The 72,089-nt window shown below is 43.3% G+C and overlaps 2 long non-coding RNA genes and 1 pseudogene across 2 annotated transcripts in view; 1 reads left to right on the top strand and 2 right to left on the bottom strand.

Annotated features, from left to right (window-relative positions):
- The window catches only part of LOC141373715 (uncharacterized), a 67,574-nt gene extending 58,851 nt beyond the window's left edge, over positions 1-8,723 (bottom strand). Inside the window, exons 1-2 of the long non-coding RNA XR_012379991.1 lie at positions 8,383-8,723; positions 4,858-4,949 (exon numbers count right to left, since the gene is read on the bottom strand). This is a non-coding gene — a long non-coding RNA (uncharacterized lncRNA). The remainder of the gene's footprint in view (positions 1-4,857; positions 4,950-8,382) is intronic.
- Positions 8,724-30,708: 21,985 nt separating this feature from the next.
- LOC141373712 (uncharacterized) lies at positions 30,709-58,634 on the bottom strand. The gene is made up of 5 exons (XR_012379988.1): positions 58,438-58,634; positions 52,641-52,733; positions 50,746-50,865; positions 50,393-50,547; positions 30,709-31,254 (listed from the first exon to the last, which is right to left on the bottom strand). It is a non-coding gene; the product is annotated as an uncharacterized lncRNA (long non-coding RNA).
- Positions 35,557-36,852, top strand: LOC112835294 (bifunctional phosphoribosylaminoimidazole carboxylase/phosphoribosylaminoimidazole succinocarboxamide synthetase pseudogene; annotated as a pseudogene).
- Positions 58,635-72,089: the final 13,455 nt, after the last annotated feature.

Here is a 72,089-nt window from a genome sequence, read left to right as displayed (position 1 = left end):
AAGCAGGGAGAGTGGGAGAGGGAGAAGCCGGCTTCCCGCGGAGCAGGGAGTCCTGTGTGGGGCTCGATCCGGGGACCCTGGGGTCATGACCCGAGTCGAAGGCAGACGCTTAACGACTGAGCCACCCAGGTGCCCCGGTTCTAGTTTCTGATACCCTAGTGACTCATAATGTTGAACATCTTTTCGTGCACTTTTTCGCTATCCATATATCCTCTTTAGTGGACTATCCAGATGTACTTGCTCATTTTTGATTGAGTTGTTTGTTCCATTATTGTTGAGTTTTGAGACTTCCTTATATTTTCTAGATATAAGTCCTTTACCAGGTACATACTTTGCAAAGATTTCCTCCCAGTCTGTGGCTTTTCATTCTCTTAACAATGTCTTTTGAAGGGCAGGAGTTTTTGATTTTAATAAAACTCAATTCATCGACTTATTCTCTTATAGACTGTACTTGGGTGTCATCTCTAAGAAATCTTGGCCTACCCAAGGTCACGAAGATTTTCTTCCATGTTTTATTTTAGAGTTTTATGGTTTTAGGTTTTAATGTCTAAGATCCATTTTGAGTTTATTTTTGTAGATTAGCAGGTTTGAATTGAGGCTCTTTTTTTTTTCTTTCTTTCACATATGGATATCCAATTGTTCTAGCTCCATTTATCCAATTATTATAACTCCATTTTTAAAAGGCTCTCTCTTTTTAACTGCTCTGCCTCTGACCCTTGTTGTGAGTTGAACTGTGTCTGCTAAAAGATAGGTTCAAGTCCTAACCCTCGGTACCTGTGAATCTGACCTTATTTGGACATAGGGTCTTTGTTCACAGATGTAATCAAGTTCAGATGAGGTCATCCTGGATTAGGGTGGGCCCTCGTCCCAAGACTGGTGTGCTCATAAAAGAGAAAGTTGGACAAAGGAACAGAGACATGGGGAGGGGAGCACCACTGAGGCAGAGGTTGGAGTGATGCTTCAAGGATTGCTGGCAACCACCAAAAACTAAGACAGAAGCATGGGACACATTCCCCCTCCGGGCCTCCAGAAGGAACCAACCCTGCCCACACCTGGATTTCGCACTTCCAGCCTCCAGAACTGTGAGAGAATAAACTCCCATCGTTGTAAACAACCCAGTTTGTAGTTAGTTATGGCTCCCCTGGAAAACCAATACTTATGCAGTACATTTTGAAAGGTCTATTTTAACATAAAAAATAGCTAAGCATGCATCCTTTACGTGCCCCTGTCATTTTGGCTGGATCTCCATCACATACACACACCAGTTTACATATTCATTAACTAACTCATTTGTGTGTTTGCCTTGTGGGATTTTTTTTATTTCGACCCAGCCACTGCACATGTTCTGAGGGAACGAAGAAGGCCTCTGAGGAGGCCCGTTGTCTGGCAGGCCGCGGGTGGCAGCCGCCCTCTTCAGCTGACTTGGCAGCCTGTGAGCAGCTCTCCCAGCTCCAGGCAAGGGGGTAGGGAAGAATGAATCACCAGATGGCTGAGAAGAGACACTTCCATTCATATGACCCCACTGACGTGGGTGGTGCAGAGAGTTGCAGAGAATGGAGAGAGGCGTGTTGCTTGCTGACAACAGCACTAAGTGCCCACTGGTCCTCATGCTCCCCAGTAACAGGACAACGTTCTGAGTGGTGTCCCACACTCTGCTGTCATGTGGAGCATGGGTGCCATACCAATGAGTTCCCCTGGGCTTGACTCTGTAGGTGAAGAGCCGCACTGCAAAGGGAAAAAAATTCACCTTCAAAGAGCCGGCCGCCTGGTTTCCTTCTGTCCCTCCCACTGGATATTCCCTGGCCACCCCAGGAAGCTGATGTAGTCCTCTGCATTTCCCTGCCAGGCCCATATGTAGTGACAGTCACTCATCCTAACTGCTATTCTTCACAAGCCTATTGAGGTGCCCTGACTCTCAGGCCTGGTGTTTACCCCCATGATTAGCCTCATCAAGCACAAATGTTTACGTTTGCCGATGACTTCTTGGGACTTTGACCAATGAACTATCTGATGGTCAGTGCAAGGTGAGATTCTTAAAGGAGGGACATTCCCTGAGGATGAATATTACTTACAGCCAAGAGGAGACACAGGTCCTCATGAGCATGCTCCAGGCTGACTGACATCACAGCTGCTGAGCTGCGGAGTTTCAGAAAAAGAAGGGAGAAGGAAACGGCCAACTATTGAGCACCAACAGGAACACAGGTACTGTGTCTGGTGCCTTCACACAAAGTATTTCCCACACATTGAAATATAAGTAAAGTACAGACCTCAAATCAGAAAAGGAGATAAAGCCTTGTATGGCACACTCACCTTGCACACTGATGCCGTTGGTTCCTCTGGGAATTAGAACACATAGTGAGCTCGGCACACATTCTTTACCATGGGTTATTGATATCCCTTGTACACCTTACGCCTGGAGGATTGTAGGCTGGCCTTCACAGTGGGCAGTGAAGCCAGGTGAGGACGGCTGACATGAGTCATCTGAGAAATACTGAGTAATCATGCTTTCCAAGTTCCAGTCTTGTGTTCTTTCCCCAAACCATGATTTCACTACAGATGTAAGAATTTTTTAAAAATAGATGTCATTGGACAGGACGTCATTATCAGGGACCTTATATAACCCAGGTTAATCTCCTGTCAAAGGAGCAATTTCCGGAGGACACTGGCAGGCAGCCATATTTACCGTGTGTCCCGTACCTACAAACTGGGTACAAATTCTCTATAAACTCAAAGCCACTTACCCCATCCAGACTCCCACATGGATCTAAGCATATGCCATGTACACCTCAGGCACATTGGGCAAACAGATTATTTATGGGACTTGGCAGAGAAGTCTTCATCGGGGTTTTTAGTCACAGTCTCTGTGACAGCACCCACTGTGACAGTGAACAGGTAAAGTGAATAATAATAATACATCCAACTTGGAAGGTCAAGTCCTGCTCATATTTCTAATTATTAAGTATACCATTATTTTTTTTTAAAGATTTTATTATTTATTTGAGAGACAGAGAGAATGAGAGAGAAAGCACATGAGATGGGGGGAGGGTCAGAGGGAGAAGCAGACTCCCTGCAGGGAGCCCGATGCGGGACTCGATCCAGGGACTCCAGGATCATGACCTGAGCCGAAGGCAGTCGCTTAACCAACTGAGCCACCCAGGCGCCCTTAAGTATACCATTATTGAGAGCCTCTCTGTAGCAGAGTCTCCTACTGTGGAGACTGTTCATTATTCAAAGCTGTTATTTGTTGCAGACATACAACAGCACAAGTGGAAATGGCTCTAGTATAATCCTTTTCTTTGTGGTGGGGGGGGAGACAAAGTTTTTTTCTTGAAATGGAAGTGGAGTGCTTGTTTCTCCTCATTTCATTTCCATGCCCTCCTCACTGTTAGAGTTCACTGGTAAACTTGAGCCTCGATTAAAAAAGAACTTGATTAGGGATCATCCTTTAGCAACACCTTAATTGGTCTGTTGCCCTCCTATCTAAACACCTTCTTATGAGGGAAAAGAAAATGATGGGACTCTCCCATTTTATCTCGAAGAGGAAAAAAAAAAAACCACAAAAAGAAATTTCAGGTCGCAGAAATAGGAACTCACAGCACAGAAGAAGTCCCTATAGGCTCCCACTAACCAAACATAGACTAGGCTCAAAAACGTTAACACAGGAGAAACGTGACCATCTAAATGAGGGTCATATTAATTGTATTACTTGACCTTCCTTGGCCGAGTTTTCTAATAAGGCCTAAATGGATCAACTAGATAAATAGCAAGCTTAAGTAGATAGGTTATTTTTATATCTTCTCTATTAACCAGCACACTTGGGAGCCTAAATTATTGACTAGTAATCATAAGACTACTCAAGGGATGACTATATATCCTTTGTCCTTCTGTTTTTAAGTCTTTGCTTACAAATGGCATTATTACCCACCGCTGTGTCCTAAGAGTTTGCTCACCAGCATACTCAGTTCTTTGGTCCAAGTTCCACACCGCAGAGGGGGAGTATATTCTCCCTCTGCAGAGTGAAAGGAATGGTGATGTCAATGTATAGTAACCGCAGAGCTGAAGAAAGAAAGCTGCACCTTGATGTGGGAGAAATTAGGGCAGTTCACATATATTCCCATTCTCCTCCTTGCAGGCACACCGTAGGGTCTGCACTTCTCTACCTTTCAGAGTTAGACCTGGACATGGGCCTGCACTGAGCAAATGAAATAGGAGCAGGAGTCCTGATAGCCAGTGTAGGATTTGCCACATTCCCTGTCCCTGCTATAGTGATTTTTAAAGTCTATGCCAAGATGGAGCCTCTGTCAGCTTAGGTCTTTGAGTGGCTGTATTAAGTAGGGTCCTCCTGCTGGCTTGTAGCCAGAGATAGAAATGAGAGCTGTCTCAAGACAGAGACATCAACTTTTGTGGAATTAAGCCACTGAGATTTTGGAGTTACTTATCAGCGAAGTATAAGTTTGCCTATCCTAACTAACACAACAACAAAAATTGATAACTTCTCTTAAGAAGAGAAACTAACCAACTGGTATACCTGTTACAACTAGAATGATGACATCTGAGGCCTCATCAAGAAGGCAATGCATGTTCCCTGTTGTTGTTTTTTTTTTCTACAAGAACAAATTTCATTGACCAATTTACCTTCTTCCATTTCTCCTCAAATTAGCAGTACAGTACACATTTTCAAGATTAAAGGCATAAAATAGCACTGCACCCAGAGATGGACAGGCTCAGAGGCAATGTAGCCACGTGACAATGCAGCTGTAAGCCAAAGGATGCTGAGGATTGCTAGCAACCACCAGACGCTAAAAGAAAACAGATGCTCCCTTCAAACCCCCAGGAAGGAACCAATCCTGCCAATACCTTGATTTTAGACTTCCGGCCTCCAGAACTGTGAAAGACTAAATTCCTGATGTTCTCTGCCACCCAGTAATAGGCACTTGGTCACGGCAGCCCTAGAAAATGAATACACTGACCTTAGCTGTACTTTCTACCATTCCTCAGTCTGCTTGGCATTTTTATGAGTCTTTACACAATGGTCCTGCACATACCTGTGTTTTAAACCTTGATGCTTTCCAGGCCACTTCCCGAGTGAAGTAAAAGAGGGCATGAGGGCTAAACCCTTCTTTCACCAAATAAACCCTACCACGCAATGTCTTGTTCATCCTTTACTCCCTCCTCCAAGACCTTCCCAGAACCTAGCACAGCACCTGGTTCTCCAAAATATTTGTTTAGAAAATTACAGAACAAATATTGGATATTACTCCTTATTGCGCCTCTCCTCTCATACTAAACAGTGATTTAGGACAACTGAATTACTGTCTGTTAGTGCTGGCTCACTTCATGGCCAATTACCAAACAATAAACTGGGTCACTTTGGTAGCCAATCTGAATCAGTCCATCCATACATAGTGCCAACTATTCCATGGTCCATTAATGTCATTTTCATCAATGATTATATCAAGTCAAGCAAAGGAACAGCCCATCACCAGGGCCAGGCTTGAGTGCTTGAAGTAACAAACCATCATTAATCACCGAGGGCAGAACAAGAAACCTAAGATTTAAGAGGCAAAAGTAAAAGTTAATCTGAAAAACTGGGATTCCATGTTTATATGGCCATGTCATCAATGATTGTGTACACATACCTCATTCCTCAACAGAATTTCTGTTTATTCATTTGTTTTGTCTTAATGAGTTGGCTCACAGGTAAGATATCTGCTGGCTTCCATATACACTCGACTTTCTTTCCAAGCATAAGGCAAAGCCAATTTTCTCATTCTGGCTGGGAAGGAATACTAATTACCTTAAGACCCAGCATATTTCAATCTCGTGAGGACTGAGTTTCACCGTATTAAAATGCCACCAACACACAGATTTCTGTCTCACACACAGAGAAAGCCAACTGAAGGTCTTCCCCCAAGCCACTTAATGCCTGGGAGAATCTCCAGTCAACTTTATCATTTGAAACCATATCCCTTACAGGCAAACAAATGGTCCTTAAAGCCTCCCTTTCACCATTAATCTTCCCAATTTGTGGCATTTGGATGATGTTTTAATTAGCTCAGCTGCTTTATCATTCCCTTAAGTATCTCCAGGTATCTGCTGGCTTCCTCCGGGTCTCAGGAAAACGGCCCCCTTCCCCAGAGGTGGCTAGGAAATCTATATTTGCTTTCAAAGTTCTATGACAAGCAGTTCATTTTCTTATTTCCTTTCCACAGCTAGTCATTAAATGTTAAAGGCCTTAGCAAATTCTTGGTGCCCTGATCCACAGATCTGAAACGGGAAAATCAACTGAAAGCTAGACTGTGGAGGTTCCTGTACCCATCTCAGGACCAGACCGGTCACAAAGGTGGAGTAGCTGACTGTCTACTCTGGGTTCCAGAAAGGATCTCAAACTTCTTCGTGTTCCCCTCTGTGCCCAGATCCTCTCTGAAAATGCAAGAAACCTGAGAGAGCTAAACCACCTTTATGAAGACATCTTTTCCCATTGTAGCATTGATCAAGGTACTGAAGTGACAATAATTTCTGTAAAGCCAGGGGAAAAAAAGGCTCTGATGGTGCCAGAGTAGGCACAGAATACAGAGCCAGAGAGGATCCAGAGAGCACATGATAGAATCCATGATCTCTGATCAGACAAAACATTGTTATCCCCACTTCAGAAATAAGACAACTGAGTCCTTTAGAATTAAGAATGGTACCCTGTTGAACAGCAAGAAGACACTAGATCCTTGAAAATGTGTATGACTAGAGGACAGAAGAGAACAGAAAAGGGCAGTGGAAAGGTGCCAAATCCTAGCTGGCTCCTTCATAACTGTGCCCAGCATTTTCTCCACTATGTGAAAATGCCAGTGCCACCCGTGAAGGTGACACATTAAACCAACACCAGTAATGGCTCTGAAGAAGCAGGATGCGAGAGAGGGGAGTTTGCCTGAGGGAGGGGGTGCCAGGCCCAGGAGACACAGTGGTGGGGATAAGAAGCAGAGTAGAGAGCCAGGGACATTGAAGGCTCTGGATATCTGGCTGAGAAACCTGAGAAATGGGGAGAGCAGGGGCACCTGGGTGGTGCAGTCCCTTAAGCGTCCAACTCTTGATTTTGGTTCAGGTCATGAGATCCAGGCTGGGCGTAGAGCTTGCTTAAGATTCTCTCTCTCCATCTCCCTCTGCCTCTCTCCCCCCTGCCCCACCCCTGCTTGCTCTAAATAAATAAATAAGGAGAACAAAGACAAAGCTCACTTCTTTGTTGTTTGGAAGCTGGAGCTAGCCCTGATTTTATTCCTACTTTCAGGATAGATTGACAAGTAGCAGAGGGAGTGGCCAGAAAGAGGTTAAAGTAAGGTAGAAATGAGCAAAGCTGGAGCTTTTCTGTGTAAAATCCAGTGTTCCAAGACTTCTACAGCCACGTTCCAGGTCAGAGATCTACACCTGCACCCTGGACCTGATCCCCACTATGGTGGACATGGCTATGGATCTGCTAAAGAGTATCTGTCTCTAAGTAACAGAAAAGCATACTAATGGCGGCCTAAGCAAAAATTTCTTTTCCTCACAAACAAGAATTCTGTGTCACCTTGGTGACTCAGGGGTGTCAGGGCCAACATTGCTGCAATTCGCAGGTCACAAGATGGGCACAGAAGCTCCGAGGAGCAAATCTCACACTGTGTTCAAAGGCAGGAAGCCGAGGACAGGGCTAGGTCAGGTTCTCCTCTGTACCTTCCCTTACCAGGGAAGAAAAATCTTTCCGGGAGGGTCCCAGCAGATTTCTTACGTTCTTGTTGACCTATGGGACATTCCACAGTCCAGATTAGGGACTGTGCCCAGATTCCAGAAAATGAAGAGATCCCCTTCTGAAGCCTGCCCAAAGAGGTTGTCCCTGCTCCTTCCCGTGAGCCTGGAAGATGGGGGTGGTGCCTTTGCAGGATCTCTAACTTCTATTGTTGATGGATCCACTGAGGATCCACTGATTCACTCTACCCTCGGAGCAGAGCTGTCAAGACCAGCAGAAGCAGGAGACAGCCCAGACTGCCATAGAGAGAAAAGCATGCATCCCAGGCGGGCATCCTGTCCAGATTTAGAAGCAAGGACTAGCCTTCCCCAGAGGCTCCTTTGAAACTGTTAAAAGTTATAATTAGATTTTGTGCTTCTACTAAGCCTTTCATCCCAGGAGCTCAGGGCGCTTCCCCTCATCATCTCGTTAATCTTCACACCATTCGAGGCAGCCGGCATCTATTGTCATCTTTATTTTCAGGATGAAGGAACTGAGATGTAGGTACAGTTTAATGACTTGCCAGATGTCATATGCAGCCAGCTGGGGACAGGACCCGAACTGATGGGTGCCCAACTACCCCAACTCAGTGAAGGCCCTGGGCAAGTCCACAGAGGTCATTTACTTACCCAGATAGCATGAATCCCGAAAGGTGACTCGATGAGGATGTCAGAGGTCTGGGCCAAAAGGCAAGAAGAAGAACCTTGGGCAAGCCACTCGCACTTTCTAACACTTTCCTTATTTAAACAATGAGGAGAGTAACAGCTACCCCATCTAATTCATTCAGCTGTTTTAAAGAAAAAACACATGTTTCTAATGAAACCATGTGAGCTAGGACATTTTGTAAAATCTAAGTCAGTTGAAGGAGTTGGTAGAACCAACATTTAAAATCAGCCTGCTGCTTCTGGCTTACAATGACAATCCTAAATTGCAACCAGCCATTACACAGAACTCTTACCAGATGATCAAGAAATTCCCTTTTGCCAGTCAGTTTACTAAGAACCTATTTTCAGCACATACTGTATGCAATATGCAAGGTGGGATACGGGCGTAACCAGGATGTGACCCACGTCCTCTAGGAAATACAGTCTGGTGGAGAAGGCAGACAAAGGAACCACTTATTTCACTGGGAGGCAAAATGAAATATAAACGTATAATGGACAGGAAGGTCAAAAGGCGGAGGTGGGGAGAAGAGGCAGAGGCGGGTCGGTTCAGCCAGTAGGCTGGAAGAAGGTGAAATGGCAACAGGAAGCCGTGTACAAAAGCTAACACAGAAAAAAAAAAAAAAGTCCTTAGCTCTTCTTTTCTTTCTCAGGGTCCATCATTCTCTCCTCTGGGAAAGATGAATTCAGGGTGGTAAAGCGGCAGAGGCTGAAGGTTGGGTTCGCCTTTTTTACAGCGGTGGGCAAGCCTGTTTGCAGAGAGAACATTTCCTCCGCGCGCTCTGGGCGCGCCTGTGTCTGTGGCCATTCTTATTTTTGGACACAGGAGGGCGCCTCTCCTCCTCTGCTAGTTTCTTCTTTGCAGCGAGCGCCGCCGGCCTCCCAGCTACATTTGGCAGACAAGGGGCTGCATCTCCAACACCTGCAGCCTAGAAGCACTGCACCAACAGCTGGGGAGCCTGGAAGACGGGGTCACAGGCATGCCCAGCTTCCAACATTTTATCTGTTTTAAATGAGCCAGGACAGGTGTTCAAAAGCAATGTACACTCTAAGGACAATAATCCCTAGAAAACCCTCAGGGAGCCCTATTGGAAGACTGTCTATAGGAAAGAAAGAAACAGATTCACTAGGAGGTGGAAATAGTTTCTCTAGCTTTGGCAGAGAGGTCTCCCCCATCCCAGGCTTAAAATAAGGGGGTAACCAATTGGCATAGCAGGACGCTGTCCCTTCCCAGGGACATCCAATGTGATGCTAAGGGGACTTACAGGAGAAGAAAGGGGCTTCCAAATCTGAGACATGACCAGAAAGGGAAAACAGTCACCTTTCATTTATTTTTGTTTTGACAATTAATTGTTAAGATACCGGAAGAAAGGAAACAAATGGGGCTGACTCAGTACCAGGCAAGAATTCCCAAATTGCACTAACTTGGCTGCTCCCCAAAGTTCCTTTGTTCTCACCACACCCTCATGTAAACATACCCCCCCACCACCCCCCTGTGTTGTCTCCAGGGAACTAGAAAGAGGGTTTTAAAATAAGGCAGGATGAAACACTGACAACCAATTAGGAGTCTTTCACTCAAAACTCCCCCTTAAAGGGGCGCCTGGGTGGTTCAGTCGGTTGAGCCTCTGACTCTTGGTCACGATATCAAGGCTCAGGGGCGTGGAATCAAGTCCCACGTTGGCTCTGAGCTCCCGGCTCCTGGGAGTGCAGAGTCTGCCTCTCTCCCTCTCCCTCTGCCCCTCCCGCCGCCCGGCTCCCTCCCTCTCTCTCTCAAATAAAGAAATCAATCTTAAAAACAAACTAACAGACTTCCCCTTAGAATTAATAAGGGACTGTTTTGCATGGTTTTGCCTCCGAAGAATAAGTAATTCCATGATTTTGGGTTAGCCACTGGAATGGAGTGACTTCTGTGGTAAAAACAGCCTAAACTTTCCTAAACTTTGAGATGAACAAGGACTGTCACAGGATGTAAAAACAAAAATGACCAGCTCACTAAAATTATCCCTTCTCATAAAGGAAAGGAAAAAAGGCAGCTTATGAAAAAGTTTTAAAACAATCTAATAATTAACTACTAACATCTAAAATAGATCTAAAATAGTTGAGAGATGCTTGAACTAAAATCCCATAACTTGCTCCAGAATATTGGTCAAGACACATGCCTCAAACATACTGTATATATTGACAGATGCTGTCAGATGAGTGGATCATCATCAAATAAGTGGTTTATCAGCCAGAGGCTGACTCAGGTAGAGCCCATTGTTAAACCCTAACTTTCCCCCTTCGTTTGCTGAGCCTGGGTCCCAATGTTTGGCACACTTGCTGGGTCCTGGATTGCCTTGGTGTTCCTGTGGACACCAGAGAAATTCTCTCTCCAGTTTTCCCTCCTCACAGCAGAACACTGTGGATTAAATCTGAATTAGAGTGTAAGTGGAACAGTGTAAAATTGGGCAGAGTCCATCTATTTCTGGAGACATCTCTCTGGATGTTATGGGCTAGTAGGAAAAACAATGATTCATGTGGTTTCTATAGTGGTCACACTCTCCATAGGTTTGTGTTTCTGAAATCACACCAACATCGCCCACTCCAAGGAGATCTGAAACTAGAAACATTAAGAAAAGTCAGATTGAAGAATAAAGATTATGTGATGGTTAATTTTATGTGTCCGTTTTATGTGGCTATGGTACCCAGTTGCTTGGGCAAACACTATCTAGTCGCTGCTGTGAAGGTATTTTGTAGATGTAATTAAGATGTACAATCAGTTGACTTTGAGTAAAGGGGATTACTCTTGGTAATGTGGGTGGACTCCTCCAATCAGAAGAAGGTCTTAAGAACAAATTTGAGGAATTCTGCCTCAAGACTCTATCATCTGGGGAGCTCTTCCCTCTTCTTGCTAAATGGGATGCTGCCCAATTCTTGTATGGTTTAATAAAGCTGATTAGCTTTCAGACTAAAACTGTGTCTCCAGCATGCTGGTCTGCCCTATAGATTTCAGACTTGCCAGGCCCCATAATAGAGCCAATTTTTAAAAAATAATTCTTTGTGTGTGGGGGGGAGGGGGGTGTATGTTTGTATATACTATTGGTTCTGTTTCTCTGGAGAACCCCGACTGATACAGATTTCAAGTGAATCTATTTTATTTTTCATGCCATCTAAATTAAAACAATGAACACATTTAGTAATGCTATTTTACATGATATTACACACAGCAGGGACTTCTGGTTTTATTTGGGTACCCAGCCCCTCTCCATCAGCCCACCCACTTCACTAGAGGCTGACCTGACCCCCCAGTTTCAGGGGTAGTCCCGACTGGTTTGAGGGGGAAGATGTCCCTCTTGCAATGACTGGCTCAGAAGGGATTTTGCGACTTTGGTCAGGGCCAATGAGTTGTAAGAAGAGGTTTGTTGTCGACTTCCAGTAAGATTTGTCCTCATGCTTCTGAGAGGCTTTACAGAAGCATCATTCTCTCTCGGCTGTTGGAGGAGAACGAGCAATCCATAGCCCTGGATTGATATTGGCAACCACCCTTCGGTGGGAAAGAACATGGGTCCCTAATACTGCTCATGGATCAGCCAGGCCCCAAACCTGCACTGACTCTGGACTTGCTTTTAAGTGTGTTGATACATTGTTTTTTTTTCTTTTTTAATTGTGCAAGCCAGTCTGAGCCTGGCTTCCTGTTAGTTACAGCCAGAGGACCAATTTTTCTTGCCCTTAGTCTCCTACTTATAAGCTGGGGGAATAGAACTAGATCATCTAAGATCTCCTCAAACTTTGAATATGTGTGAATGGCACATATAGGCACTGGCACTAAGCGTAATTGCCAATTACTGTTTGGAGAATCTAAATATTATTGTAGGTATCTTTCTAAATCCATCTTCATTTTTAGAAACAGCAACGTGACATTGAATTTTAAGTGCTTAACGTTTCATTTGACACAATTTTTTCCAGTGGCCTTAACCCTAGTCAACTACCATCAGCAATAATAACTTCCACTAGCTATTTTAATATATAAAAAGCTCTAACAAATGAACACTGACTAGAAAAAGAACCTAATAAGGAAATGGGGAAGGGATAAAGGCAAACAGTTCCCAGCAAAAGAAATACAAATGAATCTTAAAAAAAAAAAAATTATTTATTTATTTGAGAGAGAGAGAGAGAGAGAGAGAGAGCAGGGGGAAGGGCGGAGGGAGAGAGAGAATCCTCAAGCAGACTCCCTGCAGAGTGCAGAGCCTGATGCAAGGCTCAATCCTAGGACTCTGAGACCATGACCTGAGCCAAAATCAGGAGTCGGCTGCTTAACCAACTGAACCACCCAGGCGCCCCAGTACAAATGAATCTTAAACCTTTGGGGACATGTTCAGTCTCCCTCAGAAGAGAGGGAAATGCAAATTAAAATAGCAGTGAGGGTGTTTTCTCACTTAAAAGACTGGTAAAGTTATCAAAAAGTTTAAAAACCCACTGTTGGAGATATAAACATTTAATAGCAACACTCATACCAATAATGAGACTTATCACTGAAGACCAGGATTACAGGTAAGAGTAGAAACAGTTCAACTTTCAAGAAAAACAATTTGGCATTATCTGTCAAAACTGCAAATGTATTCACCCTTCACCCCAACCATTCCCCTTTTAGAACTTTATCCAACAGTTATATTTGCCCATGTATAAAATGATGTTATTTGTAGTTGCAATAATTGGAAACAAATCGTATCAGTGGAGAAATGATTAAATTATCATGGATGCAGACAATAGGATAAAAAAAAAAAGAGGCGGCAGCTCTCCATGCAGTAAAATGGAATAATCTCGAAACTCTATGTTAAATAAAAATGTAAAGGTGAAGAACTATGAGTATTGTATGCTACCATTTATATTTTCTTTTAAAAAAAGCTAAATATGTTTGTGTCAAGATCAAGTGAGAGACTACATAAGAAACTGGGAAGAGTGGTTCTATCTAGGTATTGTAACCCAGGAACTAGAACACAGGGTGAGAGAGAGTTAATGTTCCACTGGATAGCTTAAAAAAAAAAAAATTAACATATAAATGTACAGCAATTATTTTAAAATTAATAAGCTTGGGGAGCAAGTGAAGTTATTATTATATATACACTTCCCGATTTGCTATCATGACAGTAATCCTGAAACTAAATTACCACGCTTGTATTTTGGATAAATGATAATTAATGATCAGATATGAAACAATGATTTGGTACATTTATTCTCATTTCCCTTTCTGTCTAAGTAAGGGCAGTATAAAAAGGATGCTGTGTTAAGGAAAGAAAATTAATCTTCTCTGTAACATTTTAAAAACTAGTTTGCTAGGCATTTGGCTTTTCCATGCGTTCTACCCTTAAAGTCTCTAAATGCCTTCTAATTCAGTGGCCTGTCATTCATTCATATGCACTCATTAGACAGATATTTTACTAAATGCCTTCGGTGTGACAGACACTGGGGCTGCCAGAGACTAAAGCCTGACTGCTGTCTCCACGAGCTCAGTCCTCAGTCCAGTCGCTATTGTTATCCTTCAAGCCAGATGGGAAGAGTGATTGTGTCATCAATAAACTGAGAGCTGCAGGTCCTAAAATATGGAGAATGCACTAGCAGAAAAGACTACTATCTGGGAAAGAAGACGGTGAGAATTCATGGAGAACACCACTGGTCTGCAGAAAATCAGTCTAGAAGGAACCTTTTCCACTAGAGGGTTTCCATAACCCAATAAAATCTTACTTTAAGAAGAAAAATAAGAAGGAAGGAGGAAAGGGACGCCTGGGTGGCTCAGTCCTTAAGCCCCTGCCTTCGGCTCGGGTCATGATCCCAGGGTCTGGGGATCGAGCCCCACATCGGGCTCCCTACTCCGCGGGAAGCCTGCTTCTTACTCTCCCACTTGGCGCGAGCCAAGCTACTCATGCTGTTTGACAAAGTCCAAGTATGGGGGATAATCCTGAAAATCGGGAGACTCCACAGCTGGCTCCTGCTACTTCCTTTCATTTTGTTTGTGGCAATCTTTACAATCATGGGATTTGTCCTCAGGTTTCATGATAAAATGATTTATAAATTTAGTTATGCCTATGTGAGCAATCACAATGAAACTGATTCCAAAAAGGCTGACGATGGGCCAAGAAATAAAATTACCCAATGTCCTCCAATCCGTAATTCATCTAACATGAGCAACGCGGAGTTCTTTAATAAGCTTCGCTTAAGGGAGCTGTTGGGTCCAGGCCCAGTAAAAGTCCCTAATGATGAGATTCCTCGGGCACCTCTGAAACATCAGAGTTCTAGGAAAGGAAAATCTCATGTCATTCCCACAGTACAGGGACCTCCCTATGTTACTTTGATAGGATAGGGTGCACACATTGTAAGCTGCCTTGGGAGGAAGGATAAACTTTAGGTAACCTTTAAGCAAGAGTACTTTTTCGCATTAGCACACAATGGCAGATAGGTTACGCTTCGTCTCGCACGGTCACGCTCTGTCTAGTACCTTTGTTTTTAAATCCAAAATGATCTAAGATGATTGTGATAAGATGTAAAAAATAAAATCACATGTTATGAAAGAATGGAAAAACAAGGAAATATTCGAATGTATAAATAAAGTCCCTCCGAGGCTATCAGGAGGAGAGGCTTATAACCTGATCCTGAGTCCGTACCTCCTCACTCGCCGACGCCGTCCTTTCCTTCAAGGACCCTTCCCCGGCTGGAGCTGGACTCTGGCACCCACTCCCCCTGCTTGTGTTCCCTCTCTTGCTGTGTCTCTCTCTGTCAAAGAAATAAATAAAAAAATCTTTAAAAAAAAAAAAAAAAAGAAGGAAGGAGGAAGGGAATAACAAAGAGAAGAACAGGCCCAGCTGACAAAATAATACAGGAGAAATAACCTCCGAACCTGGGATTAAAACATTCATTAATTCATTCACTTGTTTAGCAAATGTTTACTGAGAACTTACTATGTGCCAGGCTGAGTCAGAGGTAAACAAAAAGCCCCTGCCCTTGAGAAGCTAACACACAAGAGAGATAGATAATAAATCACTAAATGTATGCTGTACTGGCAAGTCGTAATAAATGCTATGAATAAGGGAAAGCATGATAAGGAGATAGAGTGACGGGCCACCATTTTAGATGGATGGTAAGGGAAGGTCTCTCTGAGGAGATGCTGAGCACAGATTTGAGGGAAGTGAGAGAACCATATGGGTACTTGGCAGAAGAGTTTTCTAGGGAGAGGAAAGAGCCCTGGCGTGGAAATGCACTTAAGAATTTGAAGAATCAAGAGGCAAAGATGAGTGACTGTCCTCGTTGAGGTTAGACAAACAGAGCTGAAGAACAATGTCAGAGTTTCTTCCAGAAAACCCACCCAACAGTTATGTAACTCCGCACAGACAGTCCTGGATCTTTAAAGCAGAAACAGCATCTTATTTAGAGACAGAGTAGGGGTGTGCTCATATGACGTCACACTTAAGAATTGCCCTCTAGGGGCGCCTGGGTGGCTCGGTTGGTTAAGCGACTGCCTTCGGCTCAGGTCATGATCCTGGAGTCCCGGGATCGAGTCCCACATCGGGCTCCCTGCTCAGCGGGGAGTCTGCTTCTCCCTCTGACCCTCCCCCCGTCATGTGCTCTCTCTCTCTCAAAGATTAAATAAATAAAATCTTTAAGAAAAAAAAAAAAAAAAGAATTGCCCTCTAACCAAAACACACTCCCTCCCCCACTCCCGTGCTCACCCACCCTTGGGTTTCCTTCTATAGGAAGCAACACTTTGGGGTCCATATTTTTAGGTGAGCTTCAGAATGTAAAATGCCTTAGAAAGATAATGTATAGATTTGAATTCATACCAAGATAAAAATAACCATTATTTGATACTTCTGTGAGCAGCATAGGCTTTCTAAATTCAGGGAGGGCAGGGCATTGAAAAAATTAAACATATATAACACAAAAACTCTAAGTCCCCAGATCAAGCTTCAGCTGCTGCACTATCTTCTCTCGGACAACTGCTGAGCAGAAATATTCTTTCTCCCCAGAGAGAAAAAAGGTATTTCTGTTAAGCTACCATAGCTTGTTAAGAAATGTCCCTTAGGGGGCGCCTGGGTGGCTCAGTTGGTTAAGCGACTGCCTTCGGCTCAGGTCATGATCCTGGAGTCCCGGGATCGAGTCCCATATCGGGCTCCCTGCTCAGCGGGGAGTCTGCTTCTCCCTCTGACCCTCTTCCCTCTCGTGCTCTCTGTCTCTCATTCTCTCTCTCTCTCAAATAAATAAATAAAATCTTTAAAAAAAAAAAAAAAAGAAATGTCCCTTAGGGACATACAGCTCCTTTGGAGTCTAATTATATATTCACCCAGCAGTGTTCTGATCTGAATTTAGCTACCTGGGAAAGACCCAAGAAGAGAATGCCATTTGCAGGCAACCGCAGTAATGGCACCGTGTAAATTAATAAATGTATCCTGTTTTATATAATTCCAACTCTGATGAATTCTGCAAGTGTGATAGAGCCCAAGACCCAACTCTGAAACAACCTAATGAATCCATGGAGGTGTCCCTGGATTTCAAATCTGTGAACTCCTTGCTTAGACCTCACTATTCTAAAACCTCTACAGATTTGATAACTAAGGGAATTGATCTGCTGGCTGTAGACCCCGGAAGGAAGAATCCATTCATTCTACAAAGGATGTGAGTAAGCAGATACTCTGTGCCAGGTGCGAGATTCTAAGGGAAAACCGGACCTGCCTCCTTCCATGTCCAGCAGTTAAGCAGAGTGGGACCAAGCCCCCAAGGCTGAGTCCTGTCCCTCAGCCTGTCTGTCAAAGGGCAGGAAGGGAGCTCTCCCAACCTCAGGCTCTGCGGCGGGAGAAGGACCCCCTGCTCCCCGTCACCCACCCCATGAGATACACATTGAAAGGAGGTTCCAGAAATAGGAAGTGGGTATGGTTTGGGGCATTCAAAAAAGAGTTAACACTTGGATGACACTTGATGTTGGAAGCCAGACAGAGAAGCAGCAAAGAGGAACAAGAGGAATGGACACAACGGACAGCTGATCTCAAAATCAAAATTCACACAGAGACCTCTTTAAATACATAAAGATGCTCCAATGAAAAGAGTCCAACTTGGAGCGTAACCCTTGGAATAATATCACCTCAGTGAACTGCAAAGAGATATCTCTGTGGGGAAAAAAAAAAAATGACAGTCCCACCTGCCCTGAACAGTGCTATTGAGAGATTTTAAGAAATAGGTGATTCGAAGCACAACTCGAAGTCACCTCAGATTTTAAGCTAAACATATTTAATGTTAATTATATGTTTAGTACAGTTGGCATATTAGAAGTGAGTCCAATTTATGATATGGTAAAGTTAAACTTTTAATAAAACATACATATAGCCTGTAACACATTTGTGCCTATTTTAAAATCAATATACAGAGTACATTTATGTCTATTTTATGACCTCTAGTATAATTTTACTATTTATATGATTATAGTGAAGGTTTATAGATGTTGTGGCTTTACATGTATTATATACTCTTAGTCTGGTCCATAGTTTCATTGGAACAAGAATGTAACCTCCAAGTCCTTAAGATTGACCCTGACTTCTGCAATAATCTGCTTTATAGCATTGTTTCCGGGGTCACAGAGCAAAAACTGAGGCCTGACCCATTTACTGTCCTTTTACATAAAATCTGATTTATTTTTATAATAAAATGGTTGGGGTTTTTGGCTGGGTTCTCTGTGAACCTACAAAATTTGAACTTTACAAAATCACACACCATGGATGTTTTCCAAAGTTTACATTTTCCAAGACGTAAATGTTTAATTAATGTCCTATTCTATTCATGTTCCACATGTTCAATGAACGTCTTGGGGCTGTGATGGACATTTCTACACTCCAATAGAGGAAGAGGCTATAATGAATGTGTACAGGAAGGAAAGGGGAGTGGAGAACATACTTGACTTGATGCTCCACTACTCGCCTGGGTCAGTACCTTACACAAAAGCTGAGTGAGCCAGACTTTTCCCATCATCTCTTGCTTAGTAGGCTGCCCCCTAATGCCCGCCTCCCAACAGTGCCCTATGAGCTTAATGCTCTGCTCAGCCCATGCCCTGCCTTTGCAGGAGGTGATGAAAGATGTGAGTTGAAGACAGAAATAATTCTGAAATATATATCCAATCCATCCCCCAAACCCCACATGATTTGCATTTTCATGATTGCAACAATGCAGAACTCCACACTCCTGGTATTACGGGCTGGATCGTGTCCTTCCAAAATTCATATGTTGAAGTCCTAACCCCTAGCGCCTCAGATTTGACTGGAGATGAAGACTTTAAAGTGGTAATTAAGTAAAAATAAGGTCACTGGGATGGGCCCTAGTCCAATATGACCGGTGTCCTTATAAGAAGAAATGAGTAGGACTCAGACACACAGAGAGAAGACCATGGGAAGACACAGGGAGAAGACCACCATCTACAACCACAGGGAGAAGCCTCAAAAGACACCAAATCTCCAACATCTCGATCTTAGAATTATGGCCCCAGAACTGTGAAGAAATTACTTAAGTTGTTCAAACCGCCCAGCCTGTGACGCTGTGTTACATCAGCCCTAGTGACTAATATACTTGGGTAAACTTGAAAAATTGACACTAATTGATGTGGAGAACAAAGGCAAAAGAAAAGCAGAAAAAAATTAAATTTCCTTACAACTTGCAGCTCGTTGACAAGTACTGGAGACAGGTAGAGTGCTCGTCCTCCAGGAGCTCAGTTGTCTCAGCGTGAATACTTCGCTAGGGGCAGAAGGCAACCTTAGCTTGACATTGGCCCAACCTCCAGGATCCTATAAGTCTCCTTTAACATACAAAAAAAAAAAAAAAATCCCTTTGGAAACTTCCATTTATCTCTACCCATCCCCCAAGATATATGTTAGCAATCATGCTCCAAATGGATGACCCACTGATAGACATCTGAAGGGTCTCGTGACTAATGTTTTACTAGACAGTAGTAGATGACCATATCTTAAGTGCAGCTAGCCCCTCCAGGCCCTGGAAGCCTTGCTTACAAATTCCTTAGAGACTTATGCTATCCCTGACCCCCTCCCAATTTGAAAGTCTCTAATCAGTCACTCCTCACAATCCCAGTGCAGCTCTTTCTGCCCAACGGCCCTGTCCCGGTGCTTTAACAAAACCACTTTTTTTGCACCAGAGATGTCTCAGGAATTCTTGACCATTCCCTCCCGAACCCCAACATTATTTCATATCACTCATCAGGAGCACGAGGTACAGGATAAAGTCCTACGTCCTTAGCATGATCTAGCAGGCCTGTTCAGGCTGAGCTGGCCCCCCAATCCCTCCCACCCCTCCCCTCAATGTCCCTCCCACCGCTTTGGCTGGACCAAGCCCTTTATCTTCCCTGACTCTGAAAGTAGACTCACCCCTTCCAGCCCATACTTTCCCATCCTGCAATGCTGCCAAATTCTCCTATGCATAAGGAGGAGGCCATCAGACTGAATTGTTCCCACTAAGCCTTAATTCTCCCAGAAATATCTCCATTGTCATGATCAGAGGCTGGCTTACCCAGATGAATCTCTAATTGGCCCCATGCTTCTTTTTGCCTCTGGGTCTTCTCATATGCTCTTGCATCTGTCTCAAATGCTCTTCACGTTCCTCTTTGCCTAGATAATACTAACATTCTTCAGAGCTTTGTTCAAACACTGCTACCTTGGGAAGTCTTCTTTGTGTCCTCCGGGCCACACCAGCCCCTATCTCTACTGTCATACCACACTGTGGGTCTTTGCTCAGTTTCGCAGGAAGCAAACTCCAACATGGAGATTTGCATGCAGGTGGTTTATAAGAGAGGGCTCTCAGTGTTGGTGCCTGTGGGGAAGCTGGAGAAGCAGGATTGGGCAGAGGGACAAGTCGTGTTGTGATACAAACAATGATAAGAAATATAGATCTGGGGTTTGTCCCTGTTTCTGGCACAGAGCTCCTAAAACCCTTGGTATTTCCTGAGTGAAGAAAGCATTAAAGGTGTCTTTTGTTATGTTAATGAGGTGACTTTTGGACCACCTAGGGATGGGGACTGGTTTCCAGGAGAACCAGATGTGAACGGAAGGTTGGAACTTTCAGTCCCACCCCATGATTTCCGGGGAGGTAAGAGGGGCTGAAGGTTTGAATTGATCACCAGTGGTCAATGATCGAATCAATCACGCTTTGGTAATGAAGCTTCTGTAACAACCTGAAAGGACAGGTTCGGAAAGCTCCCATGTTGGTGAATACAGGGAGGTGTGAGAGAGTGATGTGCTCAGAGAGAGGATGGAAGCTCCACTTCCTTTCTGCATACCTGCATCTCTTCCATCGGGCCATTCCTGAGTTAGAGCCTTTTATAATAAACCAGTGATCTGATGAGTAAAGGGGTTTCCAGAGTTCTGTGAGCTGCTTTAGTGAATTAATCAAACCCAAGGTGGGGTATGGGAACCTCTGGTTTATAGCCAATGGATCAGAAGCATAGGTAACAACTTGGACTTGTGATTGGCATCTGAAGGAGGGGGTAGGGAGACAGACTTGTAGAACTGAGCCCTTAACCTGTGGAATCTGACGCTACCTCTCAGTAGAGAGTGTCAGAATTGAGTGAAGTTGTAGGATACCCAGCCGGTGTCAGAGCATTACTGGTTGGTTTTGGGGGAACCCCTCACATGCTGGAATTGGGGGTTAGAACCCCTCTACCAGCCCAATCAGAGCCCCAGCCAATCTTATGGGGACCTCTGGAGCCAATTATCCCTTTAGAATTATTCTAACTTTGGCCAAGACAGCCAGGCCTTATATTCCCATATAGATCATCAGATCAGTCATTGGCTACTGGACAGCAGGAGAAAGGGCACGATCTTGGGTTTCATATTGGTGTGTCACAAATCACCACAAACTCATCAACTTAAAACACCACAAATTTATCACCTCACAGTTTCCATAAATCAGGACTCCAGGAATAGCCTGACTGGGTCCTCTGCTTAGGGTCCTACCAGGCTGAAATCAGGGTGTTAGCCAGGGCTGCCGTTCTCCTCTGGGGCTTGGTGGTCTTCTAAGCTCATTCGGGTTGATAGTAGAATCCATTTCCTTGCAGCTGTATGACCGAGATCCAAGTTTACTTCCTAGCCATCAGCCAGGGCTGGCTTTCAGCTCCTAGAAGCCATCCTCAGTTCTTTGCCATGTGGCCCCATGTGCGGTTCATAGTGCGGATGTTTGCTTTCTTCCAGGCCAGCCAACACCCATCCCTCTATGACTTCCAATTCTCCTCCAGTCAGCGACAGCAAGATATCCTATCATGTCTGCCATGTAACAGGACCTACTCAAGAGAGAGATTATCCCATCACCTTCACAGGTCTACCCACACCATGGAAGCGCCCTCTGCATGGGGCTGGATGGCTCTCTGCAGCCTCGAGTCTCTGAGGTGGCTGACAGCAGAAGGCTAGGCACCAAGTCCCCTGCGGAAGGGGGCATCGGGAAGCTCATCACAGCGTGACTCATCATGTGCTACCTCTGTGTGCGGTAAGACCTGTACTTTGTGGGCTGCCTGCTGCCGTCGGCCGGCGGCTTGCTTGGACTTGTTTTTCACGGTTTCTCTGTAGCTGTGGTAATACTTGCTCCTGTAACATGTAAACCCTGAAACCTCAGCTCAATACAATAAACGTTCACGTCTCACTGACGTTCGGTTGGCCTGGGGCCCTGGCAGGCAGCCATCCACATGTAACGATGAGAGACTCAGGCTGGCTATGGCACGGACCCGTCATCCGCTAGACAGCAGGGTCTGGTTCCGAGCAAGTCTAACAGAGAAAGAGAGAGAGGGTGGAGAAGACACCCGTGTCTGTGTGGAAGCGACACACATCACTGCCACTCCTTTTCCACCGGCGACTAGTCCTGGGGTCCCACTTGGAAACAAGGAGAGCCGGGCGATGCAGACCTCAGTTGGGCAGCTGCCTCCCACCGAGCCTACACTGTGGAAGGGGAGCGGGACTGCAGGGTGGCTGACTGCCTCCGCCATGTTCCCTTGTCCCATCCATGTCCCTTTCCCTTTTTACAAATTCACCTTATAAATTCTACTTCTGAATTCTGAAAACCACAGGAGTCTGTCACAGTAAACCGCCCTCCCCCTCCAAAAAAAGCTCATGGTGTGGTCAGCACCGAGAATGATGGGGAAGAGGGACAGAATGGGTCACTGGTCGATGTTTGCCATTTGTGAGGAGGATGCTTCCTGTAGGAGGAACACACCCTGATGAACATCCACTCCCTGTAGGGCAAGGTGGTGAAACCCAAGGACAGCAGGACACCCAGTGCTTTGACCAGCTCTCCACCCACTGGCGAAGATGGACTTTTCAGTATAATTACAAGGTATTGTGAAACCCATCAAAATGGAGGTTTATAAAGGCCTGCAAGCACAGGGGTGGTGCAGGGTCTACCTTTGCCCCAAGTGGTGAAAGGCTTCTCCTATCTATTCAAGCTGAAGTTGCATAGATAAAAGGGGAAGGAAGTACCTTCCAGACCAAGAGTGAATTATCTGTCAGGTTACAACTGCGTGAAGAGTCAAAAGCTGCAAAGAATCCAAGCGTCCATCAACAGATGGATGAATAAACAAATGTGGTATACACATAGGATGGAACACTATTCAGCCTAAAAAGGAAGGAAATCCTGACACGTCACAATGTAGATGAACCTAAAATATATTATGCCTAGTGAAATAAGCCGGTCACACGAGGCCAAATATTGTGTGATTTCACTTAAATAAATTACCTAGAATAAGCAAATTCAGAGAGACAGAAAGTGGATTTGAGGTTACCAGGGACCAGGGGAAGAGAGAGCAGGGATTTATCATTTCATGGGCACAGCATTTTTGTTTGGGATGATGAAAAAGTTTAGAAAACAGGTAGTGCACAACACTGGGAATGGAATCAATGCTACCGAATGATAGGCTTTAAAATGGCAAGTTTTATACTATTTGTATATTTTACCACCATTAAAAAAAGAAAAAGATGTGGTTATGTAAAAGAGCATAAGGAAAGGGAAGAAGTTTCTTGATGATCTCTATTTTTAAACATTGAAAATCTAATTAAAGATCAATTCAGTTCCTGGCTACAGCCCTCAGCTTCTTTTTTTCTAAATTAAAAGGGGAAGGATTGAGCAGGAACTTCAGAAAAGGAGCCACTCCGAGAAATTCATGTGCAGACCAGCTCCAGGAGGATGTTGCCTTCTTTTTTAGAGGGCTCGCCATTTGTGGGAAGCAAAAAGTCCTGGCAGCTTCAACTCTGACTTCCTCTTAAGTGTTCATTTCATTAGGCAATAGTCCATTAAATTAGATTTAATTAAAGTTGATTTGATTGATGGACTAAGACCTCATAGTGTCTCCAAAGACAACATATGTTTGTGTCATCAATCCAAAAAACCCTCACATTTTGGCAACCACGTGGCAAAATGATTTATTTCCATGGTAAAAGCAGGCAATACTATTGATCCAACGAAACATCCCTTCAGTCGTTCCTGTGTAGTAGAGGTTCTTAACTGTTATTAAATCAGCTGTTCATTGGCTGACGCATCACAAATCGAAAGTACACACACAAATCACAGGGCTTAACTTGAAGAGACAAACCTGTTTTTATGGCACTGTGGAAACCAGAAATGGGATTTCATTCTGCTGAGGTTATCACATGGAAATAAAAAAAATGCAAAACGTCCCTCCTTTAAAAAATAATAAAGGGCATAAATCATCTCGACAGCTGACCATTACACCGCAATATTCCAGTGAGTTTTGCACTAACAAGAAACTGAATTAGATTAATAACTGCATTCTCCTAAGCATTTCAAGGAAATTAATTTAGCTCTTCGTATGTCTGAACAAAATGCTTTGGAAATATTAACTACCTGATTCTTATCACCAAAAAAACATTTCCTTTACACCTATTTGCACATGGGGGATTTTCTAAGCAATTCAAACTGATGGATTATATAATCTAAAAATGTAGTTTTCCTATTAAAAAGACAACCTGGAACTTGTTTATTTAAGTGTCAAGCAGCACTAACTTTTTTTTAAGTTGGATTATTTCTGGCTATAAAAATGCAGGGAGGTCTCATTTCATACAAAGGATGCATCTCTGAAGACCTTGTGTAATTCAAACCTGCATAATTCAGGAACGATTTTCTCAAAGGAATAAATATAAAATAAGACAGATATATTCTCAGAGCACATTTACAAGTTGTAACATATATTGGCTTTAAACCCGCTTTGCCTGCTCCCGACGCTATATCTAATATTTCAGAATATCATCTGCCCTTCTTCTTGGCATCTTGTCACATATAACTTCCCTTCGAAAGCTATTTATTTGGGGGCCACATTTTTCAGCGTGAGCACTTTCATTGCTACGTTATGAATACTTAAGTGACATTGTTATGGGTCATAAAAATATTTTACATGATAATAACAGTGAGTGTTAAAATAATAGCATAATAGTAAAACAAAACAAAACAAAACAAAAACAACTCACTTGCAGGAGTTCCACTGCACATAAAAAACAGCACGGTTTAGAGGATGCTGCAAAGCCAGGCTGGTATTTGTTTGTCACCTAAAGTGGCAAGCCACGTTATAAAAGTGTAAACAAGCTTTGCAATATTCATTCTGCCCATCTGCTTTGAAATTATGATTCTTGACAATTTTTTAAAAATTTGATGGGATTGACATATTTTTACCTTCATATGTGAATTAAGATTTTATTGGTATTTTTATATTCACGTTTTCAAGTTTATATACTCCCCAGGGCTGCTTTCCCCCCCAGGGGATGGGGGGAAAAAAAGAAAGTGGGAAAGGGTTATTGCATTGAAGCCAGTGAACGTATTCAGAAGATGAAAGGAGGATTTCATCTCGTACTGTGTCCCCAAAGCAGGAATTGCAGGGCTCACACTCTCCAGAGAATAAAGATCACTCAGAACCCATGTTCACCCCTAGCACCTTCCTCCCATACCTCTGAGAAAGGGCGTGGATTTAGGGTGGAAAAAGAAGTCTGTGTTTGTTTTAGTCGCTGCTGCCCAACTGAGAGGGTGAAGTCCCTCCCTCTGAGCCCAGTCTGCAGCATCTGTGTCTGCAGGGGATGCTGCTCACCTCCACGGGGCTCCTCTGCTCAGGTGGCTGTGAACAGCAAATGAACAAATGACAGTCATTCTCCATGGAGGGCAGCAGAACCAACCATCTAGGTATTAGGGGGCTTCTGTGGCTTGAAAAAAAAAACAAACATATTATTCTTTCTTAAATGGAAAAGCAAAGATAGAGTTGCCACTAGAAGAGGAAATAGACTAACTTAGTTTAAAAGAAACTTATACGTGCCCTCCTTAACACCCATCACTGGGCTAATCCATCCCCACACCCCCCACTCCTCAGAGAGCACTGGGTGTTATATGCAAACACTGAATCATGGAACATTACATCAAAAACTAATGATGCACTGTATGGTGACTAACATAACATAATGAAAAAAATAAATAAAAGAAAGTTATAATTTATTATTTCACTACTAAGAAATACACTTCTTAAAGTCATGGTGTACTTTTTCCCCTCCTTTTTTTATGCCTTATTTCTTCCATTATTACTATGACATATACCATTTTTTTAATTCTACTTTAAAAAACTTACTTAGAAGCATTTTTCATGTCATTATTTCAAATCCTTCCAAAACATAATTGGAATGGCTGATTCCTAACCCAACATTGGCCTGTTGTCTTCTATTGGTGAGCATTTAGACTGTTTTTAGAAAATCGACATTGTAAATATATTATTCTTCAAGTGTAGAGAATATTCAGAATTTTTCTAAAATTACAATATGATTTTTATTTAAAATTTTTTTAAAGATTTATTTATTTATTTGAGAGAGAGAGAGAGAGAGCGTGAGTCAGGGAGGAGCAGTGGAAGAGGGACAAGCAGACTGCACTGAGCGCGGAGCCTGATGCGGGGCTCGATCCCACGACCCTGAGATCATGACCTGAACCAAAATCAAGAGTCAGACGCTTAACTGACTGAGCCACCCAGGTCCCCCTACCATATAAACTGTAAATTCTTAAATTAAGAAGTTTGCTATACACTGATTAATACTCTATCACTAAATTCTTGAATTGCCTATAATTTTCAGGCCCTGGTGATCCAAAAGTAACAAAATAACATCGCTGCCCTTATGCAACTTATATTCTAAATGTTTGCCACAGTGGAGGGAAAAGCGGTGAAAAAAACAAATATCAAACAAATATATAAAACTTGGGTTGTAGGAAGTGCTATGGGAAAAAAAAATAGTAAGGTACACAATGCCAGGAGCCAAAAAGACATTTGAGTAGAGAGTTGAGGAAAATGAAGAAGTTTATGGGCACAAATATGTGGGGGGGAAAGTACTGCTAGTATAGAGGACAATAAATGCAAAGGCCCTGAGGCAGGGGTTTGCTGAGAGTGTTGAAGAAATAGCAAGAAGGCCAAGAACAGCAGAAACAGTGTTACAGCTAGAAGAGTGGGCATGAATGTTATCAGAGAGAGTGGAGGTGGAGGGAAAGATTGTGTAGGGTATTTTGAATTATTATAAGGATTTTGAGTTTTACTCTGAATGATAAGGAAGTCTTGTAAAGATTTTGGGCAGTTGATAGACATGATCAGTCTTAAAATTTTTAAGTACCACTCTGGCTTCTGTGTTGAGAATAAATTACAATGAGACAAGGGAGGAGCAGGGATGCCATTTAGGAGACTATTTGCAAAAAACCAGGGCACAAATCACGGCCACATGGCCCAGCGTGATAGCGGTAGAGATGGTGAGACATGGTTAGAGTCTGGATATATTTTGAAAGGGATTCCAACAGGATTTGCTAATGGCTGCATGTGGAATGTGACAAGAAGAGAAGAATAAAGGTTTCTTGCCTGACAACTGGAAGAATGGATCACATTTTCTGAGATGAGAACAACTGTCTGAGGAGCAAATTTGAGAAAGGGTGAGAATCAGGACTCCAATTTTGGACACATTCATTATGAGGTACCTATTAGGGTTCTGCCTCAGTTAAATAGTGCTAAATCCCAAACCACCTCAAAGCTCAATAGCTCATAGCACATGAAAAGCACAATCCAGAAAAGAAAAAAAATAAATAAATAAACTGGACTTCATCAAAATTAAAACCTTTTGCTGTTCAGAAATCAGAATGGCAAGCCACAGGACAGGAGAAAAAATACACAACACATATATCTAACAAAGTACTTGCATCTAGAACATATAAAGAACTCTTACAACTCAAAAATATGAGGACAAATCACACAGTTTTATAAAGGGCAAAAAATTTGAATAGACACACACAAAAAAAGATAAACAAATGACCAGTGAACTGGGGATCTGCTCTAGTCTGACATATAAGCCTCAATTTCCCAACTTGTTCCTGGATTCCATATTTCTTCTAAGGCTTCCATACATAAGTAATTAAATTTGTTTTTCTCCCTTAACCTGTTTTATGTCAATTTCATCAATAGGACAGCCAAAAGAATACAGAAAAGTAGAGGAAAAATTTTTCCTCCCCTATATCCTCTGAGACCGCAGGGTCTACCGTGGTCTTGTATTTCTCACAGCAATAGCAGAAGCACAAGAGACAATAAATGAAAACACACACATACTCTTGAGGAGTAGGCATGGAACTTGCATGCCACTGCCTCATCCTATTGGCAAAGCAAGTGACATGGCTAAGCCCAGATTCAGCAGGGGTAGAAGGAAAAATAAACCTCGCCTCTTTAGTGGAAGAAAACGTAAAGTCTCATGGGCAAAGGGTATGGATATTAATGCAATCAACCTAAACATCCAAGTGGAGATATCACGGGGCAGTTGGAGATGTTCGTATGGAATTCAAAGGTTTGGGCTGAAGATAAAAATGTGAGGGTTGTCAAAAAGGAAGATATTTGATGTCACGTGACTAGGTGAATCCCGTACAGAGTGAATGTTGATGGATATGAAGACATTCAAGGTTGGGGAGATGAAGAAGGACCAACTGTGAATACTGAAATAGGGTGCTGGTGAGGGAGGTGAAGAATTGAGAGAGAATAGTATTCTAGAAGACAAGCTCAGAAAGTGTTTTAAGGGCGCCTGGGTGGCTCAGATGGTTAAGCGTCTGCCTTCGGCTCAGGTCATGATCCTGGAGTTCTAGGATCGAGTCCCGCGTCAGGCTCCCTGCTCCTTGGGAGCCTGCTTCTCCCTCTGCCTCTCTCTCTCTTTCTCTCATGAATAAATAAATAAAATCTTAAAAAAAAAAAAAAAGAAAGTGTTTTAAAAGAGAGGAATGATCAGTTGTGGAGCAAGGATTGCTTCATGAGCTAAAAAAAACTTTTTGACTGCTATCTGTTTCTTCTTGAGGAGCTATGTAAATGGTGGGTAGATCACTGTGCTAAACTAGGATGCGGTTAGAATCTAATAAAGAAACCTGCCCCACCACACCCACTATACCTGCAGACACATAAACGAACTGGTTAGGATTAGCTGAGCGCAGCTGAAAATGAAATCTTTTGCTGCATTCATTCATTGATGGATCCCAGGGTAATTTCCAACATTAGAGAGATCTTCACCTAACAAACATTTATTGAGGGTCTAGTTTTGTCAAACACTGCTCTAAGCAATGAGGCTATAACAGAAAATAAGATAAGTAGCTTTCCAGCTATCATAGAGTTTACATTTCAGTGGAGGAAACAGACAAAACATAAATGAGGAAACATACAAATTAGTAAGTAATTTCAGATAGTGGTGAGTGTTGTAATGATGCTGGAGCAGGATAGTGATTAGAGAATGACCAGGGGAATACTTTTGATCGTATGGTTGGTGAGGGCTTCTCTGAGGAGATGGCAATTGGCTGAGATGTGAATTATTCAAATTAGACCATTTCTTAGTGAGTTTCGTTATAGCTCTTTGACCTTCCACCACTCTTGAGCTGCCACACAGAATGGGGAGCCTAGCATCATCTCCACGGCCCCCTGGGAGCTGTAAATAAAAAGGAAGAGCAAGGATATCACTTGACTGGCCATATCCCTCTGGCATCCTGCTATCAGAGAAGTGAAGGGAGGTGCCGGGTGATATATGTACCGCATCTCCTCGAGACGCATCAGCAAATCAGATGGTAGGAATCACTGGAATGAAGACACTGGCTCAGAGGGCCTAAAGAACTTCCCCAAGGTCATCTGGTTAATAAGAGACAAAACCAGAATATGAGCAACGAGAATAGGAACCAAGGGCTGGCTGTTTCCAAAGACCACGTTCTTTCGACTAAATGACCCTGCCAGGGTGTCAAACTGGACATCGGAAAATATAAACCACTAAAAGATACAGGGCAGAACCAATTCATTTGTAAAATTCTTCTAAGGGGGCAAAAGAGAGGGAGAGCGAGATCATAATGCTGTGTTGTATTTTTAGTGATAGGCATTGAGAACAACACACACCAATTTATAGAAAAGGAAAGGAATTTGTATTCCCTGGGGCTGGGAAGTTGTTAGACATTAATAGCAAGAAAATTGTTAGGGAGATGACAGGAGGTAAAGGAAATGTCCTTGCTTTCTCCCCTGCAAAAACTCACTGCAGGAAATGTGGGAGAGAAAACTGGATTGAAATTTGAAGCAGATTTGGAGTAGGAAAAAAAAACCACAGGAGGGAAAGATGAGAAAATTTGAAAGAAAACAATATGAAGTGAAAGAATTTCAGAGTCAAAAGAAAAATAAGCTTACCTGTTGTAAGAGGAGCAGAATGGCTAATTAACAAGGGGGATAAAAATGGCCTGCAGATAATATTTATCATCTTCCCCAGTTTTCCTGTGGCTTTATTTGTGCCCATCTGTCAGCTCAATCTTTTCCAAGTGTCTGCTGCCACAAACACAGGCCATTAATTTATTGAAAATATTACTGAAATTTGATTGTTTCTGGCCTTCCTATTGTTTCATTTTTAACTGAAAAAACAAAACAAAACAACTGTGTTTATTTGTTTGCCTGTTTGTGCTTTCACTTGGTAAGTGGGGGTTATGCCCAGGCTCAGAAAAATAGTCTTCCCAAACTAAATCAAAAAGAAAGCTGGGGAAACACCCCTGTGTCTAGAAGCACAGCCATCTAAATTCTCAAAACAATTTTGCCAAGTCTACCTTCTACGTACACCCCTGGGGTGAGGCATCTATTAAACCTGAAATATTCTGACGTAAACAAAGAAAGCAATGGCAATGTTGCATTTACTTACCTTAGCAAAGAACATAGGTAAATGGATGGTGCTTACTACAAACCCATTCAGTTGACATTAAGAAGGTAATCCATTAGACTCCCCTAAGAAATAAGTAGGAGATCCATTTAGAGGATACCCATTTTTATTTCCAAAACAGGGACAAAGAGCCTTTTTATCAACCCTGTGACAGACTAATTATGAGTCACCCCAATTGAAACCACTAACAACTATCAAAGGAAGATAATTGCAACATTTTTAATGCGACATCATCAGATTTTTAAATCGGGCATTGAGTGCCTATTACCAGAGTTGTGAAGAAGCAATTCTGCAATGGGACTGAGGCCTTGATTTGATTTCTTCAGCTCCCCAAGCTTGCCCCCGAAGAACAGACAGGCCACCAGGAACCTCCAGGTTGTCCAACTGGCTCTGGCCCCCAGGAAGGGATTTGTGAGCATTTCACACTTCCAGGAATACCACCCAGGCTGGTTGGCTGCAGATGTGAGCTGCCTGTACTTCATTCCTCAGGAAGTCTGGGTGGGAGAGCTCCCGCCTCCCGATGGGCAGGATGCTTGCCTCTTCATATCCCTGCTCACGCTGAGCAGCTTTGGCCGGGCAGTCACGGCCGCTCATTGGCTCCCATTCACTTGCAAGCAGCCTGGTGTGTAAGACAGGGGAGAGATGGAGAGATTGAAAAAGGGAGCAGCTTTCCGAGGCTTTGTGGGGGTGGGGAAAAACTATTTTCCCCTCTATCTATCTTAGGTTCATTGGCTGAAGCCCTTGAATCAAACTGATAAAAGACAGGTTAACAGGGCGCCTGGGTGGCTCAGTCAGTTAAGCGTCTGCCTTCAGCTCAGGTCATGATCCCAGCGTGCTGGGATCAAGCCCCGCATCGGGCTCCCTGATCAGTGGGAGGCCTGCTTCTCCCTCTCCTGTCTGCCGCTCCCCCTGCTTGTGCTTTCTTTCTCTCTCTCTCTTTCAAGTAAAACAAACAAACAAACAAACAGATCAACAACAACAAAAAACAACCCACATCTAATTACCTGCATATGCTCAGGGATTTCACAAAGAAATGAGACTCCCCTAGGCAGCCAGATGATGGAGGGTTATATACCATCTTAGGCTAAACAAAGGAAAAGGGGTTTGGGGCTTCTGGGTTGGGGAAGCAAGTTATGGGAAGGTGACAAGTAAAAATATGGTAATCAAGGGTAGTTTGGTATGGTTTGTCATGCAGACTTTAGTGGGTACCTACTCTATTGATGAGAGTTGTTAAAAGTTCTCCCCCTCCATTTGGCAACTGGTTAAGGATGAGAAGACTCAAAGCAAAACCTTATAGGATTCCAGATACGGATGACTAGACCGGGATGGGCACTGAGCTAGGGACCGATGAGGAAGTCAGGTGGATGCGAAGGGGCTGGGACTGGGGAGGAGGTCACTGAAAATTAAGTTTAGACGTAATGAATTCAAGAAGCTGGCAGGACATCCAGGTTGAATATGTTCCCTGGAAAGGAAAAATGTTAGACGTGATCAGAAGTTAAATTTTGAAATTCATTTCACTTGTGTTGAAGTGAGGGCTGAGGCTTAGAAATGAGTGAGAGAGCCAGATATGCAAATAGAGAATTAAAACTGAAGTATGAAATCCCAGTCAACACTTAGCATTAGGCACCTGGAGGAGGAAGAGAAGCCAGAAGAGGAGTGAGAAATTGCCAGAGATGAGACAGAGAACCAGGACCCCACAGGATTATAGTATTTTAAACATGACTGTGTTTATTTTCTGGTAACAAAATGCCAGAAACTGAATGGCTTCAAACAACAGAAATATATTATTTCACAGTTCTGAGGGCTAGAAGTCCAAAACCCAGGGCTCAGCAGGGCCATGCTCTCTCTGAAGCCTGTAAGAGAGAAGCCTTCCTTGCTTCTTCTTCTTGCTTCTGGTGGTGACCAGCAACCTGCGGTGCTCCTTGCCTTGCATCTGCAGCACACGCATCTCTGCCTCCGTGGTCGTGGGGCATTCTCCCTGTGTGTCTCTGTCTCTTTTCTCCTAAGGACACTGGTCATATTGGATTAGTGCCCAACCTGATGATCTCATTTCAACTTGATTACCTCTGCAAAGACCCTATTTTGAAATAAGGTCCCATTCACAGGTAGTAGGGGTTAGGATTTCACATATCTTTTGGGGGACACAACCTGTAACAATTAGCAATCTCAAAGAAGGAGAAAATAATTGGTATCTTATGCTTTTAAGGAGGCATACAATGACTGAGAGAGGGTCATTCTGAGAGCTGATGAGTTGACATTACAGTACAGTGGGGGTAATGCAAGCCAGCTTTTAAGAGCGGAAGAATAAAGTAAAAGAGGCAACAAGTATGGCCTGCAATTTAGAATGTGGCCGGAGAAAGCAGTGGGGTAGGCCTGGCAGCATGAAGAAGCCTGTCTTCAGTTCTTGGTACCACTACGGGCCCAAACACAGAAGTGCCCTTACCCAGATCCCTTCCACATTGCTCTGTCATTTCCCTGCTTCAGAGTTCGTGCACTCCTGGGGGGCACCCACAAACGTCCTGTTTCCCGTCTGAAGGCCACCCTGACTCATTTTTAGGGCTTAGATAACTAATGTGCCAGTGAATGAATAGCCCTGGGACCCAGCCCCGCCCCCCCCTTCTTGTAAGGCTTTTTGGTGACTCACTGGTCTGGTATTCCCAAAGGAAGACAGAAGATTTTCCTAAGATTATTATATTTTTAAGGTTTAAACATGAGGACTATGTAACTAAGGCTATACGCTTTTATTTATTTTTAAAGATTTTATTTATTTATTTGACAGAGAGAAAGACACAACAAGAGAAGGAACACAACGAGGGAGAGGGGGAGAGGGAGAAGCAGGCTTCCCACTGAGCGAGGAGCCCGATGTGGGGCTCGATCCCAGGACCTGAGCCAAAGGCAGACGCTTAATGACTGAGCCATCCAGGCGCCCCGCTACACGCTTTTAGACAGTAGAATGATTCAGCCCAAAAATTCCTAGAGAGTGTGCAAGGAGAGGGGGATCAGATGTACAAGCCCAAGCAGGAAAGTTTGGGAAGTGTTGAGGACCCAGACCAGGGACATAAAGTAGGACCCAGCCTAAGGACATAGGCAGCAGCAGGATCCAGGCTATGAAGCAAGACCATTGCCCACAAGGTGGGTACAGAGTCTCCCCACAAAGGGCCTCCCTCTAACATGGGAGGATGGATTACAGATTCCGTTCCAGGATCATCTGCCCTGCTTTTCCTCCTCCGGGACCTAATTTGTTATACATCTTCCTTATACTAAAAAAAAAAAAAAAAAAAAAAAAAGGCCCTGCTGATACACTAGCTCCAAAATTGTGTTCATTCTCTCCACGTAACATAAATGTGTGTTAACAAGGAACACATATCTCATATATGCAGAAGACTCAAAAGTGAAGAACTTCAAGTTGGATCAAATCTTGCATACATATAGGCTCTGAAGGGGTCCAGAATAAGCCACCATGGCATAAAAATTATTTTGAGCCAACGACATCTGGGTTCCTGAAATCCCTTATCTGCCTAAAAGCAGAGTTTCCCAAAAGAACTTAACTGTCATAAATCCCCTCCCCAGAGCAGCTCTAATTTTCTCTTCCTAGAGAATAGAAGTTGGCATCACACCCAAAGAGGCATTGCCATGAAACTCTCCTACCACCCAAATATTTTCCTAAGCGCCCATTTATCTTTCAAAAACTTCCTTTGGTTTTATATCAGTGCCCTTTATCCATTCCCCACTAAGAAGGCATTTGTTTTCCCAGAAGTGTCCCTCTGTCTCTCCCCATTCCCTGTTAAAATGATATGTAAGCCCCAAATTCTGACGGCCTCCCTGAGCCGCATTTCTCTGCAAACCCCCATGCATACATATGTAATTAAATCTGTTTATTCCTCTTGCTAATCTCTTTGTCAGATTAATCTGCAGGCCCTCAATGGCTAAACTTAAGAGGGTAGAGGAAAAGTTTTTCTTCCCTGACAGTACTTGGGAAACATTTGCATTCCAGACCGTGATAAAAGAGAATTACTCTTGGCTCAGTTGACTCCAAGGATAGAATTAAGTCAACTTAGGGAAAAACTTGGGAGCTGATACTCAGGGTTGATCAGATTTCCCCTAGAGGGAAAGGACATATTACTACCACTTTTTTCCAAGACTTGTAGATGCCCCCAATCATAAAGCAGCTGTCTGTATGGGAGGATTCACCAGCTGTCTTGGCTAACCAAACAATGGAAGCCCGAATAATGACCCTCAAAGATATCCAGATCCTATTCCCTAGAACCTACAAATGTTACCAAATATGGCAAAAGGTTTTTTTTTTTACAGGTATGATTCAGTTAAGGATCTTAAGGAGATTATCCTGCATTATCTACACTTTTACACAGGCACTGAATGTATATAAGAATCATAAGAGGGAGACACAGGGAGATTTGACTACATAAAAGGAAGAGGGTGAGGTGAGGTTGGCAACAGAGATTGGAGTAATGTAGCCTCAAGCTAAGAAATTCTTGCAGCATCTAGAAGACAGAAGAGGCAAGGAACATATTCTCTACTGGATTCTCCAGAAGTAACTAGCCCTGCCAACACCTGGATTTTAGTCTCATAAGACCCATTTCAGACTTCTGATCTCCAGAACTATAAGACAATATATTTGAGTTGTTCTATTTTATTTACTTACTTACTTACTTACTTACTTACTTACTTACTTACTTACTTTGAGAGATAGAGTGTGAGCAGAGTGGGGGGGGCATGAGGGGCAGAGGAAGAGGGATAGAATTTTAAGCAGACTCTGCTGAGCACAGAGCCTGACACGGGGCTCAATCTCACAACCCTGAGATCATGACCTGAGCCGAAATCAAGAGTTGGACACTTGGACCCCCTCTAACCACTCCTCTTTTCCAGAGTCTGGCCTCTCTTCCCAGCGTGGCCGCTGCCCCCAGCCCACACAGAATAATGGTGACAGCTGAGGTACTGAATATTGATAGAAAACTCTATGAGGGTAAAACAAAAGAAGTCTATGAATTGCCAGATAGTCCAGGAAAAGTGCTCCTGCAGTCCACGGACTAGATTACAGCAGGAAATGCAGCCAGAAAGAATCACTTGGAAGGATAAATAAAATAAACTACCAGTTGTATCTTTCAGTTGTTAAAGGAAGCAGGTCTCAAAACTGCTTTCCCCAGAAAATGTGGGGAGACAGCTTTCATTACACCTAAGTGTGAAATGATTCCAATTGAATGGGTTTGTAGAAGAATAGCAGCTGGTTCTTTTCTCAAAAGAAATCTTGGTGTCAAGGAGGGATATAAGTTCTACCCACCTAAAGTGGAGCTGTTTCTCAAGGATGATGCCAATAATGAGCCACAGTGGTCTGGGGAACAGCTAATTGCTGCAAAATTTTGCTTTGCTGGACTTGTTATAGGCCAGACTGAAGAAGATATCATGAATCATGCTACACAGGCTATTTTTGAAATACTGGAGAAATCCTAGTTGCCCCAGAACTGTATGCTGGTTGACACGAAGATTGAATTTGGTGTTGATGTAACCACCAAAGAAATTGTTCTTGCTGATGTTATTGGTAATGATTCCTGGAGACTCTAGCCGTCTAGAGTCTCCAGGAGATTGAAGCCAACAGAAAGATAAACAGTCACATTGTGACCTCAAGGAAGTAACTCCCAAAGGGCTCCGGTTGGTAAAGAAAAATTTTGAGTGGGTTGCAGAAAGAGTGGAGTTGCTTCTGAAATCAGAAAGTCTGTGCGGAGCTGTAGTATTGATGGACTCAACTTCCGATCTCAGTCACTGTGAAAAAATCAAGAAAGCTTGTAGAAATTTTGGCATGCCATGTGAACTTCGGGTAACATCTGCCCTTAAAGAACCAGAGGAAATTCTGAGGATTAAAGCAGAGTATGAAGGGGGTGGCATTCCTACTGTATTTGTGGCAGTGGCAGGCAGAAGCAATGGTTTGGGACCAGTGATGTCTGGTAACACTGCATACCCAGTTATCAGCTGCCCTCCACTCACTCCAGACTGGGGAGCTCAGGATGTGTGGTCTTCTCTTCAACTACCCAGTGGTCTTGGCTGTTCAACCATATTTTCTCCAGAAGGATCAGCTCAGTTTGCTGCTCAGATATTTGGATTAAACAACCATTTGGTATGGGCTAAACTGTGAGCAAGTATATTGAACACATGGATTTCCTTGAAGCAGGCTGACAAGAAAATCCGAGAGGGCAATTTATAAAACATTGCTTTTTTGTTTGTTTAGAAAAAATATACATTTCTTGTTTAGTTTCAGAAAAAAATCAAGAGGAAAAGTTTTAAAGTCAGTCAAAGAAAACAATAAAATTTACTAGTGAATAAAAAAAAGGGAGAGAGAGAGAGAGAGTTGGATGCTTAACTGACTAAGTCATCCAAGCACCCCTATTTGTGTTGTTTTAAGTCTCCAAGTTTGTGGTAATTTTTATTTTTTTTTAAAGATTTTATTTATTTATTTGAGAGAGAGAGAATGAGAGATAGAGAGCACGAGAGGGAAGAGGGTCAAAGGGAGAAACAGACTCCCTGCTGAGCAGGGAGCCCGATGCGGGACTCGATCCCGGGACTCCAGGATCATGACCTGAGCCGAAGGCAGTCGCTTAACCAACTGAGCCACCCAGGCGCCCCGTTTGTGGTAATTTTTATAGCAGCAATAAGAAACTAATGCACAAATTAGCCTCATATTCGGAGGCCCACAATGTCATCCTAAATGCAACTCAGGCTCTCCCTATATGTGATCACTGTCTAAGTTAATCCTGTCTGTTAAATGCCCCAAATCTCCAGTTCTCCCACTCTTGTTCTGGTGGAGTCTTTTCTCTCTCCTTATCTCTTTCTGGTGCCACCCTACTTATCCTTCTTCCCTTCCAATGCAAAATGAAAGAAAATCTGTGTCCCAGTTAGTCGAGAATGGAGATAGCAAATAGGGACAAGAAAGGGACAGAGTGAGTTGCCTTCAGGATGAATCCAGAGGGGGTGTTATTAGTAATTAAGGGCTGGCTGGTAAATGTTCTGGCACATTAGTAAAACTTTGGCAGGTTCACTACATCAGCTAATATATTAAATACTGTGTTTTATAATGTGCATAAAGAGGAGAACCATTTAGACCTTGCCAGGATCTCTTCTGAGAAAGCTGTGAGTTCTCAGATGTTTGGAAAAGGATTCTTCCAAATTTCTAGGCAAAACAAATTAAAGAAGAAAACAGAGCTGCTCAGCTACTTGACCTTTTTCTCTATTCACACCTTCTGATTGTACAGGTTTGTGTAGAGGAGTCAGGAGTTAACATCTTAGATCAGTCCCTGGCCCATATTAGCACTGATTAAATGTTACATATTATTATTAAAATTATTTTCTCTAATGATTCTGAATTAGCTAAATAATTACTCCCTCCTTTCCAAAAGATCCTTCAGGAATGTTAGAAAATCAAAAAGAGACGCACAAAGGTCAAACTGGACTTTGCTTCTCTTTGGGAATTGCCTCCTGCTTCAAGAACAACTTTTTATATACGCATCTTGCATTAAAATGGGATTTTCTTTCCTTCTCTTGCCTGTGTGAGAACAAATAAATCTGTTGTCCTGTCAGAAATACTTAAATTGACCTCAGCCATGGATCACTCCTGACTCTTCCAAGTGATCTGCCTCGCCCACAGGCAAATCCATAGGACTTATTCCAACAAATATGATAGAAATCTGGATTTGCCCAAAAATCCTAGAGGGAAAGCTTAAGGAGAAATATTCTATGCTTGGTTGCATCCGGGATCAAGACTTATTGGGATATGTGAAAACCCAAGTAGTCTGGCCCCACACTTTGAACTTGACCTCTCGCCTAATGACGCTTTCCCATTTCTGGGCAGTGCACCCCCACTTCCTCCTTGTCCACATTATTTTAGGATCTTCCCTCTCTCTACACAGTCCCTTCCACTTCCCTGACTTTCCCACCTCCAACTCCACAGTAGGCCTCTCTCTGCCTTACCCATTCTCTTCTGAATGAAAAGAGTCTTGGAAAAAGGCAAAGTAAGTAGAGCTACAAACTTGGGATTCATTTTTGAAAACTGTACATACATTCATATGTATTAAATCAAGGCAGAGAATAGAGTCACAACAGATCACAAGAATGGTCTTCAAAGTAAATTGTAGCCTGTTGTATGGCTCAAATTTACTTATAAACTACACAGAAATAAATTAACTTGTGTTATCCATCCCTCCATTCTTCTGTGCTTGGGGAATCTCATATCCAGCAAATGTATAAAGTGGAATTTTAACATACACAGACCCTTCCGTGTTATTAAAGAACCTAAAATTTGGGAAGGAAAGATGGCAGAGGAGTAGGGGACCCTATTTCAACTGGTCCCTGGAATTGAGCTGGATATCTACCAGACCACTGTAAGCACCCACGAAACTAGCCTGAGATGTAAGAAGATCTGGATCTCTACGAACAGAATATCGCCAACTGGTGGGTGCCAAGGTACGAAGCAGGGACCCGTGATTCCGCGGGCAGATATTGCAGGATAAATGGCACTGGGAGGGTGCCTGGCCGTGGGGATTCTACACCGCCGGTGAGTGACAGCCTCGCGCGCTGGGGACGGGGCACAGACTCAGGGACCGGGCACAGACTCGCAGACCGGTAGCGGCGGGGAAAGGACTTTAGGGCAGCCCCCAGGGCGGAAACCCGGAGCGGCGGGGTGTGGGGGTGGGGGCGGCTGGTGGTTTTAGAAGCACAAAGGGCAGAGACGTGCTCCAAACTGGAGGCAGGACTGGGGGCGCAGCAGAGGGGCGCACAACCCAGGCCGCTGCAGTTTATAGCAGCACGGACAGAAACGGAGATGGTGTGGCCTGGAGAGCTCAATGAGGAACAGACTGCGGTCTCTCTGCTCTGAGGCAGAGGATTGGAACCGGTCTCTTCTGCTCTGACTCATGAAAGAGACGCGGAAAGCCACCAGGGAAAGCTGCCAGAGAACAAAAGCCCCAAAAAACTGGTTCCCACTGAGCCCATCCCCCGCCACAGGGGGGCAGGGCAACTCGGCCCAAACAGGGTTGCCTGAGTAACAGCGCGGCAGGCCCCTCCCCCAGAAGACAGGCTGGGAAAACGAGAGGCCAGCAACCCCAAGGTCCCAAGAAAACAGGTGCATCTTGCTTGGGTTCTGGTCAATAATTTGGACTCTGTACATTCCCTCAACCACCCATCAACAGAATGACTAGGAGGAGGAGCCCCCAAAATAGAAAAGACTCATAGATCATGACTTATGCGGCAGATTTACAAATGGATGCAGATATAACCAAGATGTCGGAGATGGAATTCAGGCTAGCAATTGTGAAGACAATGGCTAGAATGGAGAAATCAACTAATGGCAACACAGAGTCTCTAAGGGCAGAAATGAAAGCTGAGTTGGCAGAACTTAAAAATGCTATCAGTGAGATCCAATCCAATCTAGATCATCTAACAGCTAGCGTAAGTGAGGCAGAAGAATGAATAAGCGACCTGGAAGACAATATAATAGATAAAAAGGGAAGAGAGGAGGCCAGGGAAAAACAACTCAGAATCCATGAAAACAGAATCAGAGAAATAAGTGACACCATGAAGCGTTCCAATGTCAGAATGATTGGAATCCCGGAGGGAGTGGAGAGAGAGAGAGGACTAGAAGATGTATTTGAGCAAATCGTAGATGAGAACTTCCCTAATCTGGGGAATGAAACGAACATTCATGTCCTAGAGGCAGAGAGGACCCCTCCCAAGATCAAGGAAAACAGGCCAACACCCCAGCATGTAATAGTAAAACTTGCAAATCTTAGAACCAAGGAAACCATCTTAAGGGCAGTTAGGGGGAAGAGATTCCTTAGGTACAGAGAGAGGAACATCAGAATAACATCAGACCTATCCACAGAGACCTGGCAAGCCAGAAAGGCCTGACAAGACATATTCAGGGTACTAAATGAGAAGAACATGCAGCCAAGAATACTTTATCTGGTAAGGCTTTTGTTTAGAATATACGGAGAGATGCAGAGCTTCCACGACCAGCAGAAACTGAAAGAATATGTGACCACTGAGCCGGCCCTGCAAGAAATATTAAGGAGGGTTCTATAAAAGGAGAACGACCCCAAGAATGATATACAACAGAAATTTACAGGGACAATCTATAAAAACCAGGTCCTCACAGGCAACATGATGACAATTAATTCATATCTTTCAATAATCACTCTCAATGTGAATGGCCTAAATGCTCCCATAAAATGGCACAGGGTTGCAGGTTGGATAAAAAGATAGGACCTATCCATATGCTGCCTACAAGAGACTCATTTTGAACCTAAAGATACATCCAGACTGAAAGTGAAGGGATGGAGATCCATCTTCCATGCCAGCGGACCTCCAAAGAAAGCTGGGGTAGCAATTCTTGTATCAGACAAATTAGATTTTAAACTAAAGTCTGTAATTAGAGACACAGAAGGACACTATATCATTCTTAAAGGTCTACCCAACAAGAAGATCTAACAATTGTAAATATCTATGCTCCCAACATGGGAGCAGCCATCTACATAAGCCAACTGTTAACCAAACTAAAGAGTCATATTGATAACAATACGTTAATTGTAGGAGACCTCAATACTCCACTCTCAGCAATGGACAGATAATCTAAGCAGAAAATCAACAAGGAAACAAGAGCTTTGAATGATATATTGGACCAGATGGACCTCATAGATATTTACAGAACATTCCACCCTAAAACAACAGAATACTCACTCTTCTCGAGTGCACATGGAACTTTCTCCAGAAGAGACCACATACTGGGTCACAAATCAGGTCTCAACCGATACCAAAAGACTGAGATTATTCCCTGCATATTCTCAGACCACAATGCTTTAAAACTGGAACTCAATCACAAGAAAAAATTGGGCAGAAATTCAAACACTTGGAAGCTAAAGACCACTCTGCTCAAGAATGTTTGGGTCAACCCGGAAATCAAAGAAGAACTTAAACAATTCATAGAAATCAATGAAAACGAAAACACATCGGTCCAAAACCTATGGGATACTGCAAAGGTGGTCCTAAGGGGGAAATACATAGCCATCCCGGCCTCACTCAAAAAAATAGAAAAATCCCGAATTCACCAACTAACTCTACACCTTAAAGAACTAGAGAAAAAGCAACAAACGATGCCTAAGCCATGCATTAGAAGAGAAATAATTAAAATTAAAGCAGAGATCAATGAATTAGGAACCAGAAACACAGTAGATCAGATCAATGAAACTAAAAGTTGGTTCTCTGAAAGAATTAATAAGATCAATAAACCACTGGCCAGACTTATCCAAAAGAAAAGAGAAAGGACCCAAATTAATAAAATTATGAGTGAAAGGGGAGAGATCACGACCAACACCAAGGAAATAGAAATAATTATTAGAAGTTATTATCAACAACTATATGCCAATAAACTGAGCAATCTGGATGAAATGGAGGCCTTCCTGGAAACCTGTAAGCTGCCAAGACTGAAACAGGAAGAAATTGACAACCTGAAATAGGCCAATAAATAACCAGTAACAAGATTGAAGCAGTGATCAAAAACCTCCCCAAAAACAAGAGTCCAGGGCCTGATGGATTCCCTGGGGAATTCTACCAAACATTCAAAGAAAAAATAATACCTATTCTCCTGAAGCTGTTTCAAAAAATAGAAACAGAAGGAAAACTTCCAGACTCATTCTATGAGGCCAGCATTACCTTAATCCCCAAACCAGGCAAAGACCCCATCAAAAAGGAGAATTTCAGACCAATATCCCTGATGAATATGGATTCCAAAATCCTTAACAAAATCCTAGCCAATAGGATCCAAAAATACATTAAAAGGCTCATCCACCATGACCAAGTGGGATTTATCCCCGGGATGCAAGGGTGGTTCAACATTCACAAATCAATCAATGTGATACAACACATTAATAAGAGGAGGGAGAAGAACCATATGGTCTTCTCAATTGATGCAGAAAAAGCATTTGACAAAATACAGCATCCTTTCCTGATTAAAACTCTTCAGAGTATAGGGATAGAGGGAACATTCCTCAAGTTCTTAAAATCCATCTATGAGAAACCCACAGTGAATATCATCCTCAATGGGGAAAAGCTGAGAGCCTTTCCCTTAAGATCAGGAACACGTCAAGGATGCCCACTCTCGCCACTACTGTTCAACATAGTACTAGAAGTCTTAGCAAAAGCAATCAGACAACAAAAATAAATTAAAGGTATTCAAATTGGCAAAGAAGAAGTCAAACTCTCTCTTTTCGCAGACGACATGATACTTTATGTGGAAAACCCAAAAGACTCCACCCCCCAAATTACTAGAACTCATACAGCAATTCAGTAATGTGGCGGGATACAAAATCAATGCACAGAAATCAGTTGCTTTCTTATACACTAACAACGCAACTGTAGAAAGAGAAATTAGAGAAACGATTCCATTTACAATAGCACCAAAAACCGTACGATACCTCGGAATAAACCTAACCAAAGAGGTAAAGGATCTATACTCTAGGAACTACTGAACACTCATGAAAGAAATTGAAGAAGACACAAAAAGATGGAAAAATATTCCATGCTCATGGACCGGAAGAATAAACATTGTTAAAATGTCTATGCTACCCAGAGCAATCTATACCTTCAATGCCATCCTGATCAAAATTCCAATGACATTTTTCAAAGTGCTGGAACAAACCATCCTAAAATTTGTATGGAATCAGAAAAGACCCCGAATCGCCAAGGAAATGTTGAAAAAGAAAAACAAAGCTGGGGGCATCACGTTGCCCAATTTCAAGCTATATTACAAAGCTGTGATCACCAAGACAGCATGGTACTGGCACAAAAACAGACATATAGACCAATGGAACAGAATAGAGAACCCAGATATGAACCCTCAATTCTATGGTCAAATAATCTTTGACAAAGCAGGAAAAAACATACAATGGAAAAAAGTCTCTTCAATAAATGGTGCTGGGAAAATTGGACAGCCACATGCAGAAGAATGAAACTCGACCATTCTCTAACACCATACACAAAGATAAACTCAAAGTGGATGAAAGACCTCAATGTGAGACAGGACTCCATCAAAATCCTAGAGGAGAACATAGGCAGTAACCTCTTTGACATCGGCCACAGCAACTTCTTTCAAGATACATCTCCAAAAGCTAGTGAAACAAAAGCAACATGAACTTTTGGGACTTCATCAAGATAAAAAGCTTCTGCACAGCAAAGGAAACAGTCAACAAAACAAAGAGGCAATCCACAGAATGGGAGAAGATATTTGCAAATGACACTACAGATAAAGGGCTGGTATCCAAGATCTATAAAGAACTTCTTAAACTCAACACCCAAAAAACAAATAATCAAGTCAAAAAGTGGGCAGAAGATATGAAAAGACACTTCTCTGAAGAAGACATACAAATGGCTAACAGACACATGAAAAAATGTTCATCATCATTAGCCATCAGGGAAATTCAAATCAAAACCACATGGAGATACCACCTTACACCAGTTAGAATGGCAAAAATGGACAGGGAAAGAAACAACAAATGTTGCAGAGGTTGTGGAGAAAGGGGAACCCTCTTACACTATTGGTGGGAATGCAAGTTGGTACAGCCAGTTTGGAAAACGGTGTGGAGGTGCCTCAAAAATTTAAAAATAGAGCTACCCTATGACCCAGCAATTGCACTACTGGGTATTTACCCCAGAGACACAGATGTAGGGAAAAGAAGGGCCATATGGACCCCAATGTTCATAGCAGCAACGTCTGCAATAGCCAAACTGTGGAAAGAGCCGAGATGCCCTTCAACAGATGAATGGATAAAGAAGATGTGGTCCATATATACAACGGAATATTACTCAGCCATCAGAAAGGATGAATAGCCAGCTTTTACATCAACATGGATGGGACTGGAGGAGATTACGCTAAGTGAGATAAGTCAAGCAGAGAAAGTCAATTATCACATGGTTTTACTTATTTGTGGAACATAAGGAAGAGCATGGAGGACATTAGGAGAAGGAAGGGAAAAATGAAGGGGGGAGATCAGAGGGAGAGGTGAACCATGAGAGACTGTGGACTCTGAGAAACAAACAGGGTTTTAAAGGGGAGGGGGGAGGGGGGATGGGTTAGCCTGGTGATGGGTATTAAGGAGGGCACGTTCTGCGTGGAGCACTGGGTGTTATATGAAAACAATGGAGCGTGGATCACCACATCAAAAACTAATGATGTATTGTATGGTGACTAACATAACATAATAAAATTAAAAAAAAAAAAGAACCTAAAATTTATATACAAAGGTGATATTCTCAACGGTCAGCTCTTTCATAGCCTTATTCAACCTCAGCCTCCTTTTCCTCTGAGGCTGTGATAGAGGCTGGCTACTCCAGCCTGGAAATGTAAGGTCAGCTCATGATTTATCTTGGCAATTATCACTATACTTCCAGAGCACACCTGGTGGGAGCAATTACTTGTATTTCCAGAAACCATATTTGTCTGAGAAATCTTCACATCTCTTTTCTCTCCTAAAAACAATTAAAATAAATTCTAAATGGAGAAGTGACCACTATATATTTCAGTCTACATCACACACCTTATGTTGCTATGTACTTCACTCAAGCATGACTCCCACACTGCTGTTTCCAGTTTTGTGGAAAGCACAGCTATTCACTGGCCATAACTTTAATGAAGGAAAAATGATTCTGGATAGAAGATATAGAAACAAACTAATCATTGATCTGGCCATTTCACTACTTCAAGACAGGGCTATTTTTAAAACTTACTCTATAACTTGCTAATGCCGACTATTCGCAGTACTCCATACTCACCAAAATGTTAGAAGTCTACCAGTTTGAACTAACTCTCCCTGCCCCAGTATCTAAGTCTTTTTGCCAAATATATTACTTACCTATTAATAATGGCATAAGCTGAGTAAGCTTTCCTTAAGACTAATTTAAATAAATCAGAAGATAAATGAACTATGTCCTTGGATTTTATGCCACTTTGGAAAATAGCCATGTACAAACCTTCAGGAACACAGTTAAAAATAAGAATGAGTACACTTTCCCCAAAAGGCCTCATGGTTGTCCTTGACAATTGTCTCAAAAGATTAAGAGCACACATCTAATCCCAAGACTCTCCTGTCTTCAATAATTCAGCTCAGTAAACCTTTATCAATCATTTACCATGTACAAATGACCACGCTTGTCATTTTAGTGGGCATAAAGATAAATAAGACATGGTACCTGCCCAAAAAGAACTTATTCATTTCTCATCCATTAAGATATTGACACCGTTTTACTAGCCAATTTTATTTTCTGTTCCCAACAAGACTTGAATTAGACAAAATCAAAGCATGTCCTGCCCTTTGCGGCATGAGCTAAATCTACAGTCAAAACACTAATGTTAAAATAAAGGAGGAAGAAAATATTAACAATTTTCTTTCCAGGAAGTCAGTTTGTATTGTTTAGAATCTCTTTTCTCAGAGCAGTTTTTTTTTCCCCAAAAAATTCTTAGGTGAGTTCTCAACTATTTGTTCTCATTATAATTTTGCTTCTGGTTTACTCTAAGACCCACAGGTAAAATCTTATGCTTTATTACATGAGAGCACGGGAATCTAGCTTCCTCATAAGGAAAACAGAAAACTAGTGAGAAAAAGCTGTTGAAAGAATGAACCCCATCACGTCCTGTGAAACTTGAAGAGTTCCCCTTAAGATGAAATTTTGAACACAGACAAAATGCTGAAGAGTTAATGGTCAGAGACAGCCAATTTTCATGAGCTCTAAGGAGATCTGGTGTTTAAATTTGAATCAGAAGTGTGAAATAAAGAAAATGCTGCCCGTGTTAGGAGGGCTGAGGTTGGAACAAACAGCAACCTTTTCTTTGATACCCTGGAGTCCTTTGCCTGGCTCAGCCAACAGGTCAGCTTAAGGCACTGTCATGACAAAATGCTCTAATTTGAGTCTGGATTTGCTTAAAGGCTACATAAAACCTAGTAGAGTTGTTGAGGTGTAGGGGAGGAAAACAATTTTCTTTCTATCTTTCTTAGTTCTTGGCTGGGGCCCCTATAACTAACACGAGAAAAACTGTATAATGTATAATTCGTGTATATATAGGCGATGCCCAGAGAAAAGTGAGTATCTCTAAGAAGTGGCTTAGAATTTCAGCTTAAATACCATGGTCCGCTAAAGACAAAAGAAGTATGGTGGAGAGGAAGGTCAGTTATGGGGAGGTTAGGAGGTAAAGCATAACAAAAAGGTAAGGTTTGTTATTCACATTTAAATCAATGCTTTCTCTATTGACAAAAAAAGAAAAAAAGATTCTCTTGTATTTCAGAGCCATTCTTCTCTTCCTGATACAGTGATACAGAGAGGGAGACACCCCTAAAAATGTAGACTTCCTTTATAAATGTAAATTTCCCTTACAAAAGGGTAACTGCTACTGTGTTTTAAGTTAATTACCTAATAACCTTTATTCAGGAAGTAAAAGTAACCGAAACAGTGGTTCATAAGGTACATCACACAAGGCCTGTGTGCAAGGACGCTGCCCCAATTCCACACTCACTCCCCCTCAGGCGCCCTATTAAGACGTCATTCTGGATAGCCACAAAATGGTGGTAACATATCCAAAATAATACATTAGTGTCAATGCATTAAAACATTTAGGGGACTCGGTGGAGAAGACAAAGGGCAGAGAAGACAGCAATGTTGAAATGATCAAACTTCTAACAGCTAGCATCCTTCCAATTTTATATTAGGCTCTTTGATTTGGACACTCTTTTTCAATGTAAAAACAGTGCACATGAACCCTCTTCTGCTTTCTGCTCAGCTTCTCCCAATGTGCCATTCAACCCTATGCAATATTTCATAAAATAAATTATTTTAAGTATTTTTCAACAATGAGAACAGTAAAGAAAAGAGCCATGAAAGTAAGAACATCAATCGCTATAGTTGCATGTATGATCCATGATTCTTGATCAATAGGAATACATCCATAAATATTCAGAACTGGAAGTGACCTTGAAATTTTTATTGCAACCATTTCATTTTATCAGCTTCAAATACCAAAGCTCTGAGAGATTAAATTGCCCTCACTCATGTCTCCAGTATGCAGTAGAAACTGCAATAAAGATCAATTAACTAAAATGAAACCACTTTCCTAACATATATGCTACAACCTGTTTACAGCGAGAACAGCACCGCTAATATCACAGAGAACGTTGCACCATTATTCTTCTCTTCCTTGCTGCAGCCCCCTCTTAGTGCTCTGAAGGAGGAAGAGGTCATCAACAGAAACAGAAAAGGAATGACAGACATCATCTTCCTTCTCTCATCTCTCTCCAAGTATCACAGAGATAGTGGGAACTAAGTAAAAATATTATGCCTGTCAGGAACTGGGGGGGGTGTCTCCTTGTGTGAGTGCCCTGCGTTGGGTATGCAGCTGACACCACAGAACAGGACAGGAGGGGAGACCAGGCACCGGGAGCACACAGTGGCCCAGCAGCCCCTGTGCTACGCAGTCCCCAGGGGGACCAGGCATGATGGCTCCTGGAGGTAAGCAATGGGGGACAAATTTGTGCTTTCATGGGAAATGATGCATTGTCTAGACTCTAGAGGACTCGTCTGGATTATATGATTCCAAGGGAGCTATTTTACAACTGTGAATTTTATATGACGGATAGCGATGCAAAATAATGCTTTGCTATAAACATGCAAATTCAGTCCCATCCCTAGAAGTTTCATTGACTTCCCTTCTAATGTAAAAGCTAGGTTAGGGTGCTTCGGCACATTCATTTTTAACATTCTTGTACTCCATAGATTGGTACTTTTTTTTGACTTTTCCATTGAACTGGTTGTAACATCTCACCCGTTTCAGTCAAATAAAATCTTCAGCATGTGTTCATTTTCATATCTGTATGAGAATTGTGATTTTTATCCTTTTTAAAAAATATTCTTTAAGAATCCAGATGAAGAACCTACCTGGGTCCTTCCCTGTGATCCAGCCACAAGCACCCACAATTTGATAGAAGGGAAGCCATAACAGAACTATAGCTCACAACTGCTCATGGTACACTAGCATAACAATAGACACTTCACCCGAGAGGCTCAGGCTTTTTTCCTTTCTTCCCCCTGTGTTCCTTAGAGGTGAAAATCTATTACCACGGGGGAGGGTGTTTTAATTCACATCTAAGTGACTAGACCTCAAGCTGAGTTTGCATCCTCAATTCACCGGAACCTGGATTCATTTGCAAGTAAATAAAATTTAACTTTCCTTTCTGAACAGTCCTTAATGTCCGTGACAACAAAGAGCTCTGGCAAAATTTTCATAACTAAAGGGTAAGCTTTGGCTTTAAATGCTAAGTAAGCTCTTTAAAAAATAAAAATAAAAACCCTGGCCCCCTTCCTATAGTATGTAACTTCCCAACCTCTTCCCCCTGCCTGCTCCCTTATTGGAAGGCACAGTATTCTTTATATCCTTCACTAAAACGAATGTATTTGGTACCTAAACAGACCAAAGCTTATCAGGAATCTGTCTGTTGGAGGTAACTGGGGGCTCTTGGGTCTTTTGCTGAAACTCAGCCACTCAGAAGAGATGACACAGTAGATAAGAGAATGAACCAGGATGTAAAAATTAGTGGTTCCAAATTCATCCTTGGTTTTGCTACTATACCCTCAACTGAGGACAGCGGTTTCCAGAGGGAAGTGTGGGAAGCAATGAGTCAAACTGTTACTTATCTTTATTTTTAACTTAAGAATGATTTTGATTGTGTTTTGTTTTGCAAATATTTGTGTATATTTTGCAGTATAATATAGCAGTATTATAGTATATGTACATAATTTATAAGTGAATGAATAAATAAATATGTCAGGGGCGTATGCTCAAAAAATGTGTAAGGATGACCAGTCAAAACCATTTAGAGCCTCTTCTTTAGTGATACCAGTGAACGTTAACTAAGGCCTGTGTTCCCTAACAGCAGGGATGGTAGAGGGATTCTCTCACCATTTTGTGTTTCCAGGAAACACAAAGGACCACCAAGGTAAGAGCCACCTCTGTCTTTCTTCAGTGATTCAAGGGCTATAAATTAATGGTTAGGACCAACTAGAAAGAATTATAAAAATTAGAATAAGCAAAGGCAGGTTCTGAGATGCTCTGGGCTGATGGACCCTTAAAATTGAGTTGTTTTGGATTGAATTGTTTCCCCTAAAATCCATACATTAACACCCTAATCTCCACTCTGCTTTGTATTTGGAGATAGGGACTTTAGGGAAGTAATTAAGGTTAAATGAGATCTTAAGGGTGGGGCCCTAATCCTATAGGGCTGCTGTCCCTATAAGAAGAGATATCAGCTATCTCTCTTCCCACCCCCCCACCCCCCACAACATACAGGCACAGAGGAAAAGACCCTGTGAAGACAATGAAAAAGGTAGCCATCTGCAAGCCAGGAAGAGCATTTTCACCAGAAATCAACCCTGAAAGCACCTCGATCTTAGACTTCAAGCCTCCAGAACTGTGAGACAATATATTACAGTTGTTTAAGCCATCACACCCCGCCCCCCCCATGTATGGTATCTTATTATGGCAGCCTGAGCAGACTAAGATACTTGTCCACTTAACCTCCATTGATCAAAAATAACTGTTACAGGATAACCTTCCCAGGTCCCCTTCCTCCTTGGGAGGTTTATAGGATCGCTGAATAAACTTTGCTTTACTATCGCTCAAAAACCAAAACAAAACCCAAACAACTTACAGTGGAACTTACGGTCACAGTGGAAGACAGTAGGGTCTCTAGGAGAATGCGGAGCAATGGTTTTCCATAAAAGAAATCCCCTGTGAGAAGCCAGGTATAGGAAAGGGGGAAACATCTTTTCCTTCTGCCCATCTTAGCTGTATTGACCAGGGGTCCTGCAAATCAGACTGACAAAAGAAAAGCAGAAGTTCATCAACATGTGCATCATGCATACACTTGGAAGTACCCAGACGTGAGTAAATCAAAGGGGTGGCTAGAATGTGGGCTTATATAGCATCTTAACAAAAGAATAATACGTTTTTAAAGAAGTGACAAAGAAGGACTGTGAGTTTCTAGTGTGGCAGAAAGTGTGGAAAGGCAAATACCTGGGGAAACCAATGGAAGATCAGGGCTGGTTAGTCAAGTTTGCTGTGAGGATTCTTCTGGTGCCCTTTCCCACCTGATGAAGGTCTAAGGTTGTCTCTGGTGATTATCTTTTGTCCTTTCTGGCAAAGAGGGGAGGGAGGACACCTTTATAACCTTATGTCCTGCTTTTAGGCAAATAGGGGGAGGATGGAGAACTTTTCTTATATCTACTTCTTCTCAATTGCCTTCAGCTCAAAACAATCCTCCTGTCAAAGACGCATATTTTCAGCAGGGAGTCTGTTTCTCCCTCTGACCCTCTTCCCTCTCGTGCTTTCTATCTCTCATTCTCTCTCTCTCTCTCTCTCAAATAAATAAATAAAATCTTTTAAAAAAAAAGTGGCATATTTTGTGGTGGAATAGTCCACTACCCTCCATAGGGAAATCTTTCCGTCTCCAAAAAAACATACGAAAATTAATTTCAACCTCCCACCCTCAAGCCCACAGTGCAAAAACACTTGTGACCTTTCTTTCAGTAATTATAAAGCCACTCCATCCTGAATGATTTCTAACATCAAATTAGAAAGTAGGAGTCCTGAAAGTCAAAAGAGCAATCATTTTTTAAACTCTAGGAAGATACAAAGGAAGGGTAGGTGCAAGTGCACGTTTCTTTAAAAAATAACCAAGCTGACAGGTACCTGGCTGGCTCGGCTGATGGAATACGCTGCTCTTGATCTCAGGGCTGTGAGTTCAAGCCCCACATTGGGTGTGGAGATTACTTAAAGATAAAATCTTAAAAAAAATTATCTAGGCTGAGTACACCTAGACCGTCTTTCAACTTCTTTCTGCCATTTGGAGTCTACCTGTGCCTTTCCTGCAGCTACTCCATATTTCTCTGTAGCCTCCATGGCTTCTCTACTCCCAACACTCTCTGCATGTTCCTTTCTTGCTTGGAATTTCTTGATGCCTCAAAATCTTTACAGTGGGATTTAATACCATCTCCAACCACCTTGGCTCACTCTCCGAACTCAAATACCACCCCATCGAGCCTTCCCTGACCTTCCTCTCGATTCCTATAGCATACACCTGTACTAATTCTTAGTCCATTTGGGCTTCTATAACAAAATACCGCAGACTGGGCAGCTTATAAACAACAGAAGTTTACTTCTCACAGTTCTAGAGGCCGGGAAGTCTAAAGTCAGGGTGCCAGTGTAGTTATGCTCTTGTGAGAGCCCTCTTCCTGGTTCATAGCCAACACCTTGCTGTGTCCTCACACGGCGAAAGGGGTGAGTGATCTCTCAGGAGCCTCTTTTATAAGGGCACTCATCCCATTCATGAGGTTCCACCCTTATGACCTAAGCACCACCAAAGGCCCCACCTTCTGGTACCATCATCTTTGGGGTTTGGATTTCAACATATGAATTTTGAGGAGGCACAAAACCTTTTCATTGGCCTAGTGATTCCAGATAGAATCACTGCAAATTGGGGAGGACGTATCTCCAAATGGCCCGGAGAAGCATACTTAGGGAAACAACTGTATGGCCCTCAGTGAGGACAAGCACTGGGTTTCTGGATGACCAGATCTGTGAGGAGGTAGGTGTGTGGGAGAAAGAGGTTGACCCTCAGACACAGTCCATCCCTCAACCTAGTGTCTCTCATCTAGTGATTTCACTTTCAAGGATGGTTTGATGTCCATTTTAATAGCTCTCAGACCATTAGTTTGGGCCAATTTCTTGTAGCCCTTCTTGATCCGAACGTTCATAATGTCTCGCCCTTTGGATTAGGTTCTGTAGAGAGATGTTCTACCACTAGTATAAAATATCAGGCTAGAGGCAAGGGCCCATATCGTCGAAGTAGCTGCAGCTCTGAAGATGGTAGTACAGCAGCTAAAATTTAAAATGAGAACCAGACACCTCACCCAGGACCTCTCATGGAGAGAGCACATCCAAGTCACATGACCATGCTGGGCCTCAATCTTCTTATCCTGAAGAAGGGCACATTCTCTCTTAGCCTAGAAAGAATTTTATAGGCTTAGGTTTGCAAAGCCAATTTGAAAGCGCTATTAATTTCCCCCTGCCCACCCTGGTATCCAGGTATATGTTAAAGCTTGCCTATGGTTTTCAGTCTCAGGAGCCTGGCTTTTCAGAGCCCCTGTTAACTGGACTGAAAATATTACCTTGTAGGACCTATGACATTAATGTTGAATTTTGAGCTTCTGAAATGGAAGTTGATAAACTGGGGTGTGGAAAAATTACTTAAGATCTTCTCAAGAATTTCTACTCCCAGTTTGCAAGAATCCTGAAGGAGAGAACCTCCGCCTGGTTTATTCTGTCTCCCTTCAACCCCCTCCCTGGAGACAGATTGCAAACTAGCCTTTGCCAGAGCCAGGGTACCACATAATGTTGCTGCTGCAATGGCCATGACCTTAATTACTGTTGCCTATTATTCAAAAACACTAATTGAGTCGTGGTCCCATTGCAAATGTGACTTAACTTGCTGTTTTACTGCTTGCTCAGCCACTGCAAATAAAAAATAATGGCAGTTGTAATTAACTCAGAACCAGCCATATACCCTGCCCCTCCGCCCGTGACGGGTAAAAGTTCAATTAAAAAGTAAAGTTATTAACAGAGTAAGGTTTGGTCACACATCTGTCATACAGAGTGTGACAGGACACAAAAATTACCCCATGCCACTAGCGAGGAAATCCCTAGAGACCTGTGGTAACTTTACTTAGGGGCCTTCAAGATAAATAGCTCTCTCTATCAAGCAATTAAAATTACCTCATATATAGGGTCATATGATTAGTCACTTTCCCAAAAAAGTCTAAATAGAGGTGTTTATTTTACATGAATGATATAGCAGTAAACTAAACTAAAAGAAAAAAAAGGGATCATGAAGCAAGGCTAAGAAGAACCTTATAGAAATGTCTGCAAACTCCCCAAAAGGTTAGTTATTAGAAACCTTCAAAAAAATATGTGACAGGGGCACCTGGGTGGCTCAGTCGTTAAGCGTCTGCCTTCGGCTCAGGTCATGATCCCAGGGTCCTGGGATGGAGCCCCGCGTCGGGCTCCCTGCTCCGCGGGAAGCCTGCTTCTCCGTCTCCCACTCCCCCTGCTTGTGTTCCCTCTCTTACTGTCTCTCTCTCTCTCTCTCTGTCAAATAAATAAATAAATAAAATTGTAAAAAAAAAAACGATATGTGACACAGTGAGCTATTGCTCACATCCACAAGGATGGCTGTCACGAGAAAGAAGGACAATAACAAATGTTGATGAGGATGTGGAGAAATTAGAAAACCTCATGCACCACCAGTGAGAATGTGCAGTGGAACGGCCACTTGGAAAACAGTTTGGTGGGTCCAAAAAAGTGAAATGAGAAGTGTTCAAATGACCTTGCATCTCCACTTCCAGATATATACTCAAGATTAAATATGTCCACGCAAAAACTTGTACACAAATGCTCACAGTGGCACTATTGATAATAGCCAAAAAGTAAAAGCCACACAAATGTCCATTGATCGATGGATGGATGAACAAGATATGGTCCATCCATACAACGGACTGTTATTTAGCCAAAGAAAGGAACGAAGCACTGACCCATGCTACAACATGGATGAGTCTTGAAAATATGCTAAGTGAAAGAAGCCAGTCACAAAAGGTCACATATCAAGGATGCCTGGGTGGCTTACTCGGTTAAGCGTCTGCCTTCAGCTCAGGTCATGATCCTGGGGTCCTGGGATCGAGCCCCACATCGGGCTCCCTGCTCGGCGGGAAGCCTGCTTCTTCCTCTCCTGCTTCCCCTGCTTGTGTTCCCTCTCTGTCTCTCTCTGTCAAATAAATAAATAAAATCTTAAAACAAAACGAAACAAAAGGTCACATATCACATGATTCCATGTAGCTGAAAAGACCAGAATAGGTAAATCTGTAGAGACAGAAAGTAGAATAGTGGTTGCCAGGGCTGAGAGATGGGGCTGTAGTAGAGGGAAAACCTTTTTCATTGGCTGGGTCCACAGATCATACCCATAAAAGACAGATTAACCAGAAAAAAAATTAATTACGTATGTATACACAAGAGTTTCACCAAGAAATGAGATGCAAGGCAGCAGTCAGATTAGGTTTATATAGCATCTTAGGCTAAACAAAGGAAAAGGGGTTTAGGCTTCTGGAAAGGTAGGGGGAGAACAAGTTATGAGAAGGGGAGGAAATATATGGTAAATGAGGCTTGTCTTGTTAGGCACATGGAGTCTCTCAGGTGGTAAGGGTTGTCTTTGAGAGTAGGTCTGGAAGCACCTTTACAAAAGAGGAAATTTATACTTTATTTTTAGGCAGTTAGGAGTTGGCAGTATAGAACTTTTTTTGCTGGGTCTCAATTGTCTTTAGCACAAAATAATCTTTGTGCCAAAGGGCATGGTCATTACTCGGCCTCTTCTGTCAATCCAGTGGCCTCTTACCACATCCACTTTAGGCTAGACGGCTACTGCCTTCAGGAAGCAGGGGACGCTAGCAAAGCAAATAATTGAGACAAAGACGCAACTCAGAATGAAAACAGAAGAATCAATATAGGCACGGTCCTTTATGTTCTTGCCTAGGTATATATATTTTATTGGGATTGCAAACTTTAACCTGCAAGTAGGGAGATGTACACCTTCCTTCCGGTCACAAGTAATCTGGCCTCCCACAAATTTCATGATTCAAAAAATTTTAGCTACATGTCCAAACTGGTTTAAAACTAAATCCAGTCTGATAATATACACGAGGCTTTAGGAAGCATCCAGTATCATTTGGATAAAGGTGTTCAGCTCTCAGATAGCTTCAGTTTCCTCCAGTTGATCCGCTGTAGACAACTGGATGTTTAGGGGAAATGTGAAGGCTCTGCCAGCATTCTGTGACTCATGTAGATGATGATCTGCTCTTTTCTGGCTTGAGCACTGCTCTGGCGGTACTTTCAGGCTTACCAACGCCCAAATTCACTCAACGCTCGCAGCTGTAGACCTCTGGCCTTTCCTACAGCCAGTTTGCAATCCCCGCGGCCCCTGCTCCAGAGTCCCAGTCTCAGCGCTTGATGTCCTACCTGTGTGTGTGGCCCCGGGGAATGTCCACTGCTCTCAGCTCAGCATCTGAAGCCGGGATCCTGGGCAACCTAAGGTAGTTCCATCCAGAGCCTCCCTCCCTAGCGTAACCGACAGGACTGCCATTCAGGGTGAGCTGGGCAGGTCTGAGAATTGATCCAGAGAGATTTTCAGGGCGCTAATGAGCGTCTTGTTTTGACAGAGCGCTTCCTCTGCCTTTGGCTTTTTTCTCTCCTTACTTGAGCCAAAGCGAAATGAGGCAAAAATCTGGGCATATGCAACCCATTTTGGGTCTCCTACCTCCCTCTGCAGATCTCTTCTCTACATACCCTGGGGCCGGAAGAATCAGGCTTTGCCCCCTTCTATGAATCTCAGTTCTCACTATCATATCATGTGTGCCCTCCTTAGCAGAAGGAGCTCTGCACGGAGTTATCAGGATTGGGCTATGTGAAAGAGGAGAGGGGAGTGCAGGTGGTATGAGTTGGAAAAATATTTTCATTCTCATTTGCATGTCAGGGGCTGAATGCTATCTCATCTTTCCTGTGTTCACACTCTAATGTGCTGAATCTCCCTGTCCCATACACTCCCCCTCCCTTGAGCCAAGGCAAGTTGATACTTGGGGCTAACTAAGACAAAGCCTGGCATTCAGAAAGGCAAAAGAGAAATGCACATTAATACTTTTCAAAACCTTCCCCTTTGCCATATATGTACACACCATTTGATGGGAGTGTTCAGTAAAGAATATTAAGGAATCCTGGAATCGTTCTGAATACTCAAGTACTCAAAAAATGATACCATAATGTATCATTTTTCTAGATCAACAAATGCATTTTATTGGGCTAACAGCAGATGCCCTTGTACTACGATGAAATGTCGATGCATATAAACAGGAGACATGTAACGTAAGCGTCCATAAGAATGCTCTGGAACCAGACAGCCTGGATTCAAATCCCGACTGCCACTTCCTTTTGCCAAGTTGCCAATCCTATGCTTTTGTTTCCTCACTTATAAGATAGGGGTAATAATTTATTTATTTATTTTTAAAGATTTTATTTATTTCAGAGAGAGAGAGAGAGAGAGCATGCTCAAGCATGAGCCGGGGGGGGGGGGGCAAGGGGCAGAGGGAGAAGCAGACCAGGACCCTGGGATCATGACCCGAGTGAAAGGCAGACGCTTATCCGACCGAGCCACCCAGGCGCCCCAAAGGGGTAATAATTGAGAAGGTGTTTGTGACAAATATAGAAAATACACCTATAAAGGACTAGAACAGTTTCTAGCACATAGTAAAAAATGTAATAAATATTGTTATACGTGCATATATAATTATGATATGCATATAATTGTGATATGAATCTGACTCCCATATCTCCCAACAAATATGGGCCGAGTGCTGTGCTAAGCATTAAAGTTCCATGTCGAACAAGGCAGATATAGTCCTGCCCTGTGTGTGTACCAGAGCTCACGACAAGGACCCACACAAGCTCGTTGTAGCTACACAAGATCTAGGTGTGTTCTCTCAGGGAATTCTTCAGTTAGCTCTAGTTGTATGGCTTCCTGGAGGCCGGTCGGACCACACCACCCGAAATGTCGCCCCAGTGGGCATGTATGTTCTTTGCCAACACTATGCAGTCAACAGCCTTTCAGCTCAGTTCACAGCTCCGTGCATGCCAGGGTCTTTGGTTCTCCCCAGGTGTGTGGACAACCCTGGGACTGAGTTCTTCCACCGATGAAACACAAGGGGGCAGTAGCGGCACTTGGGTTGTAAGGTGGCGCGACTCTTAAAATCGAGCCCTGAAAAGAAAGGGAAATAAAGATGATGCAACGCAAGGTAGGAAGGGGGGGGAGGAAAGAGGAAGGAAGGAGGGAAGGAGAGAGAGGAAGGAAGGAAGGAGAGAGAGGAAGGAAGGGAGGAAGGGAGGAAGGGAGGAAGGGAGGAAGGGAGGGAGGGAAGTGCAGTGTAAGAGCTGAAGACAAACTGTAATGTTTTGGCTCCGGGCCTCGCTCCCTTCTGGACACGAGGCAAAGCGTGGGATTAATGCACCCACGTGCACAACGGGGAAGACGTCTGCTGTGGAGGGAGGAGTGAAAGGCCAGCAGACCAGCGGCGCTGGAGCCCCGCCAGGAGGGCCTGCCCCTAGGGAAGGCTTGCCCACTCTCGGGCCACTTAGCCACCTGCCCCCCGCACCCCCTCAGCAGCTTTAGCGCCCGGTTCGTTCCCCCCACTGGCAGCTGCCATCAGCCACTCCAGCCTGAGAGCTTTCCTTCTCCTCAGAGCCAGCTGCAGAGTGAGCCCGGTGTCCCAGCCACCACACCCTACGCAGCCCCAGCACACCCGCCCACAATCCATTTTCTTTCTAAGAGCTCTACTACCAGGAAACAGATAAGAGGTAACAAAAATAAGCAGAGAGCGAATTACCAAGATAAAGGCAATCTTTTATAGCCCCCGGAGTAGAACCTCTAGCTCTTATTTTCTTTTCAAAACTAGATTTTTCCAGAGAGAGCTAAGGTGGCCAAATGTCCAGGTTTGTCCACGTTGGCCTAGGACAGAGGGGAGTCCGGAGATGGGAAACCACCCCCCCACCCCCGCTGAGACTGGAAGGATCTTGCACAAACCAGGAAGAGTCGGCAGCCTCCAGGGGAACTCTTACCTGCCCCTCCTCTCCTTCTGACAGATTCCAGACTCAAAATTGCACAGTCACCCAGTCAGGGGCTGAACAAAAAGGTGGGTGTTCCGGCTTCTCCAGGCACCTATTGTCTCAAGTGGGCAGTTGACATTACTCAAGACCATTAGAAAGGAATAACTCAGTAGGTGATTCTGTCTCCTGGGACCCCTTCTGGTTCTGTGCAGCTTCCTCACCCAGATGGGAGGGAGGAGGAGGAGGGCGGGGTTCCTTCTGGGTGCTCACCTGGACATTTTTTAGGGAGGAGTTACATTCTCAAATGCAGGAAACCCTCCCATCCCTGACTGCCCAACAGCATTTTGCAAACTGCTATTTCCTGAAAGGCTATCTTAAAAACCATCTCCAAGTTAAACAGGATTCTTCGCAGCATGATTTCCAGAATGGTGATATGCTAACACCGTGCATTTCCTAGAGGGACTCAAGGATGCAGCCCCTCCCAAACCATGAAACCACAGACTTTCCTCCCTTGGCTTCTGGGAGTTACAAGAACAGCTTCCAGAACCTGTGTTCTAAGAGCATAGGACCCTGGAGGCTTTGATCCCACCTGAGCAACTCTGGGGCTCTCTCCTAGTGATAACCAGCACTCTTTTTCATGGAGAAATCACACAGAACGCTGGAGGAACTTCCCCGGGGGTGGACGTAGCGCCAGCGGAGCCATGCCAAGCAGTGGTCAGCCGTGTGTGCCTGTGTGTGCATGCATGTGTGCGCCTGTGTGCATGCATGTGTGTGCATTGCACACGCTTGTGGGCCGCCTGCCCTACTCGGTTCTTTGCATCTAGCCCAGTGGCATGTGGCATCTCTGCTGGCGTGGGGAGGGCAACGTAAAGTCTTCTAAAGGCCTCTGTGCCTGCCTGACTTCCTACACTTTTTTAAATTGTAGGGTCCAATTGGGTGCAAATTCCAGCCAATTTAGTTCTCGGGTCATCCCCTCGTGCGCCAGCCTATGTAGGATTTACTTCAGGTTACTGTAAACAAACAGTAGTTTTGTTCTACTCTTGCTTAAATATACTCTCACATATGCCCATTTTATGTTTTCTAGTAGCATTAGAGGCTGTTGCCTTGAGATTAGTTCAAAGCAACACATACGTAATAGGTTTCCTTTTTCAAATACTTTTCTTTTTTTCCCCTACATTTTGTTTTTGCCATTTTTTAAATGGCAAAAACTCCAACAAGTGCTGATTTATATACTGAAAACCAGCTCTCTAAAGTAAATTGGGAAATGCAGTTTGAATTCCTTAATTTATTTATTTTCCCCTCCCGCTAATGTTGCTTGTTTGTTATTCTGAATCTTGAGCGTTGATGCTAAGAAAGAAAAAGGGTGCCCTCCTGTGGGGCATTTATCACCTGTAAATTTCCATGAGAACTTGAGCCTCTAATCTCTGAATTTGTTTCCTCCAGAGCAAATTGACTTTCATCGAGGTGACTTTGGAGTCAAGTCGTTTTGTAGGTTCAGAGAAGTAGGCTCTGCAAGCCCGAGGCCTGAGCTTCCCGGTAGGCCGGGGAGCTGCCCTGCAGAGGTCCCTCTGTCATCCCCTCTCCTCAAAGCTGCCTCCATGGTGCAGTAGTTTCCCCCCCCCCCCAAAAAAACAATCCAAGTTGTTTAATTAAAAGATTACCAGCTCCTTATTTCCTAAGTGAAACAGAACAGTAAGTATCCCCGCTGTAGTGTAAATAATGGAGATCAGCCTTCCCTCACGCATCCTGGTGAGGGAAACTGCTCTTGGATGGGTTGTCAGCCATCCAGTACAGCACTTCGGGCTGAGACTCACACATATGTGCTATTAATGTTGATTTCTGGCAAGTGCTATTGGTGGTATTTATTTAAAAGAAGCCAACTATTTAAATGGAGTTAAAACAAACAGGTCTTTCACTCCCTGAGCCCCAACCTACAACCTTTGGCTCAGCCTTCCCTGAGTTTTGTTTGGATTTTTAAAAATTGACAACACCCTCTAATAAATTCCCTCCTTCTCTACCAACTGGTCTCAACTGGCACTGGAAAGCCTGAAATGCCAAAGAGAGTTGACGCTATCTGGGTGGCAGCTTGCTGAGAAAAATTAACCTCCCCTGGTTTCCTCCCCGGGTTTTAGACTGATTGAGGTCACCTTTTTAAAGAACAACCTGTCCACTCTGACCACCTGCAAACAGGGGTGGTTCCTACCAGCACTTCACATTACTAACTGTGGCCGCGATGTTCCGGGGCCTGGGTGTTCTGCTGGCCCAGGGAGAGTTGATGAAGGTAAGGGTGCACCGTGACTTTCAATGTCAGATAATGTGACAGCTCGAAGGGACCCTGGAGAAGATGGATTCCCGCTCTTTCCTGAAGAGGAAGCTGAGGCCCAAATCCACAGAGCTAGCTGATTGTGGGAAGGGGAGCCACGTGTCTGCTGCTTCTTGCCAACGCTTCTCTTGACCACAGAGACCGACCCACCCCATCGCCCCAGCTTGGATTTCTTTGCGGGCCTGAGGGGGGAGGGGGGCAAGGAAAGAGCCGATGGGAAGGAGGCCTGACGGTTAAGGAAGACAAACCAGTCTTCCAAACTGCAGCGAAAACCGTAGGGAAGAAGAAGGCAGGACCAGAAATGACGTGGGCCTAAAAATGGGTTTTCTCTGCCTTCCCTTTTCATTTTTCTTTTTGAATTTACTGTGCAAAGTTCTGAGTTAATTATGCACCTCAGTTCATGGCACATTATCATCTTTGTCCTCTCCATGGCCCTCTTGTTGCTTTGTTTATTTATTCTCTTTATCTCCAAACTCCATTCACTTCTGCTGATAGGCAACCATTCTCATCTGTTTATTGTGTATCTTTTTATTTGTATGTGTTCTTGCAAGATGGTATTATTTTGTGATATACATGAATATATGGATAGATAGATCTCTATATGACAAACATGAGCTTTTAATTTCGTTTTGTTTTAAAGATTTTATTTATTTATTTGACAGAGAGAGACACAGCGAGAGAGGGAACACAAGCAGGGGGAGTGGGAGAGGGAGAAGCAGGCTTCCCACAGAGCAGGGAGCCCTATGCGGGGCTCGATCCCAGGACCCTGGAACCATGACCTGAGCCGAAGGCAGACGTTTAACAACTGAGCCACCCAGGCGCCCCTTAATTTCATTTTGAAACAATTATAGACACATAAGATGTTGTAATAAGAAAAATAGTACAGGGCGCCTGGGTGGCTCAGTTGGTTAAGCGACTGCCTTCGGCTCAGGTCATGATCCTGGAGTCCCGGGATCGAGTCCTGCATCGGGCTCCCTGCTCGGCAGGGAGTCTGCTTCTCCCTCTGACCCTCTTCCCTCTCGTGCTTTCTATCTCTCATTTTCTCTCTCTCTCAAATAAATAAATAAAAATCTTAAAAAAAAAAAAAGAAAGAAAAGAAAAATAGTACAGAGGCACCTGGGTGCTCAGTCAGTTAAGTGTCCAACTCTTGGTTTTGTCTCAGGTCATGATGTCAGGGTAGTGAGAGTGAGCCCCATGACAGGCTCCAGCTCAGCATGGAGTCTGCCTGAGATTCTTTCCCCCTTCTTCTCCCTTCCCCTCTGGTCCTCTCCCCACCCCTCATGCTCTCTCTCTTTCTAAAACAAATAAACATATAAATAAATAAGATCGAAAAAAAATAGTACAGAGAGGCACATGAAAAGATGTTCAACATCATTGCTCATTAGAGAAATATCAAAATCACAAAGAGATACCATTTGACACCCAGCAGGATGGCTATTATTTAAAACGGACCAAAAACCAAACCAAACCTAAACAAACAAGTGTTGGTAAAGATGTAGAGGAATTGGAAAACTTCCATATTGCTGGTAGGGGAATAAAATGGTGCAGCCACACTGCTGGAAAATGGTTTGGTAGTTCCTCAAAAAGTCAAACATAAAATTACCATCTGATCAAGCAATGCCACTCCTAGGTATATACCCAAAAGAATTGGGAAAGCAGGGACTCAGATACTTGTATGCCAATGTTCATAGCATTATTCACAGTAGCCAAAAAGTGGAAACAACCGAAGTGTCCACCAACAGATGAATATGGATTTTTAAAAAATGTGGTTTATGCCTACAATGGAATAAGGAATGAAATTTTGATCCATTCTGTAACATGGGTGAGCTTTGAAGATGTTATGCTAAGTGAAGTAAACCAAACACCAAAGGACAAATATTATGTAATTCCACTTAAATGAGGTACTTTGAGTAGTCAAATTCAGAGAGACAGAAAGTAGAAGAGTGGTTAACAGGGGCTGGGGGGGGGGGAGGATGGAGAGTTACTATTTAATGGGTATAAAGTGTCAGCTTGAGAGGACGAAGCTGTTCTGAGAAGGATAGTGGTGATGGTTATACAACAATGTGAAAGTACTTAATACCACTGAACTGTGCTCTTAGAAATGATCAAAATAGCAAAATTTAGTTATGTACATTTTATCACACACACTAGATGATATCCAAAAAAAAAAAACAACATAGTGGAGATTGGTGCCTGGATGACTCAGTCAGTTAAGCATCCGACTGTCGATTTCAGCTCAGGTCATGGTCGTGGGATGGAGTCCCATGTTGGGCTCTGTGCTGGGCATGGAGCCTGCTTAAGATTCTCTGTCTCTCCCTGTGCCCCTCTCTTCCCCAAATTAAAAAACATAAATGAAAACAAAAAACAAATAGTAGAGAGGTCCCATGTAAGCTTCACCCAATGGTAACATCTCAGCTATCATGCATTCTCAAAACCCAGATGTTGACACTGACATCAAACAACTAACTAAACAACTGACCTTAGGCAGCTATTACCAGTTTTTGCCTGGAGTGTTTTTTCTTTTTTTTTATGTCTTGTTGTATGGTTTGACATTTCATCATAACTTTTTATAATTAACACACACAATCAAGAGGTATGTACATATTTTTATTTCTCTAAAAATTATGGTGTTTTGGGGCGCCTGGGTGGCTCAGTTGGTTAAGCGACTGCCTTCGGCTCAGGTCATGATCCTGGAGTCCCGCATCGGGCTCCCTGCTCAGCAGGGAGTCTGCTTCTCCCTCTGATCCTCCCCCACTCATGCTCGCTCTCTCTCTCTCATTCTCTCTCTCAAATAAATAAATCTTTAAAAAAAATAAAAATAAAAATTATGGTGTTTTATTTCTCATCGTGTTTCTATTTGTTGTTGTTAACTAACACTGCACTCTTAAGATCTGTCCGTGTTCTTATGTTCTTGGATCTGTAGCTGAGCCATTGCTTCTAATTTGAGTGATATCCTGTATTATGTATCTATCACACTTTACTCTCATTTCTCCTAGTAGATATCCATGTGGCCTCCAATTCTCCATCACCAAAGATTAGATTGCAATAAACATCTTTGGGTCTGTCCCATGATGGTGTTGTGTGGGAATTTCTCTGGGATATATTCCTAGAAGCCAAACTGTTGGGACATTTTTTTTTAAAGAGTCTCCACACTTATCATATAGGCATTTTATCATCTCACATCATCACAAGAAGAAGGGTATACAATAAGATATTTTGAGGGAGGGGGTGCCTGGGTGGCTCAGTTGGTTAAGTGTCCGCCTTCGGCTCAGGTCATGATCCCAGGGTCCTGAGATCGAGCCCCGCATCGGGCTCCTTGCTCAGCGGGAAGCCTGCTTCTCCCTCTCCCACTCCCTCTGCTCGCTGTGTTCCCTCTCTCGCTGTGTCTCTCTCTGTCAAATAAATAAATAAAATCTTTAAAAAAAAAGATATTTTGAGGGAGAGAGAGACCACATTCACATACCTCTTATTACAATATATTGTTATAATTATTGTATTTTATTAGTAGTTATTGTTAATCTTTCACTGTGCCTAATTTATAAATTAAATTTTATCATAGGTATGTATGTATGTATGGGAAAACATGGTATATATAAGGTTTGAGACTATCTGTGCTTTCAGGCATCTGCTGGGAGTCTTGGAAGGTCTTCCCAGTAGATAAGGGGGACTACTGGTATTCCTTTGTCCTCACTTTCCAGACAACACTTGGAATTACCAACTTTCTAGTATTTGCAAGTCTGACAAGAGGAAAGTGTTGTTTTAATTTGCATTTCTCTGATTTCTAATGGTTTTGATCATCTCTTCATAAGCTTATTAGCTTATTTTTTAAAAGATTTATTTATTTTAGGGAGAGAGAGAGAGCATGAAGGGGAAAGGCAAAGGGAGAGAGAGAGAGAGAGAGAGAGAGAGAGAGAATCCCAAGCAGATTCCCAGTTTTGCACAAGCCTGATGTGGGGCTTGATCTCAGGACTCCAAGATCATGACCTGAGCCGAAATCAAGAGTTGGACACTTAACCGAGCCACCCATGTGCCCCTTCATAAGCTTATTAGCCTTTTAAAACTGCTCCTCTGTGTCATGGACTGAATTGTCCTAAACCCCAGTACCTCAGATTATGACCTTACTTGGAGATAGGATCATTGCAGATATAATGAAGTTAAGATGAGGTCATGGGAGTGGGCTCTCCTCCAATATGACTGGTGTCCTTGCGGAAAGGGGAACTTTACACACAGACATGGATATGCACACAAGGTAGACTGTGGGAAAAGACACAGGGAAAATGCCATATGAAGATCGGAGCTGTGCTGCTACAAGCCAACCAATGTCTGGGGTGACCACAAGCTGGAAAAGGCAAGGAAGAACCCTTCCTCTGCAGGGGCCAGATGGAGTACGGCTTTGCTGATACCTTCCTTTCAGACTTTTGGCTTCCTGGACTGTGAGAAAATACATTGCTGTATTTTGCTGAAAATACATTCGAAGCCACCAGTTTGTGGCGTTTTGTTATAGTAGCTCTAGGAAACTAAATATGCTCTGTGAATTGCCTGTGCATAATATTTGCCTATTTTCCAGTGGGGATCCTGCTTTTCCTATGAATGTGCAGACTCTCCTGATGGGCTCCAGATTCCCCTTCATTGTTTGCTTTTCTCCTTGTCTCCATCAGCCCCACTGCTCCCCTGGGCTGCTTTGAGAACAACATTTCAAGAAGGGAAGAACAATCTAGACAATGAGAGGCAAAAGGGAATGAGGGAGCAGGGGTATTTTGAGACAGAGGAGGCTTTTGTGATGTCTCCAAACAAAAGTGGGAAGGGCAGTCCTGGATTGGAGGAAAATCAGCCTGAAGACAGTGAGAATTCCCTGTGATTCCCTAATTGCCTTGAACCCTTTATTTCCAAACCTCTCATGCCCACCTATAACTAAGATCAGTGAATGAGTGTCAGCTGCATCCCCACGCCATTTGGGAACTAGGCTCACAGGTACTTCAGGCCACCCAGTGCCCACCTCCAACGAAGCCAGCAGTTTGCCTCATGCCTGCACACAGGGGTCTAGCAGTATTGAGCCCCAGGGGACAATTCATGCAGCAAGCCACGTTAGGTCGTCGTCTTCTTCTTCTTCTTCCTCCTCCTCCTCCTCCTCCTCCTCCTCCTCCTCCTCTTCTTCTTCTTCTTCTTCTTCTTCTTCTTCTTCTTTTTTAAGATTTGAGAGAGAGAAAGAGAGCACATGCATGGAGGGGCAGAGGGAGGGAGAGAGAGAATCCCAACAGACTCCATGCTGAACACAGATCCCCACGCTGGGCTCAATCCCAGTACCACAAGATCACAACCTGAGCTGAAACCAAGAGTCGGAGGCTTAACTGACTACACCACCCAGGCGTCCCCATGTTAGGTCTTCTGTACCCCATCTTCTGACTTGGTTTCTTTGAACCCTTCAGAATACCCAAGAAGGAAGGCCACGAAATATCCAAAAGCTGTTTGCTTTTAAAAAAGATGCTTTTGTTGCCAAAGCTGAGTGATGTTGAACAGAAAGGCTGAGGCTGTTTGAAAGAAGGTAGCTCTGGCCAGTGTGGGTAGGACCAGGGCTGCAGAAGCAGGTGCTGCTGAGTTAGAGTCTGCCCAGGATATGGTTCTAAGATGGGCCAGTTTCATCCATCATTAATTTTTACTTCCCTAAACTGTGCTATCTCCTTGCTTTCTCATGATACCTTCCCCAGGAGGCCTCTTGAACTTCTCCACGAGTCCGCAAACACACGGCAGCTGGATTTCCAGTGTTTGAGAATACTCCCTAGACAGCACCTTATGCTGCACTGGACGCGGTGTGGGGAGATGACCAGATACAGGGTCCTACACACAATCAGTTCAAAATTTACTCCACACTGAAAAAAGCAAGAAGACTCCATCTATACACCTTTTGCACATTAAGATTTTAATTTTTTCTTTTCTTTTCCTTTTTTTTTCTTTTTTTTTGCATGCTCTCTCTTGAAAAAGATCCAATGACATAACTGGGAATACTTACAGAGCTCTTGCAAGTTTGGAGAACTCAATTTAGTGTAAGTGTTTTGGTAAAGAACTCCCCCTTTAAAGGATGCCATGCGTCAGTTTAACAAATGAGTATTGCTTACATTTCAAGGCACTTGGCGGCTGTATTTTTTAATAAAATATTACTGATTAACCAAACTGATTCGTCCCATTTATATGGAATTTCAGGTTCTGTATTAGGTTTTATAGTCTTGGGGTGGGGACTCCACCCCAAGACATAAAATTTAGAAGCCATAAAAGAAAATGTGCAGATGTGAATGTATAATAACAATTTTTTTTTAAAGATTCTGCTTGGCAACAACAAAAATGAGGCAAACAAAAGCAAATCAAAAGACAAGAGATAGACCAGGAGGAGATAGTGTATGTATCATGTATAAGATATCAGTGGCCATACTACTCAAAGAGCTTCTACAAACCTGAAAAAAAGACCAAAAAAAAGGGGGGCTGTGTGTGTGGGATAGGAACAGGGAATTTATGAAGGACATACAAATGGCAAAAGGATTTGTAAAAAGATATGCACATTACTAAAGAAATAAAAATCTAAAATATAACACTTTCCTCCTTATATTGAGAGAAAAAAGTTTCAGTACGTGGGGGAAACTGGAACTTTTATATACTGGTAATAGACATATAAATTGGTATTTTTTTGAAGGCATTTTTGTAGTACCTCTTAAACTTTAACATATAGGTACCTAGGAATTTGGAAGTCCATATTGAGATACGTATTCTACGATAATGCTTACACATATATACAGCAATATGTATACAAGGGGAATAATCAAATAAATTATGGTATATTCATTCAACAAATACCATGTACCCCTCAAGAAGAATGGAGTGTCACTACAAATAACGACCTGAGGGTTGCCTGTGTGGCTCAGTAGGTTAAGTGTCTGACTTCGGCTCAGGTCACAGTCTCAGGGTCCTGGGGTTGAGCCCCACACTGGGCTCCATGCTCAATGGGAACTCTGCTTGTCCCTCTCCCTCGGCCGCTCCCCCTGCTTGTGCTCTCTCTCTCTCTCCCCTTCTCTCTGTCTTTTTAAAATAAATAAATAAAATCTTTTAAAAAATAAATTCTGATCTGAAAGATGCCTGTGATATATTGTTACATGGAAGAATCAAATTGCAGAATTAGAGATACATAGGTAATGATTCCATTTATGTAAAAAAAAAAAACCATGAAGATAGGCAAATGGACAAATGGGTGATAGTAATCACATGGGAGTTTAGTAAAATGGAATGATACATACCAACATATTAAGTGGTGGAATTGTCAGTTTTTAAATCTTATTTTATGATATCAAACTTTACAGAAAATAACCTATTGTAGGCCTCACATAACCCACAGATAATGGAGCAAGCACTTCAAAGTCACGATCTGGGACATTCATCTCTGTATTCCCCAGATCCAGCTCGGGCTGACATCATGAGGGTGTTGGATAAATGCTTTGTTGAAGACGATGGCACTTCACAATCCCCCACTCCATGCAGCTGCAGAGGTTCATGTGGCTTTCTTATGATGCAAGTTCAGCTTGAGCCCCTACTCTCAGAACCAAGCTGCAAAATAGTTTGCAGAAAGCAAAAATATAAGGGGGCAGAAACTCCCCCCCAGGTCTGGTCCGGCTTCTCCTCACTACAGCTGCCACAGTGGTCACCAGCCTCTCTCAGGCTGCAGACTCTCACCTCCGTTCACAAGGAAGAGCCCAGAACTGAAAGATGGAAGGGTGAGGTTGGTGGGGGCCGAAGAGGGGGCACTAGAGGGGGCAGATATCAAGAGAGGTAAAGCATGTGATGTGAAAGCGTGAGGAATTTCCCAAAAGCCGTCAGGAAGAAACACCCAAGATGAGACATTCACACATAGAACAAGACCCACAAAGGCTGGATGACTTGGCCTTGCCTTGTAACTGCTCCTGCTCTAGTCATAAAGCCCTCTTTGAAGATGACCACGAATACACAAATCTTTCCTAAGGGAGAACGGCAAACAGTAATAAAATAAACTCCTTGAAAGAAATCTCCCAACTGGATTTGCCGGCTTTGGCTCACAAGCTTGCACCGCTCGCCGGCCTTCAGAGAGGGGTCTGACATCCTAGGGACTTGCCTCCCTCTTCAGTTTGGTGGCATATTATCAAAAGCTAACGTTTGTCCAGTTCTTACTACGTGCCATTATTCTAAGCTCTTTGTGTATGTTAACTCTCTTCATCTTCCCCCCAACACCAGTAAAGTAGGAGCCCCATTCTAGAGTTGTCGGTGTGGTTAAGTAATTAGTCTGGGATCACTCGGTTACACCGCCCCCAGACACACACACTGTTGCCTCCCCTGCTCAGAAGCCCCAAACCCCTTTCCCTTCTGCCTTTTTTTGATTTGATTTGCAGGCCCTAGACATTGCACCTGGGAAGGTAGAGTGAAAAAGGTTTGTTCCCTCCCCTACACATCTGAACTGGGACATGATGGGTACCTAGGAGCTAGCTCAGCTACCGTGGATGGGGAGCAGAGACATGAAGAAGGAGCACAAGAGAAGGCCCAGAAGGTATTAAAAGATATTAAAAGGTGTTAAAGGAAATTGTGGTCACCTACCTGCTGAGGAGAACACAGTGTGGGGGAGAGAGATGTGGTCAGGGCCTAGATCACCATGTATCTTAAAGGCCCAACTTTTGGACCACCCTCCCCCCTCCCCCCCAGCTTGGCTGGGGGAGTCTAAGGTGGTGTAAAGTCTGGAAGGAGTTTTAAGTGGAAATGGACAGGCTGGGACCTCAGTTTCGGGAGCAATAGTGTGTGGACTAGAATGGCAGGGGGTGGGGGGTGGGGTGCCAGGCAGGAGACAGGGTATCAGTTAGGAGGCTGTTGCAATTATCCTCATGAAAAATGTCAGTGAGCCAACCCGGGAGGCCAGCAGTGGGTTGCAGGGAAAGAGACAAATTAGAGGCATTTAAAAAGAGAGCGCTGAGTGCATGAAATGAAGAACGAGAAGCTGCAAGTGAGAAAAAGACGATGTTAAAAGACAATTTGGGAGAAAAAAAAAAGGTAAAATCATGACTCATAAGGATATAAAATGAACACATGTTAAAGATTTTATTTTACTCATAAAGAACGAACCAGGCAGATGTTATAAGTGGTTCCAGGGAGAAATTGAAAAATAGACACATTTATAGATGAGGAATGTTGAAATGAATGTCCAAATGGAGGCGAAACCAGCTTCTTCCACAGGGAAGAGAATTCAGCTGACCTCTACAGGACAGGACAGAATTATGCAACTACAGCTAAGGATTATTCTGCAATCTATTGGTTACGTACAACTTACAGAGTTGTACAGCAGGCTCCATGCCATTGGACTACTCAGAGCTGGGTCCTCTAGACAATGCACAGGTTTCCAGGGAAGCACAAATTCTTCCTTGCAGCAGGATGACTCCATGATATCTGACTTGGACACCCAGACGGGTGGCTGTGACAGGGAATCTATATCCCAGAGAGGAGGTTGTGGGAACAGAAGAGAGGATGACCAGTGGACGTGGGTCACCTTTCAGGGGCTAACACTCGCACCTGATGGCAAGCACCTAAGGATGTTAAGGAGACACGGTTCAAAGGAGGGGAGGGATTAACAGTGGACAGGCATAAAGGGCTACATGCCTAAGGCTAGTAGTGGTTGTCCTGTTTTGATTTCAAGGATAAAGTACCCGGGGCTCAGTGGCTTCAGATTTTGGGGGAGGCACTGGGCTGGAAGAGCCTCTCCCGCTCTCCACCACATTTGACCTTTATAAGCATCGTTTTACAGAAGGTTCTGGGTAAGCACTGTAGTATATTCCAAACAGATCTTGCCCAGAAGGAACGTCCAGTGTGGCTGTTTCAAATTTGGAACGCATTTTTCTACTGGAAAGAATGTCACCCGCACGACCACTTTCCAACCCAACAACTGTGCTCTGTTTGAAGACTCCTCAACCCAGGGCTGGCTTTCCAAACCAAAAGTGGAAAATGTGAAGTGCAGAGGATTGTCTTCAATTTGTCAGCTTATGGCAAAAGACATATAAAAATTACTTTTAAAAATTAAGTCGGTTTTGTGACTTCCACGTATTGAAAGCAATAAAATTGACTGCAGCTTGGGGCTACCCCAGACATTTTAGATCCTACGGTTAGATGCAGGATGCAGTTTTAATAGCATATATTGGATTTGTTTGTTTGTTGTTCACTAAGTAAAGCAATGTGGTATACTAGTAATAATTAAATATAACCAGAAAACAGGAAGCTGAAACGAGAGTAGCAGTTGTTTGTACAGCTTCTGGAAGGAATTCTATGTTTTTCGGCCTCGGCTCCTCTCCGTTCCTCGTAACAAGTGACATCAGACCCTTACGAATAGGCCCATCCCTCCCCCATCTAGGAAGCTCTTTAATACAGGTTGTCTGGGTGCTTCTAGCTGTCCATGGCAGGTTCTGGGTCCTGAACCCTGCTACATAGACCTGGCTTTGGGAGGGATTGGAGTTCAAGGTCTACAAACAAGATCTGCCTTGCTCCGGCCAGTCCCCTTCTCTGAGCCCTCACCCAGAGATCAGGACCCTGCTCCCTGCTGAAACTCTCCTCTGCGGTCAGCTGCCAATCTTGCTGGACTTTGAGCACTACCTCCACCACTCTCTGTGGCCATGTTCTGCTTGCTTATTGGAACATCCTGACCTCCGGGATCAGGCCTACCCACTCACCCCATGCTGAGAGCCACAGGACTCTGGCCTGCACTTGCATCCTTCAGATGCTCTGCCTTGGACTCTACACCAAACCTCAGCCCAACACCAGTTGTTGGGTGGCTGCCAGGCAGCAGCATGGCCATGGTGGCCAAGTCCCATGCCTGGCTCCGTGCAGCCTACTTCCCTGTCCACACATCGCTGGGTCACGTCTGTCTTCACTCTGAACATCCAGTTAATGCCGGATTGTAGCACCGTTTAAACTTATAGCAAAACTGAAATCTGTCCTTTCTTCATAGATTCACTTACTATGGAAAACATCAAAGGACATGGAGAGCCTTTGGCTCAAGTTGCCTTATTCTTTACTCAGTTGTCCCTTTGGACAAACTGAAATTTTAGGCTGCAGAAATTGTCTTGGACGATGTGCTCTCCCCCTCTGCTTTCACTCTGAAGATCCATGATGTCCAACATCAACAGCATTGCTGAACTTAACTTTCCACAGTTTGTGTCATCTAGAAGACATACTGTTTAGTTTTATAAAAATACTTTTAGATCAAATATCACCCTTCTTCTCCCCAATATTAGAAATCGCTATCCCCCACGCATGGATGTGTGTGTGCGCATGTGTGTGCTTACTGATAAACTTA

Source organism: Callorhinus ursinus, unplaced genomic scaffold (assembly GCF_003265705.2).
Source record: "Callorhinus ursinus isolate GAN/ISIS: 27379988/994484 unplaced genomic scaffold, GSC_fseal_2.0 scaffold11, whole genome shotgun sequence".
In the NCBI taxonomy this organism is placed as follows: Eukaryota; Metazoa; Chordata; class Mammalia; order Carnivora; family Otariidae; genus Callorhinus; species Callorhinus ursinus.
This window is presented reverse-complemented; position numbering and strand designations above follow the sequence as displayed.